This window comes from Tinamus guttatus, unplaced genomic scaffold (genome assembly GCF_059628265.1).
Source record: "Tinamus guttatus ecotype Peru unplaced genomic scaffold, ASM5962826v1 Tinamus_guttatus_pri_ptg000060l, whole genome shotgun sequence".
In the NCBI taxonomy this organism is placed as follows: domain Eukaryota; kingdom Metazoa; phylum Chordata; class Aves; order Tinamiformes; family Tinamidae; genus Tinamus; species Tinamus guttatus.
In genome coordinates, this window is record NW_028288594.1 from 4,445,618 (window position 1) to 4,510,581 (window position 64,964).

Sequence of the window (64,964 nt, forward strand, 5' to 3'; positions counted from 1 at the left end):
ACCTGCCCACCATCTGCCACACTGTGACCACCCCCAAGGCAGAGGTAGTTGTAGCAAGGCTGAGCCCGTCCTGCCCTGGAGATTACGGTGACTATCAGCAGCCAGGCTGGGCCCTGTACTCCCCTGGTGGTGCCGTTCTGCCTGAGGCAGCTGTGGACTGGGAGGCTCTCAGAGCTCTCCTTGTCCCACTGAGGCCTTAGGCATCTCCCTGGCACCCTGATATCACAAAGCTAAGGCAGAATCCACAGGTGGGGCCCCACTGAGTGCCCCATCACAGAGTGGAGGCCTGGGAACAGAAGTTCTCCTAATAGCTGGAGCTTTCCTATCCCTTTGCACGCATCTTCCCTCTCCACTCCCTCTCAGACGCTATCTCCCTGATTACCAGCTCCCCTTGCTCCCTCTGTGCTGTGCAGCTGCCCTGCTGTGCTCTGCATGCCACATGCTGGCTCCTGCTCTGCGCTGTGCCCCACAGATTTAATGGGTTGGGACTGGTCCTGGTTTTGTGGTTGGTGACTATGCTCCTGTTTCCTCTGGGGGTAAAAAAAAAAAAAAAAGGCATTTAAGCATTTCTGAGCAAAACCCAAGAAGGCTGTTGATTTTGCAGGTCCTGCCTGCCTGCAATGAGTGCCTTGGTTCCATCAGCCTCAGCTGATGCGGGGGGGATGAGGATGTGTAATGGCCTTCACCCAACTGCCTTCCTTTTCTTGGTCTGCAAGCTCGTGGCTTTGCCCTTTGCCCCAGGGAGAAAGGCTGATGTTGCTGGCCTGTGCTTGGACATTGCGCACTCAAGAGGAGGCTAGACCCTGAGGCAGTGGAGGGGACCTTAGCTGAGGAAAGAGGAGGGCTCTGAAGCTGAGGGCCAGATGGAGGCAAGCACAGGAATGCCTATTATGAGCATCCGGTCTTAACCTCCAAGGACGCCAGGGCAAACTCTACTCCCCGGGCTGGATTCCTGCTGCGGAAAGTTTCTGCGGCTGCATCCAGTTGTACCTGGCCCAGTAACTAGCATCGGGGCAAGTGCAGTGTCCTTGGGCTGGAGTGGCTGTGTAGCTCAGGGTCTTTGGACACAAGTCTGGTCCTTTCTGTATGTGTGAGGGGCTACAATGGATGTTCGTAAAGCGCTGAACAGGGGGAGTCACCAGATCATGTAGGACCCTTGCCCATGGCACGGTGCTAGGCTACCTGTATGCAAAGTTGGGCTGGAGATGAGACCTAAAATTGCTTGAACACTAGTGGTGATTGTGGAGGAAGAAAACCCAAAGCCACTTTAGCCACCTTACAGTGGTAAAATACATATGGAAACTTTCGCCGTAGCCACCCTAGCACTGCTCTCCCTTTTCCCAGCAGCCAGTGCTTGTGCCCACAGCTCCCTAGGTCACCATAACCCCTTCCTACCTCTATGGGCCTTGAGCAGGGGGCAGCTGGCAGCCACCCCAGCGCTGCACTGTACTGTGCTTCCCCTCCCCAGCCCTGGGCCTGGGCCCAGTCCTGCATCTTCACGAGAATGTGTGTTGTGATGCTCTGGCCTTCTACTGCTTCACTTCATCCACCTCAGCCTCTTCCCGCCTGGGCCGTAGAGTGCTTAGAGGTGCTCCTCGAGCATTTGTTGCTGGATCTGCAACACGTGTTTCCCTTTCCAGAAATGTTAATGTTGCAGTGACGTCTGGGATGGCGAAATTCAACGGAAAGTTTTGCATAGTCTGGACAAAAATCCCGTTCTTTCAACCACAGCTTTTCCCCAGCCCTGCTGAAGGAGAGGAGCCCTGTTGTCTAGTAGGGACCTAAGGCAGACTGGGAAGATGGAAGGAGTGAGTGAGAGAGTCCAAAATGCACCCCTTGGCCTCTTGTACATGGATGTGCACCTGCAGGTGCTGGGCTTTCCTCTGGAGTTGCTTGTCCCCTGAGCTCTTCTCCGAGCTCTCTCGTGCAAGAGCATCAAGCAGGCACATGGGCTGTGCTGGGTGCCCAGACGGTGTTGCGGTGGCACTCACTGACTTTGTAAAAGTAGCACCAGAACTAGCCAGGCTGCCGTCACTCAGGGGCCCGGAATAACCCCCACAGGAAGCAGCAGCCATGGGAACCGGCCCACGCTTTGCTCCAGCCATGCAGCCTCACCCCTCGTGCACTTCTGCTTGCCTGACCGCAGGGAAAGCTCCATTCCTGCATCGGCTGCTGCTGCATACTTCATGCGCACAGCTTGTCCCCTCTGTGCCCCCTCTGCAGGGCCCTACGCTGGGGCAGGCAGGGGCTGTGAGAACCCCCACAAGGTGCATTGCCACCCCAGCTTGCCTGGGGACAGCTCAGTCCAGGCAGCTCTGTCCCTGCATCCCACATAGGCCTGCTTTTGGTGGGAGAAGGTGGTGGGAAGGTGATGTTCCCCAATCCCTGCTGAGACTCTGCCTCATCCTTAGTCCCCCTGGGTCTTCATCTCACCTTGTGGCAGCTCCGCCAGGTGTTGGGTTCTTGCGCAAAGGAGCCAAGTGTGACCTGGCTGGGCAGGGAGCCTAAGCAAGGGCTTGGGTAACCTGTGGGTCTAGTGAGAAGGTGCTCACCCCTTGCTGTGCTGAACTGCCCTCTCCCTCACACAGCCCTTGCCTTGTGCCAGGATCCCTGTCCCGTCAGGCCCAGCAGCAGCAGCTGATCTCCTGGGGAGGGCTGGTGGATCAGCATTGCCTGTGGGAGGGAGGTGCAGGTGCTTGCCCCATCACTGCCTGCTCTTGGGGACTGGTTTGCAGGAGCAAGGACAAATATCAGAGGGGAGAAGCAGCATTTCAGCAGGGCATGAAGACAGCAGCTTCCCGCTATCTGTGTTGCACAAGGCAGCCCTGCAGGCCTGTCACCACCTCCAAGTGTACAAGGAAAGGGAGGCTGCTCTTCCTAGGAAGTCACGAGTGGGTTTGACATGGTGTCAGGATGCCCAGACAGCACATAGCTCAAAACAAAACAAAAACCTCTAGTGCCATATTTAGCAGCACAGAAGTGAGTGGCCATGATGTGATAGAGGGACAGTCCACCAGTGTTGACTCAAAGGCTGGTCTGCTGTTGCAGTGCTGCTGCTCTGCCCTTAGGAACTGCTGCTCCCCAAGCAAACCTGTATCAGGGCAGCTCGGATGCGCTCCCTGAGAAGCAGCTAGTGGTGCTTGCTGGCTATCTAAGGGCACATCTGGAGGGGCTGCATGCTCAGCCCTGGTTGCATGGAGGAAGCAGGCCTGAGGGGTTGAGAACCAGCACTAGCAGGACCCAAATCAGTCAGGCTTCCTGAGCTGCATGAGGCAGAGAGCAGGGCAGCCCCATCCCATGGCTGCAGCTTTGAAGGACATTCCCATCACACAGGCACATTTTGCTCTGTTTTCCCAATGTGCCTGGTGTCACCTCTCCTGTGGTGCCACCAGATCCCCTTTTATCTCGGTCTCCCCTCTCTTCCCCTTCACCATGGGAAGGTCCTGTGAGGAAGAATTTAGTGCTTGGGGGGCTGTAAGTTTTTGTATAAGAGTCTGAACGCTTTCTAAAGCAGTGGCTCCCTCTTCTCCCTGTATGGCCAAGTGCCCAGCAGCACTGTCCATCCTCCTCTGAAGGTGCTACCATCCCTCATGTGTGCGGGCTGAGCCAGGGCCTTTAGAGGATGCTGCTGCAAAAATAGTTTGGAGCAGTTTTCCATAATGGCCAGGAAGCCTCCATTTCACACTTCGGTGCAGGAGTTTTGCATTGCAGTAGTGAATGAGTAACCTGAGGGGCAAGAAGGAGGGGAGTAGTCAGGTGGGGATGTGCCCGGGCCATTAGGAGCTCAATGGGGCTGGAGCAGCCCCCGGGGGCATAATGGGCGCGCGGAGCCTGCAGGGCAGCTTGGAGGGCTGTGTGTGTCACTCCTCGCTGATTAAAGCGATGCTTCAGTCTGATGGGGCCAGGCTCGGCCTCTGCCCCGAGGCACGGCTGGGACAGCAGAGGCGGTGGCCCCGGCGCGCTGCCCCGAGCGCCTTCACCTGGGCTCGCCGCGCCGGGACCGCCGCGACCCCGGGCCCAGCGCCGCGGCGGGGGGCTCCGTCCAGGGCGGCCGCCGTCCGGCGCCCCCCGCCGCGCGCCGGGCGTCCGCGCAGCGGCAGCGGGAAAGGCCCGCGCGGCCGGCGAGTCACCCCGGCAGCAGCGGCCGCTGCGCGAACTCCGCGCGAAGTTGCGCGGCTCGCGGCGGCGGCAGCGGCGGGTGCCGGCGGCCGGCGCGCACCGGCGGGCGGGCGCGGGGCGGGGCGGCCCCGGGCCCTTTGTTCGGCGGGAGGCGCCGCGCGCTTTGTCCGCCGCCGGCGGGAGCCGCTCGTCCCGGCGCGACGTGAGTGGGGCCGGTAGCGGTACCGGTACCGGGCGGCGGGGGGGCTGTGGGGCGGGCGGGGGGGCGCGCGTGGCCGGCTGGGGTCGGGAGCAGCGGGCCCGGGGAAGGCGGCGGGCGGGGGTGCTGCGGGCCCCGGAAAAGCCCGGGGCGGCGGGGCTGGAATAGGTGGCTCGGGGGCTCCCGGCAGGCAGGGGTCGGTGGGGCCGAGGCTGATGGCGGGGGAATCTCTGGGAAGGCAGCGGGCGGGGTGCGGGGGCCCTGGTCAGGGCTAGGGGAGGGGGCTCCGGCCGGGGTTGGTGGGGCTGGGGTCCCCAGGCAGACCAAGATAGAGGGATCTGGGTCCACCGGGGCTGGGGTTGTAGGTGTAGGGCCCAGCTGGGCCATGCGGCGTGGGTCCTGATTCACGGCGTGGCCGGGTGCCAGTGGGTGGCTCAGCCCCATTCCTTGGAGGTGATCTCTGTTAGCTGACCCCGGGGACTGTGTCCACAGCAGGGAGGAACGCAGTGCCCCTAGCCCGCAGCTGCGCCACGTGTCACCCCTACTGTCTGTGTGTGCTTGCCAGCCCCAGGGGCTGCCCTGCTCTCTTGTCTCCCTCATCTCATCTGCTGCTCCAACCTTGTGCCACGGTACCGGTGCGTTGTGCTGCTGCCAGGCTGGAGGTAGACACAAAGCACCCTGGATTTGGTGGAGGCCTGGGAGGGAGAGCCTGGCACCAGGGACTGATGGGGCAGAACCTGCCCTAGGGCTGAGACATCAGTGTGTTAAAAAGAGCTTGACAACAAAAGAGGCTGGTAGCCCGGGGGCTGGGTTTGGTGCCCTGGTGCCAGCCTGTGCAGCAGCATTTTGTCCCCCCAGCCTTCTCCTGCAGCTCAGCAGGCTCTGTGTGAACACCAGGTCCTCACTGGAAGCTGCATCCCATGTGGATGCTCATGCTAGGAGGAGCTTTACTCTTTAGGTGAGGTTTGCTGAGGAGGCACCTTGAGCTAAGCCCAAAAGATCCTCTTAATCGGCAACGAGGCTGCAGTGGAGGAGCTGGAGCAGAACAATAGCGGCATGAGTGAGGCCAGAGAAATCACGGGCAGAGATGTGCCCTGGCCGGAGGTGCAGGGACAGGACTGGCCTGAGGACAGGCGAGGCCGGGAGGAGGCTGGGGCTCCGTGGCAGTGCGTGGCACATGCTCTGTGATGCTCTCGTGCCTGGCACTTCCCTCTCCCTCTGGGCAGCCCCGCCACCTGCTCCCCTTGCATCAGCTCACACGTCATAAGCCACCAAAACCGGGGGTGGTGATGGGGAGTCTCCTCTTGCATATTCTTCGCTATTTAGGCAGACGTTCTCGTGCTTTGCTTGTAATTTCCTCCCTGACTTTGGTGTCAGCTGCTTCTCTTGCACTTTGTGCAATCGGTCCCTTGGCTGCCCCACGCTGCCCCTCGCCATTGCTCTGTTCCTCACGCTGTGCTTCCTCGGTAAGTTTGATGCCGAATGCGGGCTTGCTGTAGGGTTGAGGTGTGGCCTGAGCTAAGGAGCCCCTCTTGAGAGCAGCCTCTTAAAGGGCTGCCTGGCTGGAGCCAGGCTGAGGCTTGTGTGCAGGAGATGCGGGGAAGGCATGCAGTGAGTGCCCGCTGTAACAGCAGGGCATTTGAGGAGGGGCGTTGGGTGCTCATAGTGATTTTGAGGGATGGAGATCAGCTGGAGGCTGCTGGCACAGTGAGGCATGGCACAGAGCTTTGGGGATGTGGGCTCCGGGGGCAGCAGGCTCGGGGGAGCTGAGGGGCTGGGCGCGGTGCTGGGCGAGAGGCGGGTAGGTGCTGTGGGGTCATCTTGACTCAAGGGGTGTGTGCTGTCCTGGGGGAGCAGAAGCCATGGCCCGTGGCAGGATGTGGGTGCTGGTCAGGGAGCTGCCCAGGACCAGGTGGCAGACGGGTGCTGTCGCACCCTGGCTGCACCGGGAAGGAAGAGGAAGAGCAGGCCGTTCCCTCACCCTCCCTGGCGGGCTCCACGGGAGGCTCCCTTGTTTACCGAGCCTGCGTCTGACTCTTCCCCCAGATGTATTCAGGATGGGACAGGAGGTAGCTGGCCCAGCTTTTTGCCTACTGCCCCGTCCCTGCTGCCTTGGCCCCGTCACCCACCTGGCTGGCGTCCGCCACAAGCCTGGAACACAGTGTGAAAGGGAAGTGTGCGGAGGAGGTGCTTGGCATGGGGTAGCCAGTGAGCCGGATCTTATGGGGAGCAGGGAGAGGGGCCAGTCTAGGCTCTTTGTTTCTGCCTGGAGCTGAGATTCCTTCTGGCTTTCTTGGAGCTGCTGTGGTTTTGGAGAGAGGGATCCCAACTCAAGCTTGTGTTTGTGAGCTTGGTGGGTAAGCTGCTGGGAGAACAAGAGATGGAGGTGCAGGTCTGCGGTGGAGGCTGGTGGTTTGGGGACCAGGTACAGTGTATTTGGGTTTGCTCTGTGGCTTATTGGCTGCCCATCCCCGCAGGATTTGAGCCAACTGTTTGGCCAGGATGAGCTGGAGTTTCCTCACACGGCTCCTGGAGGAGATCAACAACCACTCAACCTTCGTGGGCAAGATCTGGCTCACAGTCCTCATTGTTTTCCGAATCGTGCTGACGGCCGTCGGAGGGGAGTCCATCTACTACGATGAGCAGAGCAAGTTTGTGTGCAACACGCAGCAGCCCGGATGCGAAAACGTGTGCTATGACGCCTTCGCCCCGCTCTCCCACGTCCGCTTCTGGATCTTCCAGATCATCATGGTGGCTATGCCGTCAGTGCTATACCTGGGCTTCGCCATGCACCGTATCGCCCGGATGCCAGAGAACGGGCGACGCCGCGCTTCGGCGGGCCGGCGGGCACGCATGCCGGTCGTGCGCCGGGGAGCCGGGCGCGAGTATGAAGAGGCAGAGGATGATAATGAAGAAGACCCCATGATCTTTGAAGAGATTGAGGTGGAGAAGGAGAAAAGCCCAGAGGGTGGGGAAAAACACGACGGCCGACGCCGCATCAAGCAGGACGGGCTGATGCGTGCCTATGTGCTGCACTTGCTGTGCCGCTCGCTGCTGGAGATGGCCTTCCTCTTCGGGCAGTACCTACTGTACCGCTTTGAGGTAAGCCCATCCTACGTGTGCAGCCGCAGCCCCTGCCCACACACCGTCGACTGCTTTGTCTCCCGCCCCACCGAGAAGACTATTTTCCTGCTCATCATGTACGCAGTCAGCGGGCTCTGCCTCTTCCTCAACCTCTGCGAGCTCGTGCACCTTGGCGTGGGCCGCATTCGGGATGCACTGAGCCAGGCAGATGATCTCCCACACCTTAATGACACCAGCCCTGGGCTGCAGTATGCCAAGAAAGCTCCCAGCGCGCCCCCCACCTACCACTCGCTGAAGAAGGAGCCCCTGAAAGCCCCGCTGCCCAATGGCAAGCTGGTCTACGGGGAGAACTTGGCCAGCTCCACAACGGAGCGCTTCGCCCTGGCTGGTGCTCCCCCGGAGCATGAGCTGGACAGGCTGCGCAAGCACCTCCGCTTGGCCCAGGAGCACCTGGAGATGGCCTTCCACCTCAATCCGCCGCTGGACACTGCCAGCCCGTCCCGCAGCAGCAGCCCGGAGGCCAACGGCATGGCTGCTGAGCAGAACCGCCTCAACTTTGCCCACGAGAAGGGAGGCACCGTCTGCGAGAAAACCACAGGTGAGCTAGGGATGCAGCGGGGAAGGGATGCTGGTCGGGTCAGTCCCAGCTTCCCTGGGCCACTCTGAGGAGCTGGACTTCACCTGTCTGTAAGAAACAGGGGGCGGGTGTCCCCTGTGACGGGCAGATGGGCTCTGCGCGGCTCCTCATGCGGGCAGGGCGAGGGGTCGCCCGGGGCGGTGGGGCAGGGATGGGCACTAACGTGCGTTCTGCTCCCTGCAGGGCTGTGAGTGTCATGTGGCGCCTCTGGGACTGTGGAGACGTCACCTGGAGTGGCTGCTCCTGCCATCACTGGAAAGACAGCCAGCCATGAGAGGGCAGCTGAGGATGAAGGTTTCTCTCCTGTGGGGCTGGCTGGGGGTGTACCTTGCCCTGATGGGCAGGGATTGGGAAGGGGTCGTGGGGAACATTCCGTCACTCTTCTTAATTTTTAAAGAAAGGGAATATCTTATTTTTGTACATTTTTATAAATGCATCAGCGTGTGCCCTGGCATTTCTACACTGTGCTCCTGATTCCTGCTCTAGGCCTGTGCCTTCCCTCTCTGTCTGCCCTGTTAGCCCCTCTATCTTCCTTCTTCACCCAGTTCCAGCAGCAGCTTCCACCTGTGTCCCTCTGCGCCGCACTGGACTTGTCCTCGCCAGCAGCCGCACTGGCCAGGAGGGTGCTTCTCACGTGCGGGTGCCAGCAGGGATGCTGGTGTTGCCAGTGTTTCCCCCGTGCCGTGAGGCAACTGCCCTGGAGCTGTGGTGACGCGGGGTCCAGCTGGCTGGGCCAAGCCCAGCAGAGCTGGGCATTAAGACTGAAGTCAGGGATGGGCAGGGGCAAAGGCCTGGGCCTATGTCACCCTGTGCACAGGAGGGCCTGGGAGCGGCGTTCCTGCTGGAAGCAGGAGCCTGCGGGCAGGCAGCTGCTTTCGGGGGGCTGTGGGGCAGTGCTGTGGGATGCCTTCCCCTCACACGTCGGTACGAGCCGCTGGGACTATCCCGTGTGGAAATGTGTGTGCAGAGGAGGGGGACCGGCCTTCCTGACTGCCCCGTTTGCCCTGCAGCAGCTTCGGCTGGTGTTTGGAGCAAAGCCATTCCCGCTGCTCCGTGTCCCGCTGCGGGAGGGGGCAGTGTCCCTAGCAGAGGCCAGCAGGGAGGCAGCTGGGCATTTTTGATCATCTCAGCCAGGGCCGCGTGGTGATTTTGTAGCTTTGTTTTGTACTCAAATGATTGTGACTGTTTTTTGGTTTTGTTTTTTTTTTTTAATATTTTCAGTAAAGCCTGAAGATGTTTTGTACTGAGCTGCTGTATCTGATCCTTGGGGAGGAAGGGGTGGGAAGGGAGTCCTGCGCAGATGGGCTGGGAGTGCGCGAGGGCGGGCACCGTGCCTCAGAGGAAGCACGGGCTGCTCCTCAGGCTACTCCTCGGGACGTCCCGTTTTGGTTTTGGCGTGGGATGACTCAGTTGTTCCTGCAGCGGGGAGGTGGCTTCTGCCGGGCAGCCCGCAGCGGGCCAGCCAAGCCGCGGCCGCCTTGCTCAGGGTCAGGGCGCCGGAAAGCGCCGGAAAGCGCGAGCCGCATTCCTCGGCATCGTGGCGCCCGGGGCCCTGCCAGGGGGGCTCCCCACTCCTTCGGATCCAGCAGTCCCCTGCTCTTCCCTACCCCGGGGCCGGATCAGAGGCAGTGAGGCCCTGTGCCACATGGAGCCCTGTCTTTGGGCCAGGCGGAGGGCTCCTGGGCTGTCAGCACGGCCCCTGTGGAGGGGTTGATGGCAGAGGAAAGTGTGGGAGCAGCAGGCGGAGCCACGGGGCAGATGTGCTCACAGGGCACTTCCTCCTCCCTCCATGGAGGGCCGAGTGTGTCCGCTGCGAGGGCAGGAGGAGAGGGGGCAGAGCCGGCCTCTGTGGGGAGCTGGGGCACGCGGGCAGCTTGTCCTCTCTGCGGCTCTGCACGGCCGCTGCTCGCAGCCCGGTCGCAGTGCCCCTGCGCTGGTGGGAGGCCAAGCGCGCGCAACGGGCTGTGTGCAGCTTTAGGGCCGGGCGGCCCGACGCCGGCAGCCCCGGCCTCCTGCAGCCTGCGGCACTGCCAAGCCCGGGTGGTCCTTCGGGACCCTGCGCTGGGGCCAGGCCCGTATCCAGCCAGACCACGCTCTGCTACTGCCGGCCAAGCAGCTGTCGCTTGCCATTGAGGCAACGCCGGCCAGTCCTCCTTTCCCAAAAGTCTTGGGAATTTGCATGCCGCTGCCTAACCACTCGCGGCCCATGTGGCTGCCTCTGGTTGAAGTGGCATTTTGAGATTTTTTTTTTTTTGTAAAGAAAACAGGTTTATTTCACTCATCCCGTTAATCTTTCAAACAGGTTCTGCCACTCGCAGAGAACTTACTTGCAGCGCCCCGCATACCACGGGCCCCGCGACCAGTGCGAGATCCCGGCTCCGCCTGCCCCTGCACATCCCATCCTGTGTCTCCAGCCTTGCACCTGGCTGGCTGGCTGTGAGCTGGCCCAGCCTGCCCCAGCACAACCTGTCCCATGTCCCTGCTCCCACATTCCCAGCCCTGTATCTGCCCTGCCGCCAGCCAGTCCTGCTTGCCTCTGGCTAGAAGCACGTGGGGCAGTTTGCATTTCCAAAACCTGCAGGGATCAAGTAGCCTTAGGCAAGCAGACCACTGATGGGAGCACCCAGCTGCTCTCCAGCCCTGGGTTCCCAATCGGGGCCTCCAGGGAGACAGGACACAACTTCGTGGGATTTCTCCAGAGGCACTTGCCCCTCCTGTCCTGGGACCAGGCTTGGGAGGGCTTCACTTCCCCCTGCCATCAGTGAGTTGCTGTGAGGTGCTGCAGGTGCCAGCACAAACTGTGCCCTTGGCAAAGCAGCCTTGAGACCTTTGGGCTTAGTGCTAACAAGCAGGAGCGGCACCTGCTTGTGCATTCCCAGTCTTATTTGGGGAGACGCGATGCGGGGGCAGGAGTGGCCTGGAAGAAATGTGGGATGAGCTGGACAGAGATGCCCCCAGCCAAAGGCAGGTTTGCATCCCTGTCTGGTCCCTATCCCTAAGCTGGGGACAGTGCTGCAGCGTGTGGTAGGAATCCCTTGGCAAGTGACTCCCCCATCGCCCTGGAGAGGATCGTTACCTGCCCAGGGGCTCAGGCCATCACCCAGGGAGGCAGCGCAGGGCAGGGCTGCGGGTGCTGTGGGGCAGGCTGTGGCTGGAACACACTGCGGCGGCAGGGCGTAAGCTGGGTGCTAAACGCAGGTGCAGTCCTGGGCCAGGATGTTGGGCACAGTCTCGTACTTGAAGGAGTAGCCGCCGTCGGAGGTGGTGCGGACGCGCAGCGAGCGCATGGTGCCTGGCAGGGCAGCGCAGCACAGCTGCACCCCCAGCCGGTGGCTCAGGCCGTGGCCTTCGGAGCAGCTGCCATGGCAGTAGTGGAAAACGAAGCTGCTGGGGTGCACGATCCAGTTGTCCCAGCCCAGCTCCTCGAAGGAGATGTTGAGGGAGGCCCGGCGGCAATTGGTGTGAGCAGCCACGTCCGCTGATGGGCGCTGCAGCTGCGCCAGGGCGGCTGGCGACCAGGGCACAGCCGAGCGGCGAGTCCGCTCGCTGCCCTTGGCCTGGGTGGTGGCCACCAGGAAGGGCATCTTCTCGCTGTCAGCCAGGCAGGGGCAGCCGGGGCAGCGCACCAGCAGCACGAAGAGCGGCTGCGAGACATGGGGCAGCAAGGTGGGGTCGAAGTGAAACACTGTCCAGTGGTCGGGCGCCTGCACCGCCGTGGCCAGCATGGGCACGCGGCCCTGCGGCGACAGCGTCAGCACGTCCGGCGCTGAGTGGTTGCGGGCGGCTGCGGGGCCGGTGTAAAACCAGAGCTGGGCCGAGGTCACAGTGCGGCTGAGGGTGTGGGGTGATGGCTGGAAGAGGTAGGTGAAGATCCCTTCTTCCTCCAGCAGCTTGTCCGCTTGCGTGGGCTCGCAGGGCACATCTGCAAGGAGAAAGAGGCACCTGCAGCAGCTGGGGCAAGTCCTGTGACCGCAGCGCATGCCCGAGCACACAGGGCAAGGAGGTGTCCGGAAGCGGGGCAGGAGGCGCAGGGTTCCCGGGGGCACGCGGGGGTGCCCGCTGCGCGCGTGACTGCAGCCGGGCGCGGGGGAGCTGACATCTAGCGCCGCGCGGCAGCTACTGCATGGGCAGAGGAGGTGCCCGCGCTGCCGCTCCCGACCCCGGGAAGGGCTCATGCCTGGCCGGGCAGTGCTGGGTCCTGCTGCGCTCCAAGCCGCGCAGGCACCGCTGGCCCTTGCAGGGTACTTGGCTCCTTGCAGCCTCCCATGCAGTGCAGAGAGGGGGTCTCACTGTGCCCAGAGTGGGCTGCCACCCCCATGGGGAGGCTCTTCTGCCTCCTGCTCCTGGCCAGACAGCAGGACCTGCCCCAGCCCGGGGGAGCAGTCAAGGCTGGACAGCAAACAGTGAGCAGCTCCCCCGGGCTGGGGTGGGCTGAGCCGTGGCAGGAGACCAGTCCCATCCCTCTGTACCCCATGTCTCTTACCCTCTCCCTGTCCCCTAGCATCCTGCTGTCCCCCTAGCTTCCTTCCCTGCCTGCTCCTCAACCCTCCCCATCTCGTTGCATCCCACCTGGCTTAGCCACTCCCCAGGCTTTCTGCACCTCTCCTGCCTCTTACACCTCTCACCTGCCCTCTGCCCCTCTCCCTGCTGGGGTCCTGGGGTCCTCTTCTGCCTCATGGCTCTCCACCACATCTCCGCCATCCCTATGTTCCAGCCTGGCTTTCCTGCCTGTTCTCTTTCTGTCCCACACCCAGTCCTGCTACATCCCTGGTGCCCTGACCCGACATCCCAGCTGCACCTTTCTGCCCTCTCCATCCCCACGGGGCTCCTCACCTGTGGAAGGGAAAAGGATCACCTGGGAGGTGTCCTCCAGCTCTTCGTGTGGGAGGACTTCTGGAGTCTGCAGGACGTCTCTCCGATGCACCCTCCTCCCTTCCATCTGGGGCCCCCCTTGGGGTGCAGGGGGGCTCAGATGCTCCAGCACCCGTGCCCGGACCTTGGCCAGGACGAGCTGCCGGTCGGCGCCAGCGCCGGTGCAGCCGGCCAGGGCATCGGAGGGCAGCAGGGCCGGCAGCAGGTGCAGGAGGAGCAGCATGGCCGTGGGGCGCACGCTGGGCCGGCTGCTCGGGGGGCTCTGCCGTGGGCGCTTGCCTGCGAGCCCAGCCCTTCTGCCCACGGCGCTCCGCCTGGGCCACGGTGGCATTGAGACGTATCTGACACTGACGCAAACGTCTGCTCGCTGTGAATATTATCTCTGGGCAGCAAAAGCGCTGAGACGTCTGGAATGCGAGGACTGCAAGGACAGTGTGGTCTGGGGGGGGAAGGTGCCCGGGGAGGGGGGCGATGCTGCCGGGGGCAGCGGGTGCATGTGCCGGGGGAGGCTGGGCCACGGGCAGGGTGCTGCCCTGATGCCCTAGCGTGAATGGAGGGGCAGCCTGGGGGGAGCGTGGCAGCTGCCAGTGCAGGGTAACCCCACGTTGGAGCAGAATGGGGCAGCTATGGGTTTGGGGCTTCTGGGGAGACAGGGAGATGTGGCTGTTCCCAGTGGTGACACCTGGGCAGACACCTGGTGTGTTCCAGAGCCCTGCAAGGCCCTGGATGAGGAAGGACATAGAGGGTGGCAGGCTGGACATCCTGATGCTGGAGATGTCTGGGACATCTGGAGGCCACAGTGGAGCAGAGATGTGTGGAGGGAGCCTGGGGGAGCATGGCCTGGGGCGAGGGGAGCTGTGGCGTCTCCAGGGCAGCCCTGTGGTGGGCAGGAGATAGCTGGCAAGGTCCTGCCATGCAGACGGGAGGGATGGCAAGAGGGTCCCGGACAGCCTGGGGCAGGCAGTGGCCAGGGAAGGGCTGGGCCAGCCCAGGGTGGAGGTGTAGGAGGAGGAGGTGAGGCAGGACCTGGAGACCCTGCATGGCACCGGAGGACGAAGCTCATGGTGCCTTTGGGCTGCCCGGCTGCAGACCTGCTCCTAGGGGCTGGAGCTGCTGGTGGGAGGTGGCTGCAAATGGACTCAGCGCATCCTGCCCTGGGTCTTCCTGCGCTGCCTGCAGGGAATGCCAGGGGTCCTGCGTGTCTGCAGCCTCTGTGCCAGCCCACCCTGCAGCAGCCCTGTGTCCTATGCGGTGCATCCCACGTGGAATGTCCCATCCCACTGCAGCCTGGCGTCCAGTGCAGTGCAGCCCACAGGGCATGTCCCATCCCACAGCAGCCTGTCCCACACGGTGGGTCCCATGCGCCCTGCCCCATCCCATTGCAGCTTGGCACCCCGTGCAGGGGATCCCATGTGGCACATCCCTCCCACGCTGTGCGTCCCAGGCAGCATGTCCTGTGTGGCAGCAAGTCCATTGCTGTCTGGCCTGGGTCCCACATAGCGGTTCCTCCTGCCACAGGGTGACCCCACACCATGGCACCACCGAGTCTGCTGCACGTCCTGGAGTCCTGGAGGTCAAGGACTGCCTCAGGCTCCGGGTGGCCGCTCTCCTGCTGGGGCGCTATACATAGGCCAGCCCTTCCTGGGCAAGGCACTGAATGGAGCAGGCTCAGTCTTATCAGCCCCCAGTGTCATCAGAGGGTATTTTTGGGGACAGCAGCTGCAGGCGTTTGTAACGTTTGGTCCCTGCATGTTGACGTCCAGGAGCGGAGCTGGGGGAGGCAGCAGGAGCAGGGTGCCAGCGCTGGGAGACGCCGGGAGGAGGCAAAGGAGTGAGGTGCGTGTGTGGGGCAGGGGACAGCGGCGGGGGGCCATGCGCGGCTGGGGGGCTGGGGGGCCAGGGGGCAGCTGGAGGGCAGGAGCGGAGCAGCCGGGCCCTTGGGGCTGTGCCTGTCTGTGGGAATTGCTGCTGGGGTGTCCCGTGGGTAGGAGGAACACCTGGCTGGGGACGCATCTCTGATGGCACGTGTCGCCTGCAGGGAGGATAGGCTGGCCCTGGTCCCCTCTGCTTCTCGAGGACTGTCCCCTTCCCTTCTACCCCAGGCTGCTCGCTTGGGCAGCACCGTGTCTTCTCTCTCCCCGTGTCCTGCCTGCCTGAGCAAGGCAGACGCCTCTGCCCCCAGCCCCAGCCATGGCATGGCCGGAGAGGGACATGACCCCTCTGGCTCTCTCTAGCCTGTGATTACGGACACGGTCACCTGCAGAGCTAGGGATGGGCAGTGCCTCGGCTGTCCGCAGCGGGGTCGGTCCCTCCGACATTCCCGCTGTGTCCCTGGGGGTTGCATGACTGATCAGTTCATTTAGAGCTGTGGCTTTGGAGACCTACTGGCTGGGGAGACCCAGCCTAGGCGGGAGTGGGGAGCCCCTCTTTGCCCTGTGCGGGGCGCTGTGCAGGGAGCCCTGCTGCCCCAGGAGCCCGGGAGGACGCGCCTGGACCCAGCAGGATGAGCCCCCCCTGCCCATGACAGCCCCTTATCAGCATCTGTGCCTGAGCCAGCCCAGAAGCTGCAGGAATGCGGCTCCGCCACCACCCGATACTGCAGGAATGTCCCGCGGGTGGGGACGGGACAGGGCTGGGGCCCTTCCTGCCTCAGCCCCGGCCCAGTCCACCATCCCCAGCACCTCCAGGCGCAGTAAGGAGCCGCCTTCATTCCCATGCCCCGTCCAGCCAGCGGCCCTGTGCTCCCGGGGCTGGGGGTCCCGCCTGCACGCACACAGCCTGGCTGTGCGCCCCGTGGCCCTGGGGTATGGGGCACTGCCTTTTGCCATCTTTCCCTGGCATAAAAATGTGTTGTTTGGCTGAGTCGTATCGAGGGAGGTACCAAGTCAGGGAAACTGCATGGCCGTGGGGTGCTTGCATGGTGGCTCAGGCCGCTGCAAGGAGGGCTCTGGGCAGCCTGCGTCCCTGCAGCCCCATGCACTGCTGCGCTCGATAGGTGCAGCTGGAGGTGCCTCCTGGAGGTGCCCTGCACCAGTGCCGAAGCTGAACCCGTGCTCCAGCCCCGGTGTGTCCATGCGTCGCTCCAGGTTGATGGTCCCCGTTGCTGCCCCACTGAGCCGCCTGCTGTGACACCGCAGAGGCCAGGATGGATGGATTCGGGGGAGCACCCAGGTTCCTGGCCTACCCGCGCACTTTCACAGTGCAAAACGGCGCTGACGCCGTCCTGAAGTGCCAGATCGCGGGCGACCCCCGTCCCAACATCCTCTGGGAGAAGGACCGGATGCCCATTGAGCCGTCGGGCCGCTTCCACGTGGAGGCCAAGGGCAACGTGTACAGCCTGCTGGTGTCCCGAGTGACCCCGGAGGACAGTGGGCTCTACGTCTGCAAGGCCAAGAACAATGTCGGCGAGACCTATGCTGCTGCCACGCTCAGAGTGGAGGCCGCGGAGCCCCTGGAGGAAGGGGACCCTGAGGACAAGGCACCCGTCTTCCTGGTCAGACCTTCGTCGATGCGGGTGTGCCGGGGGGAGGACGTGACGTTCACGTGCAGGGTGGCAGGGCAGCCCTGCCCGGCGCTGCACTGGGAGAAGGATGGGCACAAGCTCTCTGACCTATTTGAGAGCAGCCACTTCTCGGTGGGGAAGGAGCCTGAGGACTGGCATTTCCTGAAGCTCTTCAGCGCTCGGCCCCCGGACAGCGGGGTCTATGTGTGCCGGGCGCGGAGCGGCTCCTGGGAAGCCCTGGCAGCAGCTGTGCTCCTGGTGGAGCCCCAGGCACTGGGGCTGCTGGATGAGCAATCCCACGGGTCGCCCAGGAACGGCCCAGAGCAGCCGGGGGAGCAGCAGCAACGCCGCCGGCGTGCGGCACCGCAGAGCAGCGTGCCCGAGGCCTGGGCGCTGCCCAACGGCGAGGTGCCCGCCGGCACGCTGGGCGCCAAGGCGTTCGCCGTGAGCGCGGGGAAGCATGCCAAGTTCCGCTGCTTCGTGACCGGCAAGCCCAAGCCCGAGATCGTCTGGAAGAAGGATGGGAAGCCGGTCGCCCCGGGGCGCAGGCACCTCATCTACGAGGACAGGGAGGGCTACTTCATCCTCAAGGTGCTGTACTGCAAGCCCCAGGACCAAGGGCTGTACATCTGCACTGCCTCCAACACGGCTGGGCAGACCCTCAGCGCTGTGCAGCTCCAGGTGAAGGGTAGGTACCGTGCCCCGAGGTGCAGGGCCGGCGGGGGTCAGGGCACGCCTGGGCACACTAAGGTGCCTCTGGGGTAGGGACCTCTGGTGCAGGCCATGGTGGGACCAGAAGCAGCCACGGGCTGCCCCGGGGCTGGCAGCTCCTGCGGTTGTCCCCCTTGCCCCTGTCTTGCTGCGAGCAGGGTGGTGACGTTTCTGGAGGCTGCAAGTGCTGGGCTGTGAGCAGGGAGGGGGCACGATGTGCTGGTGACAAATTCCCCGGCAAGCACAGAGCGGCTTTGGCTGGAAGCCTCGTGGGGCACAGTGCCAAGTGTCTGCGCTGGCGGCAGCCCCGTCCCTCTGGCAGAGCCTGCACAGGGCTGCCTCCCCAGCTGGGGACACCAAGGGTGGCAGGGCGCCTGGCGCAAACCCGCGCCCAGCTGGGGCCGTGCACCCTCCCCACGGGCTGTGCTGAGATGCCTGCCTGCATCCCGCATGTCTCTGCATCCCCAAAGATGTGCTGCCAGCACACTGTGGGCATCACCTGGCTTTGCTGTGCTGTGTTTCCCTCTGCTCCGGGGAAATTGCTTCCCAGGACAGTGCCCATCACGCGCAGCAGGGGCTTTTGCAGTGCAATTAAATGTAATGAAGGTCTGGCTGAGGACATAAGGCTGCTTGAGGCTTGCAGTGAGAGGAGCAGAGAGGGGTCTGTGTGCCTCAGGCCTCCTGCCCCAGACTTGCTCTGGTGTTAACACCAGGGTTTGCTGTTATTTGCAAGTGGGCAGAGCCTTGCAGGCAGGGAGAAGGGGCAGGGTGCAGCGGGAGGAGGCCGAGCCATGGTGTGCGGGTGCGGGCCCCGTGCATTCCTCAGCACCCATCTCTCTCTCGGTTCCAGAGCACCGCATGCGCTTCCAGGTGCCGCTGGCGGATGTGGAGGTGCAGGAGCGGGAGGATGCCGTGCTGGAGTGCCACGTGCCCCTGGAGAGCATCCCCACCGCCTGGTACCTGGAGGACAAGGAGCTCCAGCCCAGCCACAAGTACGTCATGGAGCAGCAAGGCGTGCTGCGGCGCCTGACCATCCGCGACGCCTGCACTGACGACGACGGCGTCTACCTCTGCCAGATGAAGGACAAGGGGCGCAGCATTGCTGAGGTCTCCGTTCGAGGTGGGGACAGACCCAGCTCCTTTAGCTCCGCCATCCCTCTTCCTGGCCAGGCAGCTCCCTGCTGCTCCCGGCATCTGCCTCCCCATCTCGTCCGCATGCCTCCATGTGCCTGCTGCTACCCCCACCCCAGACCTCTTCCACCCCCGGCTCCCCAAACACCCTCACCCGACCCCTTTCCCAGGGATGATCGTAAAGAGGTTGCCACGGAAGCTGGATGTCATGGAGGGGGAGAACGCGGCTTTCTGTGTGGAGACACGGGAGGCGGTGGAGGGGATCTGCTGGAGCCGCAACGGGCAGGAGCTGCAGGAGTCATCCCGCACCGTGCTGAAGAGCTTCGGCAGGACTCACCTCCTGGTGCTGGTGCACGTTACCCGCGAGGAGGCGGGCGTCATCTCCTTTGCTGTTGGGGAGTCTCAGACATCCTCCCAGCTCCGGGTCAAGTGTAAGCCCCTGGGGGGTCCGGTGTCCACCCTCCTCCCCGTTCACCAGGGGCTGACATGGGGGAGAGCTGGGACGGGCACCCACTGCCCTGGGGACGTGGAGGTGGTGATTGTACATTGGGGAATGAGGCTTTTAGCAGGGCCCTAGCTCTTGTGCTCCACAACCTCCTGTGGCAGGAGGCCTGGCACCTTGCTGCACTGGTGCGAGGCTCCTGCCAAGCTGATGCTCTCCAAGTGTGAGCAGCCTCTGTCATCAGAGAGAAGATCCCCATGGAAGAGGTTGCACAGCTCCCTATTCATCCCTTTCCCTGTCTTGCTCCCTGGCTCGGGGCCTGGCTTGCAGCCTCCGAGAAGGAAATGCCGACTGTGGGTTGCAGGTGTGAAGCGGGACCCTCCGAGCAGCCCGGTGGCAGCCAGGATGAGCACGGAGCACAGCAATGCGGCACTGCTGACGTGGTGCCCCGCGCCCGACGTGCACCACCGCCCCGCCAGCAGCTACGTGCTGGAGCGGCAGGAGCTCAGCAGCAGCGAGTGGGTGCACTGCCTCACCACCGACCTGGCCAGCCTGGTGGAGGTGCTGGGCGACAGCGTGCCCTGCGAGGCCGACTACTGTTTCCGCGTCTGCGCTGTCAACAAGTATGGCAGGAGCGGGCCTGTGGAATTCCCCGGCTCCGTGCATCTCGGTGAGGGCTCCAACCCCGTGTGGGTCACGCATCTTCCTTTGTCCCTCTCTGGGCCTCCCAGGCTGGGCTGGGACCTGGTTTTCCTTAGGGACCTATTGAGATGGGCTGGACGAGCCCTAGACCTGTCTTCAGGACCAGCCCGCTGGCTCCAGGTTCTCCAGATGCCCTTGTGAGCCAGTCAGTGCAGAGCAATGTACTTAAATAGCACATCCCAGAGCACTTCCAAGCAACTCTTCTTCCCAGGACAAAATGGGATGGCACTGTGCCTTGGTCCCAGGACCTGCAGGGCATATTTCTGCTTGCACCGTCTTAGCTGATGGGTTCTAGATGCTGGTCCTGGAGGCTGGACAGGGGCAGCAGACATCCAGGGGAAGTACACTCCTGGGGTGTGCTGGTCCCTGACACATGCCATGGGCTGAGTCTTGCCCTGCTCCAGTCCCAGCAGCTCGCCTGGAGAGAGGCCTGCAGGACGCGCGGGTGCGGGACGGCGAGGATGCCCACTTCTCCCTGGAGCTCTCTGCCTCAGTGCGGGGCACTTGGTTCCTGAACGGCGCGAGGCTGGGCGACGAAGAGGGGGCCGGCGGCCGGTACTGTGTGCAGCACTGCAAAACAGAGCACTCCTTGCTGATCCGGGGAGTGCGGCTGGAGGAGAGCGGAGCCCAGGTCACCTTTGTGTCCAGTGGCATTCGGGACTCAGCTACGCTGCAGGTGCAAGGTGAGCAGGGCTGGGGACAGGCCAGGAGGACAGCAGCAGGGGCAGAGGATGCAGCAGGGATTGCGGTTGCCCCTTCCAAATTGTGGGGTGCCTGGACTTTATCCTATGTCCAGCACCCCTTCCTTAAGAGACAGTTTAGGATCATGAGGTGGAGGAGCAGCTTCTCATGTGCTGTTGCCTCCCAGCCCAGGCTGGGGAGCGCTGGCTTTCTGCAAGACCAGCTTTGCTCCATGGAGCTGGAGCTGCAGAGCACAAAGCACTTCTAAGCCACGGGGCTGTGGGCCATGGCGGAGCTGTGCAGACCTTGTGCACTTAATTGTATACAGTCCAGGGACTGTAGCAAGGCTGTTCCTTATCTGCTTGGACTGGCTGGGAACCCTCTGCCCTCATGACAAGGCACATCTCCGTTGAGTTGGGCTGTCCTGGTACCACAGGCACGATAGCACCAGGAGCACTTGTGCGTGTCAGCTCCAAGTTTAGGCCAGGGATGTAACCTGCATCCCTGCTTCCCTGGTAGGGACAGATTAATGGTTAACTCCAGGTGATGCTGCCAAGGTGGTGAGCAGTGCAGGGACAGCCACTGGGGGCATCCAGCAGCACCCATGGCTGACGGGCCAGCGTGGGGATACTGCACACTGTCCCCATGGCCTGCTGAGGCCTCCCCAGCTGGGACCTGAAGAGCTCTCCAAGCTTCCCAGATCCATTTCTCACCACTCTGTGATGACTCTCAGCCCCGCAGGTGCACATCGCCCCGGTGCCCGAGGCCCAGCGCCTCCGGAAGCAGCCGGCGGGGCTGCCCGTGCTCCTGGAGTGCGAGGTGTCCCCGCCGGGCGCTCCCGTCCGCTGGCTCAAGGACGGCGAGGCTGTGCCCCTGGACGACGTTATTGCGGTGCAGGAGGAGGGCTGCGTGCGGAGGCTGCTTGTGCGCTCGGCCGCTCCCTCGGACAGTGGCATATACACGTGTGACGCTGGGGACGAAGCAGTGAGCTTCGTGGTGACGGTGACGGGTGAGCTGGGGACTGTGTGTGGGAGCTGGGGCCCTGCCTTCTGTAGCCGTGTGAGCGGGCGTTGGAGGCTGGTAAAGCCTCCCCCCAGCCTCCTTTTCTCATGTCTCCCCCAGAGCCGCTGGTGCGGATCGTCAGCTCCAACGAGGAGGCCCCGCACGCGCACACGGCCGGGGAGCGCGTGGTACTGTGGTGCGAGCTGTCGTGCGCGGGCGCCCCGGTGCACTGGTACAAGGACGGGCTGGAGGTGGAGGAGGGCGAGAGCCTCGTGCTGGAGCGTGAGGGGCCGCGGTGCCGGCTGGTGCTGCCCTGCGCCCGGCCCCAGGACACGGGGGAGTTCGTCTGCGATGCCGGTGGCGACTCTGTCTTCTACAACGTTGAGGTGGCAGGTGGGTGCATGGCAGGTCAGCGATGGGCTCGCAGGGCTGCGTCTCGCTGTGGTGCTCTGTGCGGGGTATCTTCTGGTGGGCAGAAGGCTGCGAGGGCAGGGTGAGTCCCTGCTTGCTCAGCGGGAGGTTTATGGGGTGATCAGCAGGCAGAATGGGAAGTGCAGACCACGGGGAGCATCTCTCTCTGCCGGTCTGCTCTTGGTGCTGCAGTGTCCAGCTGCTCTCTCCTTCCTGCCACCCTGCAGCCCCTGGGACCGTCTCCCATCTGCTGCATTTCTGCTCTTCCCTGGCCTTTCTCCTGCTGTCTCCGTGCTTTCCTGTTCACTCCCTGTCTTTCCGTGTTATCGTGACTTGCCTCCTCTGCCCCTTGGTGCTCTGGGTACTCCTCCAGACCACATTACTTACACTCATCACCTGGTACCTCTCATCCTGCCTCTGCATTGACCCAGTTTGGGGCCACGCTGCCTCCTGCTTCCCATCTCTCCCTGGAGATGAGCTACGGGCAGCAGGATCCCTGTTTAGGGGCTGTATTGAGGATTCAGAGCTTGGCAAACCTGGTCTGCAGGGTGGGAGGGATGGGGACACGATGGCTGGGAGTGCGTGAGGAGGGCCCCAGCACGGCACGAGGCAGTGGTTGCCCTCTTGATATCCTGCCTTGTGGATGGGATAAGCCCACTGAGTCTGGCACGGCCTGTGCCAAAGGAAAAAGGTCAGAGCCTCAAGTTTCACACCTGAGAAGTCGTCACTGGCTGCACACCTGGACTCTGTTGGGTGAGGGTCTGCACAGCAGTGGGGCTTTGCCTTACCACGCTTAGCAGTGAAGCAGGCAGCTCGCTCCGAGTGCCTGGCGCTGATGGCGGGTGCTGAGCGCTTCCACCATGGGTGGCACTTGCTGGACCCCTCCACTGGCCAGCAAACAAGACCTGTGCACTCCTAAAAATAGCGGGCGTTAGCATCCAGCACGGAGTGCCCGGCACCTGGTGTGGGGTGACTCACTGTTGGGCATCGCTCTGATGGACAGCGTTAATTGCTGACCTAAAAATTAGTGGTTGCCTGGATACCAACGATTTGGTTGTGTTTATTGTGTGTGAGCCGTGGACAACATCAGGCAGTGACTTTTCGCCATCGCAAAGGTGTTGTTAGCGTCACTGGGTAGCAGCAGAGATGGAAAATGAAAACGAAAAATGAAAATGACCAAAAGACTTCCTGTGGCTGGCCCCAAAAGCCACAAACACAGGGAGCTATGTGTGGCAGAAATACAGCCTGGTCAAAAGGTGAAGTGACCACAGTGACAGATCCTCTCCGCTGTGCTCACGTGGGGATAGTGCAGAGTGCGAGTAATCGCAGAGGGTGTAAGTGCAGAAGCGCAATGAGTGACACAAGACACCAGAAGAATCAGTGAAATAGTAATTGCCCAGAGGATTAAGAAAGAAGGGCTTTAAACATGATAGAGTCAGAATCACCGGCGGGAGGGATGGGCTGCAACCTCCTCCCCGCACGGGGTGATCAGCAATGGCCATAACGCTTTGGAGACAGACAGAAGGCAGTGTCCATCCCGTGGCAGTGCACAGGCATGGAAATTTCAGCATCTGTAACATAAGAGGGGGGAAACACCATCTGCTGAAGTTCAATATTTCAGCTTAGCAGCTTTGCATAACTCAGGCTGAAGAGTCTTAAAGAGCCTGACTCAGTTGGTTCAGAGCTCGGTCACTGGGGAAGGGCTAATAGTATAATCAGCAGCAGACAGCGTGGTGTGAGCTGAGGGTGACAGAAGGCTTAAATGAGGATTTCTCTGACACAATTTCGGGTTTGGCAGATAAAAGCAGTGCTGTTGATATGGCATGCCTGGATTTCTCCAAGGCATCCGAGTTATCCCCGTCACAGGCTGGTGCAATGCACAAGTCCAGCTGCCTAAAGTCTAGCCATCCCCAAATGCCTTTGGGTTTTCCGGCAGCTGCTGAGCGTTTTGGCTCTGTTGGAGCCATCGATGGGGCTGGAGCAGAGCAGTGCGGCTGCCCACGGCCTGACGTGCTGCACGCCAGCTTCCAGCCCAGGCTTTCCCTGGGCAGGGCTCTCCTGGCACCTTGAAGGAGGCAGATCGGCCCCAAAACTTCACTGTTCCTCTGCCCATTGCATCAGAGACTTTTGTGTGGTGGGGTGTATTTTTCCCTCCATGTCTCTATGCAGGAACTCCCAGACTGTCTCACTCAGGCAGGCCAAGCCATGGGCTTTTCTCTGTGCTTCCTGAGGGTTTAAAAGCACCCACTTGTCTCATGGGGCAAAGGGAAAGGGTACAGAGATGCTGAAAGCCTGTCCTGATCTTGCAGTGTTGGACTCAGGACACCAAGCAGGAAGCTGTGGGCCCTAGGGTCAATATTTCCAGCTGTACTTCAGTGTTTTGATTGCTCTTACCAGGCCCACTTAAGGAACTTTGCAGTGTTTGCTCAATAAATTGGACAGATAGAGACTCAGCATGATTCATATTAAACACTACAGACTGGCTGGGTGCCTGCACTTAAATGTTGCTGTTCTGCAGTGTTTGCACTGAGCACTGGGAGAAGACTTAAAATCATGCAGGAAGTTTGCGAACTTCCTGCCCAGCATGGGGCAGAGCTCTGGACTCTGCTTGGTGATTTTTGGTGAGACTCGAAGCAAGATGCATCCCCATGCTGGCACCCAGCTGGGCAGAGAGGCAAGGGAGCTCCCTGGCATAGCTGGGCCAGGGCAGCTCAATGGCTGGTGTTTGCAAGTCATAGGTTAGGAGGTGTTTTTTAGGCTTAAAAATGAGTGAATCTGTGAAGCCGCAGTGCCACGCTGGGGTCTGACCATGACAGACACCAGTTATGGGTTTTGCCTGGCAGCTCAGCCCACCTCTCTCCCTCTAGAACCGCCGGTGCAGATCGTCAGCTCCAACGAGGAGGCCCCGCACGCGCACACGGCCGGGGAGCGCGTGGTGCTGTGGTGCGAGCTGTCACGCGCAGGTGCCCCGGTGCACTGGTACAAGGACGGGCTGGAGGTGGAGGAGGGCGAGAGCCTCGTGCTGGAGCGCGAGGGGCCGCGATGCCGGCTGGTGCTGCCCTGTGCCCGGCCCCAGGACACGGGGGAGTTCGTCTGCGATGCCGGTGGCGACTCCGTCTTCTACAACATCACGGTGGCAGGTGGGTACCTACCCGCAGTGGCGTCCCCCTGCCCTGCCCTGGCCCTGTGGCCATGCCCATGCCACGCAGGGCAGGTGAGACAGCAGCCACGTGACAAGGATCTCGGTGCTGTCAGCCCCGCCAGTGCACATGGCCCCGGTGCCCGAGGCCCAGCGCTGCCGCATGCTGCTGGCGGGGCAGCCCCTGCTCCTGGAGTGTGAGGTGTCCCCGCCGGGCACCCCCGTGTGCTGGCTCAAGGACGGCGAGGCCGTGGTCCCAGACGAGGCCCTCGCTGTCCAGTCAGAGGGGTGCACACGGAGGCTGATCATCCACTCGGTGAGGCTGTCGGAAGCGGGGACGTACACCTGCGAGGCCGGGGACGCTGCTGCAAGCTTTGCTGTGACCGTGAGCGGTGAGCTGTGCTGGGGCTGGGTGCGTGTCCTCGCGCCAGGTGTAGGCGGTGCTGAGAGACAACGCTGGGGTCACCATCCCTTTGGTGCCACACCAGAGCCCTGTGTGTCCCCTCCAGAGCCGCCAGTGCGGATCGTCAGCTCCAACGAGGAGGCCCCGCACGCGCACACGGCCGGGGAGCGCGTGGTGCTGTGGTGCGAGCTGTCACGCGCGGGCGCCCCGGTGCACTGGTACAAGGACGGGCTGGAGGTGGAGGAGGGCGAGAGCCTCGTGCTGGAGCGCGAGGGGCCGCGATGCCAGCTGGTGCTGCCCTGCGCCCGGCCCCAGGACACGGGGGAGTTCATCTGCAATGCTGGAGACACTTCTGCCTCCTACAACATCACGGTGGCAGGTCAGTGATGTGGCTTGTCCTACTGGCAAGCTCCACTCTGGGTAGTCTCCAGGGCTGCCTCCCTGCCCTTAGCATCGCTCTGGGGGAATCGGTGGTTGTGTTGTGAGCCCTCGCCCAGCAGGTCTCATTCTCACCCCTGGCAGAGCCACGTGTGAGGATCCTGCACCCGCTGCAGCGCTCGCTGGTGCTGCCAGTGCTGACCCTGGCTCGTGTGGAGCTGCGCTGCGAACTCTCCGTGCCGGACGCTCCCGTGCGCTGGTTCAAGGACGGGCTGGAGGTGGACCAGAGCAACAACCTGCTGCTGCTGGCAGAGGGGGCCCAGCGCTGCCTTGTCATCCCGAAGGCCAGCGTGGAGGATGCGGGCGAGTACATCTGCGAGAGCAGGGATGAGGCCGTCTCCTTCGACGTCCAGGTGTCAGGTAAGCGGGTACCTGTGCCTCACACGGGGGGCCAGGTGCAGGGCTTTCCCAGCAGAGGCCGGAGCAACTCACTCTGGCTGCTCCCTGGCTGACTGTGGAGCTGCTGCTCACTCGTTGCCACGTCCCTTCTGCAGCAGGAAAAGGCAGCGCTCAGCGCTGTACCACTTGCCTCCGCATCCAAACAGCCCACGGAGTGCAAGGAAGGGCCCTACACTCGGGCAGCATGTGCTGGCTCCCAGCCTGTGCACTGTGCATGCCCCACACAGGGCTCTCCACAGCCTCTCTGCCCACCCGTGGTAACACATGCCATGGGAACCCCAGCAGTAGCTCATGCCCTGCTGCTTGAGGGCTCTCCCTGTGCCCACCTCCTGCGCATGTGGGCTCTATGCCACCCAGGGTGGTACTTCCTTTGGGCTAAGGTGTCTCCTGTGCTGCGCCGTCCCTGCGTCGCTTTGCACAGAGGCCACATTCTCCTTGCAGAGCTGCCCGTGAAGATCCTGCAGCCGCGGAGACCTCCCCCCGTTGTGAAGGTCTCCCCAGGGGAGACGGTGACACTGGCCTGCGAGCTGTCCCGTGCGGATGCGCCCGTGCACTGGACCAAGGAGGGCGCCAGGCTGGAGGCGGGCGGCAGCCTGGTGCTGGAGGAGGAGGGTGCCCAGCGGCGCCTGCTCATCCCCGCCGCCCGAGCGGAGCACTCTGGAAAATACGTCTGCGACGCCACCGATGACACAGTGACCTTCACCGTCCACGTGTCGGGTGAGCAAGGGGTGGGGGGAGAGCCTGCGTGCCCTGGAGAAGGGGTTGCCGGGCTGGGAGCTGCAGGGTCCCCGTAGCTCTCTTGCTATGAGTAGTGCTGCGAGGACTGGTCTCCGTGGGATGGCTCTTGCCCGGAGCCAAACCTTGCACCAGGCACTCCCAAGCACGTGGTTAACAGCAGCTCTGGTGCTGCCAGACCCACCAGTCAGGATCCTGGAGAGGGATGCTCTACCGACCCGCCGGCACTGCCGAGCCCTGGAGGACCTGGTGCTGGCAGTGCAGCTCTCACATGCCCATGGGGAGGTGAAGTGGTACAAGGATGGGGAGAAGCTGCAGGACACGGGGCGCGTGCGGCTGGAGGAGGACGGGGCACGCCGCTCGCTCGTCGTCCTGGGCACCACGCGCAGAGATGCGGGCGAGTACCTCTGCGACACTCGCGATGACAGCGTCATCTTCTGTGTCACTGTGGAAGGTGAGCAGTGCTCTCCTCGCTGCCTGCGTGGAGCCGAAGAGGCCCCGGGGATCCCTGGCTGGTGCAGGGGTCGCTCAAGGCTGTGCTGCTTTTCAGGAGATGCAGAGTGGTGCATGCAGGGGTGGGACAGGGAGCTCTGTGGCTCTCTCTGAAAAGCCATGCACTGCCCAGCTGCAGCTGGGAATGATCCAGAAAGGATCCAACCGTTGCAGCAGGACCACCCATGGGTGCACAGGGCACCTGGTGGGAGAAAGGCAGTGGATGGGCAGCAACAGGAACAATGTGGTGTTTTCCATTCCATCGGCCCTGCAATATTGTCCTGCAGCTAGAGCTGGCGCTGGCAGCTCAAGGGTGAAGCCAAGAGCTGTCTTGCTGTGCAGGGCAGGGTTTGTCCTTGCTTTATCTCCAAAATGGAGCTGGCTTGTGGGGTACCCCAAGCCCAAGGGCTTCTCTCCCTGTGTCTCTGGGCTGGGTAGCATCTCCCAGGTGCTGCCAGGCTGTGCCCAGCATGGTGGCATGGAGCTGCAGCTCCTGCAATGACAGCCTTGCTCTCCGGCCTCCAGAACCGCCAGTGACCATCGTGGGGAACACAGGTGCCATGGAGCATCGCTGCCTGGTGGCTGGCGAGGACCTGGTGCTGGCCTGCAAGCTGTCCCGGCCCGATGCCACCGTGCGCTGGCTCCGGGATGGCCAGGAGGTGCAGCCCAGCGAGCGGGTCCGTGTTGAGGCCCGGGGGGCACTCCGGGAGCTCACCGTCCTTGGGGTGCAGCTGAGCGACTCGGGGTCCTACATCTGCGACGCTGCCAGTGACCGCATGGTGACGAGCGTGGAGGTGTCAGGTGAGAGGGAGCTGCAGGGAGCAGGTGGCACTGGGGCCATGCTCACTGCTGCCCTCCCCTTGCTCAGGCTGGGTCTTTCTGTGGGGCCCCTTAGCATGGGGTGCCAGAGCCCCAGATGCCTCGGCAGCTCCTTGTCCCGCAGTGGAGCAGCTGCTCTGCACGGGGAGGGGACGCGGTGGCGGCGCAGCCCCGTCTCGCAGGAGCCGTCGGCTGAGGCGAGACACATACCTCCTGCCTCCCCCAGGCAGGGCTGGCTAAATTTATCCCTGGCCGTCTCCCAGGCGCCTCTCCTCCTGCATCAGCCGCCAAGGGCTGAGCTTGGCCTAGCCCTTTATCAGACCGGGAGAAAGGGCCGCGCGGGATGGGAGCGTCCCCAGCAAGCCCCAAACCCGGGTCCTGCAGCTGGACTCAGAGGGCAATGCAGGAGGGACGGGCTCAGCCAGCTTCCGTAACAGGGCCCTTCCCCATGGGCACCCAACCAGCCTGCGCTGCTGCCCCACAGAGCCAGCCCCACGGCTCCACCGACACCTGCACCCCACAGCCCTCGGTCCTGCCCCACAGCCAGTCCCATCGTGGCTTGTGGATGGCCGCTGAGTCCTGCCCATGTCTCCCCTTCCGCCCCAGCCCAGCCCGTGCGCGTTGTGAACAAGGAGGAGGCCCGGAGCCCCGTGGAGGTGCAGGAGGGGGACAGCGTGACGCTGGTGGCCCGGCTGTGCCCAGAGGGGGCGGCGGTGCAGTGGCGCAAGGATGGGCAGGTGCTGCGTTCGGGCGGGCGGCTGCTGGTGTGCAGTGAGGGCGCCGCGCGCAGCCTCACCATCAAGCAGGCGGAGCTGGGCGACGGCGGGCGCTTCCTCTGCGACGCCGGCGACGACGAGGTGCACTTCACGCTGCACGTGACAGGTGAGCCCCGCGGAGATGCGCCGAGCCCCACGCCTGCCGCGCCTCGGCTGAGCCCGCTCTGCCCTGCCCCAGAGGCGCCCGTGCTCTTCGTGAACAAGCAGGAGCAGCCGGAGAAGCTGCTGGTACTGGAGGGCGGCAGCGCCGTGCTCTCTGCCGTGGTGTCCAAGGAGGCAGCGCCCGTCAGCTGGCTGGGGCCGCGGCAGCCCGTGGAGGCCAGCGAGCGCTGTGAGCTGCGGCGCGAGGGCCGTGTGCACAGCCTGGTGCTGAGCAACGTGAGCAAGGAGGACGCCGGCCTCTACACCTGCCGCTCCCGCCACGACCACATGCAGTTTGACGTGCGCGTCAAGGGTGAGCCCGAGGCTGGGGGCTGGGCCGGGGGCGGGCCGCGACACCAGGGCCGCCTGCCGACGCGTGGTCCTGCACAGAGCTGCTGGTGAAGTTCCTGCGGGGCCTGGCGGACGTGCACGCGCACGAGGGCGAGACGGTGGTGCTGTGGTGCGAGCTGTGCAAGGCCAAGGGCGACGTGGTGTGGCTGAAGGATGGGCGCCGGCTGAGCCCCGGCGCACGGCGGCAGATCAAGGCGGAGGGGCGAGAGCGCTCGCTGGTGCTGAGCAATGTGGAGCCCCAGGACGCCGGTGAATACTCCTGCGAGTCCAATGACGACCGGACGCTGGCGACGCTGACGGTGCAGGGTGAGCCCTTTGCGCCAGGGACCTGTGGGCACCTGAGCCAGCCCTGCCCTGTGGGGCAGAGAGGGGACGGGGTGGGGGTTCCCAATGGCCGTGATGGCAGGAGTCGCAGCGACGCTCGGCGGCCCTGCAGCATGGGGCATGGCGCACCCTCGGGGTGTGAGCACCCTCATGCCCCACTCGCAGTCCCCAGGGTGGTGGAGATCATCGCGGAGCTGCACAACCTCACGGTGCTGGAGGGGGAGGACGCCACCTTCAAGTGCGTGGTGTCCCCTGAAGACGTGGCCCTGACGTGGCAGCTCAACGGCCAGGCTGTGGCGCCCTGTGAGCGGCTAGTGGTGGTGAGGTCGGGGCTGTGTCACAGCCTCACCATCCGGCAGTGCCAGCTGGTTGACGCGGCCACTGTGACAGCCAACGCCGAGGGGCTGGTGAGCACGGCCCGGCTGAGCGTGCAAGGTGAGCGGGGAGGAAGCCGGCGGGGCCTGGTGTGTCGGCCTGCGGCCAGCGCGGGGCCAGCCGGTGACGCTGCGCACGGGCCTCGCAGAGGCGCAGGTGGTGTTCGTGCGGCGGCTGCAGGACGTGGCCGCGGAGGAGCAGCAGGACGCGTGCCTGGAGGTGGAGGTGAGCCACGAGGCCGCTGAGGTGCAGTGGATGAAGCAGGGCGTCCTCCTCCAGCCCGGCGGCAAGTACGAGCTGCAGGAGTCGGGGCGCCGGCGCACGCTCACCATCCGCAGCCTCAGCCCCTCCGACCGCGGCACCTACCGCTGCGAGACCCTGCACGACCGCACGCAGGCCAAGCTGTGCGTGGAGCGTGAGTATCCGCACGAAGGCGTGCGCCATGCGGGGTGGGCAGTGCTGCGAGCAGGAACCTGGTGAAGGGAGATGCAGCAAACCTGGGCACCTGGCGGCCTCCGCAGTCGGGAAGCGGAACCCCAGGGGTGGACATGGGTCCCTCTCCCTTGCAGCTCGCAAGGTGTCAATCCAGACCCCACTAGCAGACGTGGAGACCTTTGAGAAGGAGACAGCCACCTTCCACCTGGAGCTGTCTCACGCCGGCGTGCCTGGCGTCTGGACGCGGGACGGCATCCGGGTGAAGCCCAGCAGCACATGCCGGATCAGCGCTGCAGGCTGCGCACACAGCCTCACGCTGCAGCGGCTCACGCTGGAGGACTCGGGCACCGTCACCTTCACTGCCAACACCCTGCGCTGCAGCGCCCGCCTGCTCGTGCGGGGTACGGTCACCAGCAGGAGGGTCGCGGAGGGGTTGCTTGGCCCCAGGAGCGCCCTGAGAAGCGCAGCCCTGTGCAGAGACGCCCCTGGCCCAGCTCGCTGCCCTTGTGGCCTGGCGCTGAGGTGCGTCGCTGCCAAATCTTTCTGCCCTGCATCCTCTCCCCTCAGAGCCACCAGTCACTATGGTGAAGGTCCCACGGGACGTCGGGGTGCTGGAGACGGGGGCTGCCAGCTTCGAGTGCGAGCTGTCCCGCCCCGGCGCCGAGGTGAAGTGGTACAAGGTGAGGACTCAGCCCTGCCCCAGCCGGGCGCAGCAGTGCGGGTGCTGCCCCGGCACCCCCTGACCGCTCGCTCCCCGCGGCAGGATGGGACGGAGCTGCGGCCCGGGCCCCGCTGCCGCATCTACTCGGCGGGCCGGCGCCGGCTCCTGCAGCTCAGCAGCTGCGAGCTGGCTGATGCCGGTGTCTACAGCTGCGATGCGGGCGACTGCCAGGCCTCGGCCACCCTGCATGTCCACGGTACGGGGGGACCCACACTGCTCTGTGGAGCTGGGTGGGTGCAAACGGACCCATGGGCATCCTGCAGCCTCTGGCTGGTGCTTGTGCCAGCATCTCCCTTGCCCTTCAGTGCCCCGGGGGACCCGCAGGTTGGGACTCCCCTCCTGCCCGCTCCCAGGTCGCGCAGCCTCTCAGGTCATTCCCACGCACGGGAGCTGCAGGCTGGGCCCCCGCCTGCAGCCCAGCCCCTGCACCGTCTCCCGCAGAGCGCCAGGTCTGCATCGTGCAGGAGCTGCAGGACGCCTGTGTGCGGGAGGACGAGAACGCCGTCTTCACGTGCGAGGTGTCGCACGGGGATGTAAAGGGCGAGTGGTTCCGGGATGGCGAGAAAATCAAGGTCACCAGCACAGTGAAAATACGGCAAGAAGGTGAGCGCTCTGCTAACTCGTGCGCTTTCAGACTGGGGAAAGGGTAAACTGCTGTGAGGTGAAGGCACAGCAGAGTTTGTGTGGCAGGGGCTGGCTGGGCAAAGCGGGGCCTCCCTCCCCTCTCCACGGCCCTCACTCAGCCGCTCCCTCCCTCGCAGGGACCAAGCATTTCCTGCTCGTGTGCGGCGTGCGCCCCGAGGACGCGGGGCTCATCCGCTTTGAGGCCAAGACGGCTGTCTCGCAGGCAAACCTGCGGGTTGAAGGTAAGCGGCAGGGGCACGCCGCGGCCGTGTGCTGTGTGCCAGCAGCGCCACGCTCACGGCCCCGCACCCCAGCACTGCCCATCCGCATCGTGAAGCCGCTGCGGGACAAGACGGTGCTGACGCGGCACAAGGCCACACTGGAGTGCACGGTGTCGCACGCCCGGGGCCGCGTGCGCTGGTTTCGCGGGGACACCGAGATCTTCGCCGGCGACAAGTACGAGATCTGCAACCTGAACTGCTACCGCACGCTCATCATCCACCACGTGGGCCCCGAGGACGAGGACTCGTACACCTGCGACGCCTTCGACGACCGCTCCACCGCGCGCCTCCTCGTGGAGGGTGAGGTGTGGGCAGCAGGGCGGGCGGCCGCACGGCGGCGGCCGGGCCGTGACGGTGCCGCCGTGCCTTGCAGCCGAGGGCATCCAGGTGCTGCGCAGGCTGCGCAACGTGGATGTGGTGGCCCCAGGCGAGGCCTGCTTCGAGTGCGAGGTGTCAGGCACGCTGCCCTGTGTGCCCCAGTGGAGCCTCAACGGGGAGGTGCTGCGGGCCGGCACGCACGTGCGGATGGAGAGCCAGGGCAGGGTGCACCGGCTGACGCTGAGCGCCACGGCCACCAGCATGAGCGGCGTGGTCAAGGTCAGCCTCGGCCAGGCCCGCTCCAAGGCCCAGCTCACCGTGCGAGGTGCGTATGGCTGCCCTGGGGTGCTGGCAGTGTTTGCATGGGCCTGCTCCCTGCAGCGCGGGCAGCCGGCCGGGTGCGGGCTTTGTCACTGCTCTGCGTGGGACCCTGGGGGGCTGCGCCAGCTATCCCTGCTCCCTGACAGCCTTTCTCCCCGCAGGGAGTTAGGAGCATTGAGGCAGTGGCCAGAGGCTGGACAGAAGGTGGTACGGGAAGATGCAACAGCTGTCCCCTGGGCCGCATGGATGCAGCCAGGACATCCCACTCCTGCTGTGGCCACAGGGCTCTGCATTAAACATCTTTTTTTTTTTTTTTTTCTGATGTGGCTTTTTGCACCCTGGGTGGCTGTTTGGAGCGTAGGACTGGCACCCACTGCTCCGTACAGCCTGGGGGAAGGGGTGTCCCCTGGGTGCAGCCTGAGGGAAGGGGTCTCCGGCAGGAGTGGCCCCATGGGTCCCGCTGCACAAACCGCCTGTCCCCGCGCGGCCATGGTCCCCAGCCCCCCGCAGCGCCCAGGCAGCCCGGGCTCCGAAAGGCTCTTTACTGTGTGGCTGCGGCCTCTGCAGCGTTTGGCGCATTTACAAAAGAGACGGGAAGGGGAGGCCAGCGCTGCGCTGCGGAGCCGCACACACATGCAGTGCTGGAGTGGCCGCGACGCCCGGGCCCGGCCGCCCCCCTGAGCGCTGCCGCCGCCGCCCGGCTGGCTCTGCTCCCCGTGTGGCTCCAGGGAAGGGAAGGGCCTCTCCCGGCGGGAGGTCCTGGCTCGCTCCGTAATAAATTAATACAAATCACAGCAAGAGAAATATATACAAGGCGGGAGCCTCTGCCCGCAGCCGTGCTCTAGGCAGGGGCTCCTGCCCTGCCCCACAGACGTGTAGCCCCGGCCAGAGGCTCAGCCCTGCCCCGGATTCCCTCCGTCCACTATAAAATCCAGTCGCCAGCAAAACAGCGATGGCCTCGGACGCCGCGGGAGTCCCCGCATCCCTGAGGCAGCCCAGCCTCTGCCCGCAGGCTGGCCCCAGTGCCCTGCATCCCATCGAAAGAGAGGGAACTGGTGGGCACCCAGGCATGTCACACTGGACATGCGCTGGCGGAGGCCAGGCTGGCCCTCGGGCAGGGGCTTGAGCAGCAGCCCTGCTCCGCCTCAGGGAACAGCCTGGTCTGCACAGCGTTTGCCCCAGCAGCAGCCCTAGCTCAGCCCAGGAAAAGTGGGGAGCAAGACAAGCTGCTCTGTGGGCAGGGAGGTGCTTTCGGCAGAGATGGGAACTAGGGGAGCTGCCTAGGAGAAGGGCTGGGAGCTGCTCACGGGTAGGGCTGGGATGGGGACACACATGCTGGGGGGGTCAGTGCAGGGCCAAGGGCTTGGGAACCCACTTGGAGCAGAAGGGACATGGGGCACAGGCACTTGGGGAGTTGTTGTGGGGTGCAATGGGGTGGGGGCAGGCACGGGGAGGGCTCTCAGGGAAGTGGGCACGGACACGGGGACGGAGTGGGGGGGGTGCGGTATAGGCATGCCGGCCATGGGGAAGTAGGCAGCAGCGAGGCTCAGGGAGCCCCGGGGCGCCTGCAGAGCCCCCGCCCAGCAGAGCTGCTCACGCCACGCTCCGTGAGTCCGTGTGTCCCCAGTCCTTGGGCTGACTCCTTGCTGGAGCGTTTCCCCAGCACCTCTTGCCGCACTGGCGTCCTGGCCTTGCCTGGCTGAGTCTCATGATGCCCCAGGGAGGGCCTCCATCCACAGCCTCCGCAGCCCTGAGCTGCATGAGGCCAGGGAAATAGCCCCACATGTCCAAGAGGCTCTGTTGGAGCAGGCTAGGGTGCTGGTGTCGCTCGAGGTCACTGGGTTGGGTTATACCCGCACGGCGGGGCCAGAGCCCGTGGTGAGGGGCACGGTGGAGCTGCAGTCATAGTCCAGGTCCACCACGGCGTGGGAGCTGGCGATGAGGCTGCTCAGGGATGGCCCCGTCTGCCGCTCTCGGAAGCTCTGGATGTAGCTCTGATTGAGAGAGGAGAGGGAGGTGAGAGGGGGTGGCTCCCGGTGTCCTCCATCCCATCCTATCCCATCCCACCACACCCCAGCCAGCCCCAAGACCTGCTGCAGCTCCCCCAGGCCCTGCCCGGCATCCTGTGTGGTCCTGTCCAGCCCAGCACTGCCAAGGGGCTCCTGAAAGCAGCCTGGGAAGAGCCTCTCGCACCTGGCAAAGCCCAGGGAGCCGTGTGCAGCATGGCTGTGGCACGTGGGCCAGCCTGCTGGCACCCGCCCCTGGGGCCACGGAGCTTTGGGCTTTTGCAAAGGCTCAAGTGGCCCGTGCTGGGCTGCCCTGGTGGTGCCGGCACCGCCTTGCCCGCCCCGCAATGCCCGCGCGCCCGCGCAGCAGGGAGGGCCGGCCGAGGCCCAGTGAGATCTCTACCCTGGGCGCGGGACTCACTGGGGAGAGCACGTCCCCATCAAAGCGGCGCACGGGGTTGGGCTTGCGGCGGTAGGCGGGCTCAGGCGGGTGGGCCTTGTGCTGGTGGGGTGGCGGGTGGTGGGGTCTCCGCTTCTTCTTCTTCTCCTTGCGGTCCTCCCGCTGCTTGATGCGCATGAGCTGCACACGGCGCTGCTGCCGGCTGATGATCACTGCGGAGCACAAGGGCCGTGAGCCGGGACGCGCCGCAGCCCCGCATCCCGCTCGGACCCCGAGCGGCCCCGCTCGCCTGGCCGGAGCTGCCCTGCGCCCCGCACACGGGGCCCATGTCCCCCCGCCGTGCTCGCCTGCTGCGCACCACAGAGCCCACCCAGCAGGCAAGCTGCACACACAAAGCCGGGCCTGGGAACCCTGACCTAGCGCCGAGCCCCCCAGCTCCGGCACCCAGCGACACCCCAGGCCATGTCCATCTCCCCCAGCCCTGGGCCACCCCACGGCCCCGCGCACCTTCCGTGTGGGAGTAGCCTTCGGCCGTGACCTTCCACTGCACCAGGACGCCCAGCGTGGTGAGCAGTGGCCAGACACCCAGGATGACCCAGCTGTACCAGCACACGGGGCGCGCAGGGGCCACCTTGATGCGCTCGTAGATGTACTGCACCAGCAGGAAGAGCTCGATGAAGTAATCGACAGTGACGGTCATGATGGCGCTGCCGAAGACGGCGGTGGAGAGCGTGGTGAAGAACCGCTGCCACTGCAGGGTGAGCACGGCGAAGAGCATCCCCACGCCCAGGAGCAGCGCAATGGGGATCCACACTGTCGACGGGTGGTAAAACTGCTCCATCACCACCAGTGTGGCCACCGCCAGCAACAGCCCCAGGAGCAACCCCACCATGAAGAGGCCGACGCTGCGCACCAGCATGGTGACCAGCCCGCACAGGACGCCGATGCCCAGCCCGATGCCCACTGAGGCCTCCACGCTCAGCTGCGTGTCCAGCACCCGCTCCTTGTAGCACAGCATGAAGATGATGATGGAGCCAAACATCAGCCCCGTCAGGAACATGACGGCCTTGAAGCAGCGGTAGCCTGTGGAGAGATGGTGACAGTGTGTGCCCAGGAAGGAGGCGGTGCCCGGGAGGGGCACAGCCAGCCCTGTGCCACAGGATCTCTGCTTGAGTGAGGGGGGGAATGCAACACTTTCCACCCCCCATGATACTCTCCTTGCTGCCAAGCCAGCAAGAAATGGTTCCCTTTGGCAGGGTTTGTGCCCCATTCGTGGGGCTGCTGCTCCCAGCGGGGACCCATCTCCCCCATGCCCTTCCTCCCATGTCCATGTGCCCATCAGCCTCTCCTAGCGCAGCCGGGGCCTGGCCTGACTCACCGAAGAAGCAGTAGATGATCCCGAAGAGGCAGCACATGGCGCACACCACAGAGGGCACCACTTGGTAGCGACGCTCGATTTCCTGCTGGCAGTCGTGTGCCCACTCCTGGCCCGTGTCATGAGGCAGCAGCTTGAAACGCAGCGTCTGCACAGTTGCAGTCATGGCTCTGGGGGCTCCCGCGAAAGGCATCAAAGTCTCCACTCCTGCCCCATCGCTTGTGGGCAAAGCTGCGCCCCAGCACCTGCTCCAGCTGCGGAGAATGGGACAAGTGGGACAGAGGCACCCGTCAGCCCTGGATTGCAGCAGCCCCAGCTCAGAGACCCTCTAAAGCCAAGAGATTCAGTACCCTGTGCTGGGAAAACCCATCCCAGCTCCACCGCGACTCAGCTGGGCAGAAAGGCGAGAGGGGAAGAGCCTCACTGGACACTGGCTGCGCAGGCTGCGGAGCCTGGGGCAGCTGGGAGCTGCCATCTCCCAGAAGGGTGTCCAGCAGGATCCCCTGCCTGAGGAGACTGTTCCCATCATGGAGATCTTCCCTGCGAGCACGCTGTGCCTCACTTACTGTCTGTAGCTTCACGGTCCTGCCCTTGGCTCGCACGCCTCTCATCTGTCCTCTGCCAGATTAAAGAGACTTCTACTACCTGGTATTTTCTGCCTGCGAAGTAATTAGACTCCATAATTAAGTCACCCCTCAATCTTCTATTTTTATAGGCTAAACAGATTGAGCTCTTAAAGCTTATATCCCAAGGCATCTTTTTCAATCCTCTGATAATATTCCCGGATATTTTTCATACCTACTCGAGCTTCTAGCGCCTGTCTGATGCAGCAGGCACCCGACCTGGATCCAGCCTCCCACGCGGCCCTCCCCGGGCGCTGGAGAGGAACCAGTCCTTGCTGGTCCCTGCCCCTTTCCCGCTGGCTCCAGGCCCGGCTCTCACGCACCCTGACACACCATGTGCTGGCGTGGGAATGCCACATCCACATCTTCTGTGGCCGTGCCACGGAATGGAGAAGGCAAAACCCTTTGCAAACACTGATCCAGCTCCAGTTTAAACTCCAATTAAATCCGCTGTCTCCCCGCTCTGAGCTGGAGGCTCTTCCAGCCTCCCTTTGTTCCCGCGGTTCATTTCCAGGCACAGTTTGTTTAGGATGAGTTTGTTGTGACCAGCTGTCCCCGTGCCAGTGTTCTCATTCCAATGGCCACGTTAAAGCAGCCAGTTCAGGGCTTAGCCCTGGACCCAGGACCAGACAGAGCACCAAGAATTACCGGGGAAGGGACAGGAACAAGGGAGGTGCTGCCCAGGCCCGCCTTGGGCAGGGGCAACAGTCGCCCCTACCCTGGCACCTCTCTGTGCTTATCAGAAATACCCGGCGGCCTTGCAGACTCGCACGGTCTCAGCTGCTGTAGCCTGCAGGCTCCCGCAGCTCCGGGTCCTCCCTCTGCTGCCTCCTGCCTCTCCCTAGCAGTGGGGATAGTGGAGCCGACACAGAGGCTCCCCGCTAGCAACCGCTCTCCAGCCCAACCTCCAAGGCACGCGCAGCCTTGTCCATGCCGGGTGCCGGGTGAGGGGCTCACGCAGCAGGTCGCACCGCCGCCGATGTCCCGCTGCCTCGCCGGGCTGCCGGCCTCGGCGCGCTGCTTCCTCGTGGCTCCCTGCCGGCCCCGGCCTGGGGCTTTTGGCCCATTGCGCCAGGCCCCGTCGGCTCTGCCTCACGGGCCGCGTGCCCACGCTCGCGCCCAGCAGCACCCGATGGGGAGCTGAGCCAGCGCCGGGCGCGCAGCACAGTGGCACTGATTGCCCCAGCCTGCCCTGCACGGGAGCCAGCCTCCGCCTCCGGCCAGCCTTCCTGCCTCCCGCGGCCCTTCGGCTGGAGGGAAACACAGCTGGGCAGGCCGGGACAAATCCCGGAGGGGCGCTCGGGGGGCTGATCCCGGCGAGCAGCGGAGGGCTGGGAGCGGGCACCCGAGGCAGGCGGAGCGCTGGGGCCGTGCCCGCCGCGGCCTGGGCCTCCCCGGGCCCCGGCACGAGGCCCTTAAGCAGGCTTGGACTTTACCCGGCAGCCGCGCGGGGCCGCCGCGCCGCCTCGGGGCCCGGCCTCGCGCGGCGCCCGGCGCCCCGGGGCGGCAGCGGAGCGGGGGGGCCCGGCGCCCCGCGGCGGCGCTCGGGGACCCCGCGGCGAGGAGGCCCCGGGCGCTCGCGGCGGCGGTGGCGGCGGCGCGCGCGCCCATTGGCGCCGGCGCTGTTGCTAGGGCAGCGCGGCGCGCTCATTGGCGCGGGGCTCCCGCCGCCGCCCGCCCCGACCCCGCGGGCCGCCCGCAGCCCCGGCCCGCGCGGCGCAGGGCCCGGCCGCCGCCCGCCTCCCCGCCGCCCCTCGCAGCCCGCTGCCCGCCGTACCCTGCCGCCCCGGCTCGGGAGCCCCTGCCGCACGGCTTGCCCTCGGCTCGGGGCCCCCTGCCGTGCCCCACAGACCCGTGCCCCACTGCCCAGCACCCCGTGGCTGTGTCCTGGCCATGCAGCACCCCGGGGGTGTCTGCTCAGTGCACCTTCCAGGCCTTGCCTGTTTCTGGGGGTCCCCGTAGCCACCCCCCGGAATCTCCCCGTGCCCTGCGCTGCAGCAGGCCCCTCAGCTGCACCTCGCACCGTGCAAGGCCCCTCTAGCCATGCCCTGCACCGCACAGGGCCACTGTCACCAACCGCCCCTGCTCACCAGTGCCCATAGCAAGCCCCATGGCGAGCACAGCAGCCCTGCCCCACACAGTGCCTTGCAGCCACCTCTGTGCCCTACCTGCCCTGCAGGCGGGAGCCGCGAGCACCACCAGGGAGGGCCCGTTGGCCTGGGTGCCCCGCAGGCTGCCGAGCTCCTCCCGCAGGCCCAGGCCAAGGCAGGACGGCCGCAGCCTAATCCTAAGCTGTCTGGTCTGGCTGCAGCATTTAGGTCTGGCTGCCGTGGGCACCAGCTGGGAGCCAGGCGCTGACTCAGGGCCGCTGGGCGCAATGGTCCTGCCGGGCCAGGGCGCACGCAGGGCCTCAGGCCTGTCCCCTGGCCCGTCCCGCGCTCCTGGGGTGGCCCCAAGCCAGGCGGGCCAGGGCAGAGGCACCTGCAGGGGCAGCATGAGGGACCGGCTCTCTCAGGGGTGCGCAGTCTGCAGCACCCCCAAGAGTGGGGAAGGGCGCAGGCGCCTGAGAGCAGGATTTAGTTGTGGAAGGGCATTCCCAGCGCCTCATCCTCTTTCTGCCCTCGAGATTACTTTGGCAGTTTGCAGAAAAGCTCCTAATGAAAGAATCCTATTAGGTGAGGGAGCGCCGGAGGGAAAGGTTGTGCGCGGCCAGCTCAGACGCAGGTTGCAGCCGGCATGTCCTGCCGGCGTCCGGAGCGGTGCTGGAGGAGCCCCCGCACCCTCGGAGAGGAGCGAGTGGTCTCCGGGCAGCTGCAGTGCGTCCCCGGTGCCCCGCAGCACTGAACCGCGGTGTCGGGACGGCCAGCAGGGAGGCAACGCCGTGTCCCAGCGCCCGGCCCAAGGGGCTGCCGCCTCTCTCCTCCCGCCTCCGCTCGGCACCGCTGCCGGCAGGAGCCCTCCGGCCCCGGTCCGCGCGCCCCATGGCACTGCCGCGGGTGCCCTTGCTCCTTGGCCGCCCCAGCCGCTTGGCCTGCAGCACTCACAGGGCTTAACGGAGGGGCTTCGGGGGGACTTTAATTGCGGGTGACACACAGGGGATCAGGGCAGATTAGCTCATTACCCCGGGTGCACGCCTGCTGCTGACACACGGGGTCCCGTCTCCCTCCTTTCCCCCTGCGGCCCCCACACGTGCATGGGGCCAAGCCAGGGCCCCTTGGCACCCCTGGCACAGCCAGCAGCCCGCGGCCCTGCTCCAGCGCGCCCGGTGCCCGGCACATCCCAGGGCCCCGCTCCCCGTGCTGGGCACCCCGCAGCGTGTGGGCTCTGCTCCCGCCGCCTGCGCGTCCCGGCCACGTTCCCTGCTCCCCTCCCGGCACCCGGCGGAGCGGGATGCGGGATGCGGGAGCGGGAAGGCGGCCGTTGCCAGGCGACGCCCTGCAAGGGCTGCCGGGCCCGGCGGCCGCTCCTCCCTCCCTTTGTCTGGGCTCCCGGGGCGCCGGGCGCGCGGCCCGGCCGGGGGCCGCGAGCGGCAGCCCCCGCGTTGGCCGGGGCACCCCGGGCGCTCCGGGGCGCGCGCGGGGCGGCAGCCGGGCGGGCCGGGAGCCTCCCGCGGCCCGCGGGCCACAGCGGGGCCCGGAGCAGCACGGGCCTGGAGCGGGCAGGAGGGCGGCGGCGGGGGCGCGTCCCCCGCCCCGGGGCGATCGTGTCCCCCCGGGCGCTGCCCTCCCGCGGGGACCCGGCGACGCGTGTCCTGGCAGAGTCCCCGGAGCGGGCGCCGCGGGACAAGGCCCGGCCCCGGCCCCCAGACCCCAGCCCTGTGTCCCCGCCAGGGCCCTCCGGGTGGAGCCCCCGCCCCGCAGCCGCCACGAGAAGCTCCGAGACCCCCGCGGGCTCCGCAGGCCCCAGACCCGCTCCCTCCCAGCGCCCCTCCAGGGGGGCTCCCTATGGCGCCCCCCTGCTCCTCTGTCCCCATCCCCCTGCGCAGCCCCCACGGCCCCCTCACCAGGGCCCCGCTCAACCCCAGCCTGGGCCTCCGTGCACGCCCCGCTCGCGCGAGGCCAACCGCCGTGCTGCGCCCCGCACCTCCGCGCCCGCCCCCGGGCCTGCCCCGCAGCCCACGCCCCGCCTGCAGCCCCGGGGCTCCCGGTGCCCCACGCACGGGGGCCACCCGGCCCCACGCGTCCTCCATCCGCACGCGCCGCACACCCGCCCGCAACGCCCCGCGCGCGCCCGTCCGCACGCGGCCCCGCGCACCCCCGTGCAGCCCGCGCCGCCCCCGCGGCTCCCACCTGCGCTGCCGGCCCCGGTGCGGCGGCGGCCCCGCGGCGCGCGGCGCTCCCGGCCCCGGCCGCGGCCCCCGCGCATGGTGGCGGCGCCGCCGCGGCGCGCGGTGCTGAGCGGACAGCTCCGCCTGACGTCAGCGCGCGCGTCACCGCGCCGGGCGGGGCCTACGCGCGGGGCGGGGCCTACCCAAGGGGCGGGGCCTATCACGGGGCGGGGCCTATGCTGGGGGCGGGGCCTGCGCGGGCCCGCGGCAGGCCCACGTCCGCGCGAGGCGCCGGCGCGCGTGGCCGCGGGGCCGTGTCCGCGCCGCGGGGGGTCCCCCGTGTCCACACATGAGCCCCTGGCTTCGCTGCAGTCCCGTTCGCTGCATCACACGGTTTTGGTTTTCAGAGCTTGGGCACGTCTTCAAACGGGAGCACCCATCTGACCGGGAGCTGCAGTCGCGATGAAACCTCTCTCCTCGTAGCGCTCGTGGCATCTCTGGGGTCTCTGTGGGAGGAACCAAGCACATGCATTTCTCTATACCCTCAAAACAAAGGAGGCTTTGGTTGCTTGTCTAGAATTGCGCTCGCTTTCTGGCCTTTGTCCATGGAAAATCTCTGCTCATTTCGTACTTCTGCATCTTTACCCTTCTGGCAGCCCCTAGTCCAGTCGTGTCCCTTCTGTTTATAGTTTGTGTATGTTCTTTATTAAACAGCTCTCCATGTGACCATCCGCCTTTGCCCATGTCTTGTGTTAGTCTATTCAAGAGAAAAAGGCCTATGAGAGCGAGCTAAACTTGGATGATCATCCTGTGTCTTTGGGGGTGGGACAGTGCCAGCTGCTTTCTGATGAAAACAGGCTTCTTTGTGCAGCAGTGGGAGCCGGGAAAGGGCCCCAGCGAGCGCAGCGGGCCCCTGCCTGTCCCCGGCAGCCGCTGCGCTTGGCAGCCGCACGTTCTCCATGGCCAGCACGTTTGCGCTGTGTGGGGGGAGACAGGGGCTGTCCGGAGGAAACCTGCGTGTCCTGAGCGCCCCGAGGCTGCTGCAGACGGAGGCTCCTTGCAACACGGGAGCTGCTTTGCGATCCTCCTGGAGCTGTCTCTGCTCCGGGCTGCCTCAGCCTGGCTCCTTCAGACTCTGCTCATACGGCAAATCCTGCTGTGCCCTGAGCAAGGCGGCTCGTTCCCTGCTGACCTCGCTCAAGTCTGTCTGGAGCCTCGCGCTGGGAAACCTGCACGGCATGGCCAGCACAGCCCGGCCAGCAAACCCTCTGGCGCTGGAGCTGTCACGGTTTTGCTCATGTGCAAGGACGCGGCTCTTCTGCGCTGCCAGGAGCCTCCTGCGGCAGGTGCTCCGTCTCCCCAGGGCTCTGCACGGCTGTAGCTCCTCACGGGAACGGGCACCAGGCCTCACGAGGGGCATTCCCGTGCTGGATGGTGTCCAGCTGGGCCATCAGGCTGCTCTCGGGTGTGCGGACGCCCGCACAGCACATACCACAGCTCGAGGCACCCGCCTCCGCCATCACGTGCTCTCGTTTTCATCAACACTCAGGCTTTCTGTTGATACTCCTCCTTGCCACATGGCAATAGTACTGACAACGGAGCTGCTGTTCAAGTATCTTATTCCTCTGGAAGTCCTGCTGCAACAGCTGGTGCAGTGAGCAAGGCCCCTCATGAAAAGGCCCTCTGTTTGTCACAACAGCAACGTGCACGTTTAGGTGGAGTGTCCTTTCGCACTATTAGTTTAGCGGTTCTCTTGGGTCAGGAGCTTCAAGGTGAGAAGAGTTGAGACCCAGCAATTTGTGAAAGGGAACGTGGTGCTTTAAGGCCACCTAGAATTTGTTTGTGCCTTTTGTGTGGGCTGGGCAGTGCAGCTGCCTGGTGAACGGGGAAGCAGCGTCTGTGCGTGGCCACCACGTCCCCCAGGACGCCCCTCCGGCAGCATCTGCCGAGCTCCGGGAACAAAGAATCGCCTGTGCCCGAGCCGCAGGAGGGGAGCCAAATGTCGCTGACCTCGAGAAATCTGTGATTAAACCAGCTTGGACATTTTATTTCCTGTTTCACTTGAACCAAAAATAATGCAAATTTGCTTTCTGAGCTGGAAGGTTACATATGCATGCACTGAACTTATAACTTCAAGACATGAAAAAACCCGACATACTGTTTCTCTTGCTTCCTGCGCCATTTCCCTAGGGCGCTCAATCCCTTATCTCTTCAGATGTTGTATTCCCAAGCCAAGTCTGGAGGGCTTGGTTTGGATCTCGGTAAGCTCCTCTCTGCATGAGCTCTCCCTGCTGCTACACGGCCACTTATCCGCCCTTCCTTGGGGCAAATACCGGCCTGCGCCCCCCCAGGCGACCTCCCTGCTCCCGGGCTGGGCATCCCTCCTGCCTTTGCCTTTCCAAGCCCAAGCTCTGAGCACGCCGTGAAAATGCACTGTTTTCCCAAAGAGGCCTTCAGGCGGCCTGAACAAACGTGATTTCCGAGAATACGATGGAACGGAAGGGCTCCTGCAGCGACTGTGCCAGCTACTATTAGGCAAGAAGCCTTTGGTAGCCCCTGGCTCGGCCGCGCAGCTCCTGCTCCCGCGTCCGAAGGAAGTGCCAGGAAGGTTGTGCTGCTCCCTCCTTCCCGGGGCGAGGAGAGAGAAAAGAGACGGAAAGAGGCCTCGGGAGGATCCGCAGCTGCTCTAAGGGTGAATTTATCTAGGAATAAGGCTGCCTTTGGCCTCCCCCAGGCCCAGCACACGTGCGATGCCGTGGGCCTTGCGCAGGAATGTGAGCTCAGGGCTTGCCCAGGGCCAGTGCGCTGCAGGGAGCCAGCAGCGCCACGCAGGCTGCCCTGCGGGGCCCAGCCCGGCCCGGCCCTGCCCCACAGCTGCCCCCATTACACACGCCATGGCCGGGCCCTAGACCTCTGCCCCACGGCCGCCCCCGCCCTCCTGCCCCACGGCCGGGCCCGGGCCCAGCCCCAGCCCCAGCCCCAGCCCCATGACCGCTCCCCCCCCCCCCCCCGCCCCCTCCGGCGCATGCGCTGCCGGGCCCCGCGGCCGCGGGGTCTCCTAGCAACCGCGCCCCGCCCCCACGCCGCCCCCTCCCCGCCCCCTCGGCCCGGGCGCGGCGGTGACGCGGCGCTGACGCGGCGGGCGGGGCGGGGCGGGAGCGGCCCATTGGCGGGGGCGGCCGCCCGGCGGTGACGTCGGCCCGCGGGGCGGGGCCGGCGGGTGACACGTCGGACGGCGGCGCCGCGCGCGGGGAGCCGCCCCCGTCCCGTCCCGTCCCGTCCCGTCCCGTCCCCGCCGCGGCGCTTCCGTCCCGTCCCCTCCCCTGCCGCCCCGTCCCGTCCCGCGCCGCGGCCGCCATGCGGCTCTCGCTGCTGCTGTCGGTGCTGCGGCCCGCGGGCCCCGTGGCGATCGGCGTGTCGCTGGGCTTCACGCTGAGCCTGCTCAGCGTCACCTGGGTGGAGGAGCCCTGCGGGCCGCCGCTGCGCCCCGCCGCCCGCACGCGCCCCGACAGCGGCCCCGCGCCCGCTCCCGACGGCGCCCTCCGCAACGGCAACGCGGCCCGCAGGCCCAGCGCCCTGGGCGGCGGGCTGGGAGCTGAGAGCTGGGAGCCGCGCGTCGTGCCCTACCGCCCGCCCAGCCCCGGCAGGGCCGCCAAGAAGGCCGTCAGGTGCGGGGGACGGGGGCGGGAGGGGACCCGGGAGGGTGGCGGGGCCCTGATCCCCGCCTCTGGCTGCCCCACGCTGCAGGTGGGCTGTCCCTGCCCTCACGTCTGCCCCCTGCCCTGCCCTGGCTGCCCCATGGCACGGCACAGGCTGCCCCCCAGCCTGCTGCCCCCTGCCCTGCCTTTGCTGCCCCTCCATGTGGGGCAGCCCACTCCAGTGGGAGTGCCCTCCCACTCTCTCTCGTTCCCTGTAGCCACTGTCCCATGCATCACTCTGGCCGCCCGCGGGCTGCCTGCCCTGTGCCGCTGCCCTGCACTGAGTAACGGGCTGCCCTGTGCGCCCCAAGGCCCTGCGCGTAGGTGCCGGCTACCCACGCTAAGTGTCTGCTCCAGCGGCCACGGGCACCCCGAAGAGGCGGTGGGATGGGTGCCCACTGCCCCCGCGCAGCCTCGTGCCCCTTCTGGCTGCCCGCGCTGCATGGTCCTCCCATGCGAGCTGCGACGGGAAGGTGCTGGCCCTCTCCCGCCTGCTCAGGAAGTCCTTCTGCTGTAATAACTTCCGATAGCAGCATCTGGCTGTGCCACAGCTCCCTGCCAGATCCGCGCGCTGCCGGAGCCAGCCCTGGGCTCGGTTCTGCTCCGGGCCGTGGGCTGCGCCGCGCAGCCCTGCTTTGCTCCATATTGATCTTGTAGCTCATAATTTAACGTGAACTTGGCCTCTTGCTGGCCCCAGATCTTTCCTCCCGGCCTGATTTGGCTCAGCTGGGGGCTTGAGAGTAGGCTGGGGGCTCTGTCCGAGTCTGTGGCCCGTGGCGGGGGCAGAGCCACAGCTAGCGGGTACCTGTCAGCTGTGGTTGGGGCCGGGCTTGATCTCCCCAGCAAGAGCCCTTGTGCAGCCGGCGCCCCATGCTGGGAGCGGGAGCGAAGTGGCCCCAATGTGCCACATCCTTCCCGGGCCTTGCTGGGCTTCAGCAGGGCTCTGACAGCGCGGCTCAGAAAGCCTCCTAACGAGGCGGCGTGCAGCTGTGCGGCCCCGCTGCCCTGGCTGCCCCGCGCCTTCCGCCGTGTCCCCTGCAGAGCCGCTGCCGGCCCCCGCCGTGTCCCCTGCAGAGCCGCTGTCCCCTCTGCGCCTTGCTCGGGCCGTGCGGGCCTACGTGCAGCTCGCCGCCCCAGACCCGCGGGGCGCTGCGCGTGAGCGGGCAGCGAGGCCCGCGTTGCTGGGCAGCCTGTGCTAATTCCTTTCGTTTGCAGCACAGATGGAAGAAGAGCTGTGGACTATTAACGAGGGCTTTGCCCGGGACGAGCTGAGGTCAGGCTCTGTGCGCGGGCACGGGCAGGTTCCTGGCTGGTTCTCGGCTGCTGCCTTGCCCTGCACACGTGCTCGGAGGCTCCCCGTGCGCAGGGCCCGGCGCAGTGCCCGTCTGCTCCCCTACGTCCCCGGGGAGCTGCCTTGGGGCTCTACAGGCTGATTTTTCTCACCATGCTGTGGGCTGCTGAGAGCCTTTCTCAGGCGCTTCCCTTCCTGCCCTCCATTTCCTGAGCTCCTACAATACCTCCTTCTCTTTAACCCTTCCGCTGCCACCGTCCCTGCCCGTGCCGGGAGCCCAGCCGCTCTGCTGGCGCTCGGCCCAGCGGGGCTGTGCGCCGGCGCTGCCGTGGCGCGACAGCCGCGGGGCTGGACGCGGCGCCCTGCGCGTCACCCTGTGCCCTCCCTCCCATTCCGCCGTGGTGGGGACCCGTCCCGCCGTGGCCTGTCCCCACGGCACTGCAGCCCCCCAGCCACGGTGGGGCTGGGTGCCCCGCGGCCCTGCGGCGACACGGAGCCTGCACTGAAAGGGCCTCCTTGTCCCCACAAGGAGGGGGGCAGGGGCTGAATGGGGCCAGTGTGTGCGAGGCAGCAGCCCGGCACTGCCGTGGGGGGGTCGCTTCCTGCCTCTGGGATAATTAAACCTGAAAGTAATTGTGAGTCGGCAGCTGCGGGGAGCGGGTCCGGCTGTGCCTGTGCTGGCAGCTGCGCTCGGGCTGCGCTTCACGTGGCCCTGCCTGCCCGGCCCCCGGCCGAGAGCCGCGCGCGGGGAAGGGCTGCGGGAAGGTCCCTCTGCCTGGCCGCCCTCTCGGGCGTCCCCGGGTGCCGGCAGCGTGGGCTGTCTGGGGCGGCAGGACTTGTGCTACAGCAGGAGGTCTGGCGTTCTGTGACGTGTAGCCGCTCCATTTCCCTCTCTTAGCTGCGTCCGGCCTTTTCTGAGCTTCTTGTAGGAGCTGCGCTATCCTGACTGCGAAAAGAGAAGGTCCCCTGCAGTCACAGATGGACTGGAGATCTGGGCTTGTGTCCCCGTCCCAGTGGGGACGGAGCCATGCGGGGGCTGCAGGGCCTTGCGGGAGAGCCCCAGGGGAGCAGCAGGCTCAGGAGGGCCCTTTGGCTGCTGCAAGGTGCCGGCCGTGCCTGCCGTGTGCCTGGGCAGGGCCAGAGTTGCAGCTCGGGAGCAGGTGCCGAAGCGGTGACCCTGGCCTAGGACCTGCTGCTGGTGCTGTCCCTGGCAGCCTCTGGCTCCCTGTGTGGTTTCTCAGGCCACTGCCTTGCCCATGTGGCCGCAAGCCCAGGAGCAGTGTGCCCTTCTGCAAGAGGGGTTAGCACTGGAGCCTGAAGCTGGGCCTTTCCCCCTCTGCAAGCCCAAGAGAGGGAGAAGGGGAGACACTGGGCTGATGTGGGCTGGGGTTGCAGGCCATGACGCACGGCCGCTCTCTGTTGCAGGACGCGGTACATCAGCACGGAGCTGGGCATGCGGCAGCGGCTCTTTGTGGGCGTGCTGACCTCCAAGAGCTCGCTGAACACGCTGGCCGTGGCCGTGAACCGCACGCTGGCCCACCGCCTGGAGCGCCTGGTGTACTTCACGGGCACGCGGGGCCGCAAGGTGCCCCATGGCATGACGGTGGTGACGCACAGCGACGAGCGGCCCATCTGGAACATGTACCAGACCATCAAGTACCTGCTGGACCATTACGTGAGCGACTTCGACTGGTTCTTCCTGGTGCAGGATGATACCTACACGGAGGCGCACCGCATCAGCCGCCTGGTCGCCCACCTCAGCATCGACACCCACCTCTACCTGGGCCGCCCCGAGGAGTTCATCGGTGGGGACACCGAGGGACGCTACTGCTACGGGGGCTTTGGGTACCTGCTGTCCCGCAGCCTCCTCCTGCGCCTGCAGCCGCACCTGGAGAGCTGCCGGAACGACATCCTCAGCGCCCGGCCCGACGAGTGGCTGGGCCGCTGCATCATCGACTACACAGCCATCAACTGTGCAGAGGAGCATGAGGTAGATCCTGCAGTGGAGCTGGCCCGTGAGGGTGCTTGGTCGCTGCCACCTCAGCCTGGCCTGTTCTCTTGTCTCTCCTTCCCTTTCGTGCACCGAGCAAAGCCTCTGGGCAGCGTCTCACCAGCCCCTGACGCTCCCGGGGGCTGTGGGTCCAGCTCTTGTGTGCTGTTTTTCCTTGAGCTTGCTTTGCTTGTACTCAATGGGGTGGACCGTAGGTCTGGATCCGCTGTAACTTGTCTCTTCTTGCTGATACAGGGCCTGCGTTACCAGTACTTTGAGCTGGGGAAGAATATAGATCCTGAGCGGGAGACTGACCCACATTTCCAGAACGCGTTCACTGTCCACCCTGTGCTGGACCCTGTCCAGATGTACCGGCTGCACAAGCACTTTGCACAAGTGGAGCTGGAGAGGACCTACCAGGAGATCCAGCAGCTCCAGGTGAGACCTGGCTTAATTGGGAGGATCTGGGCTCCTCCTGCAATCCCTGTGGGCTTTTCAGCCTCTCTGTGTCACCTTTTCACTCTAATGTGAGTTTTTTGAGGCCTGGAGCTGTGCTGGGGTGACATCAGCTGAGCTCTTGTGGCTGTGGTGATGACACTGTTGTCTGGGAGTTCTTAGGGCCTCTGCCCCTGTGGCTGGAACCAGGAGGTTCTGTCTGTCATTTTTTCTGGGCCGTGTAGACCTTTGAACCCTTGTCAGCTCTTGCTGAGCTTCACTGCATGCTCCTGACCTCTAAGTACATGCCTGTGTCTTCTGACTGTGTCTTCTGTTCGATCAAGCAGTCTGAGAGCAGCCTTGGGCCGAGCAGATCCTGGAGCTGTGGCAGCACGGGGTGTTCAGGCCAGCAGTGTGCCAAGATCTGGCAGCAAACGCTGGGTGGGGTGGGATAAAGTGCAGGCCATGCCAGTGAAAACAGCTTATTGTTTCCTGTGTGCAGCTCTGGGGAAACCCTGACCCACTTTTGCTGGAGTCGGTCTGAGAGCAGCACAGACATGTTCTGCTTCTCCTGTCCCCAAGAGCAGTACTAAATTTCTGAATATCATGTTAGCAGAGGGGGCCCTGCAGAAAACTGGAAGGTTTATCTGTGCCTACCTTGGTCCTGACTCCTCTGTCTCTGCTTTTGCAGCTGGAAATCCAGAACTCCAGCAGCCTGTCTGCAGATGGGGACCACAGTGCCACGTGGCCCATTGGCATTCCTCCCCCATTCCAGCCCAAAACCCGCTTTGAAGTGCTGCGCTGGGATTACTTCACAGAGGACCAGGTGTATGCGTGTGTGGATGGCTCCCCCAAGTGTGAACTGCATGGTGTGGACCTGGCAGATGTGGCCGACGTGGTGGCCACTGCCATGGAGGAGCTGAACCGCAAGTACCAGCCAGTGCTGCACGTCCGCAAGCAGCAGCTGGTGAACGGGTACCGGCGCTTCGACCCCACGCGCGGCATGGAGTACACGCTGGACCTGCAGGTGGAGGTGGTCACGCAGAAGGGGCACAGCCGCTCCGTCACCAAGCGTGTGCACCTGGTGCGCCCCCTCAGCGAGGTGGAGATCATCCCCATGCCCTACGTGACGGAGGCCAGCCGCATCAACGTCATCCTGCCACTCACCGCCCACGACCGGGACTACGCCACCCGCTTTCTGGAAACGTACGCGGCAGCTGCCTTTGAGAACGGCGAGAACGCAGTGCTCACCTTCCTCTTCATCTACGACCCCTTTGAGGCCCAGCAGGTGACCCAGAATGACATCTTTGCCCCAGTGAAGGCCCAAATCACCGAGTATGAGCGCAAGTATGCGGAGGTGAAGATCCCCTGGATCAGTGTGAAGACAGATGCACCTTCCCAAATCAAGGTCATGGACATCATCTCCAAGAAGCACCCTGTGGACACACTTTTCTTTGTGGCAGGTGTGGGCACAGAGGTCACCACCGACTTCCTGAACCGCTGCCGCATGAACACCATCAATAACTGGCAAGTCTTCTTCCCTATCCACTTCCAAGGCTACAACCCTGCCATTGCTTACCACAACCAGGTGCCCCCTGCCACGCTGGACCTGCTGCGGGACGCGGGGCGCTTTGACCGTGATGTCTTCCATGAGGCCTGCTTCTACAACGCCGACTACATGGCGGCTCGCACCCGCATGGCAGGCGACGTGCAGGAGAATGAAGACATCTTGGAGACCCTAGACATCTATGATATGTTCATCAAGTACTCCAACTTGCACGTCTTCCGGGCCGTGGAGCCTGCCCTGCTGCAGCGCTATCGGCACCAGGCCTGCAACCCCCGGCTCAGCGAGGAGATCTACCACCGCTGCGTGCAGAGCAGCTTGGAGGGTGTCGGGTCTCGTTCCCAGCTGGCCATGGTGCTCTTTGAGCAGGAGCAGGGGAACAGCACCTGAGCCCAGGCACGGAGGTGCTGGCCCTGTCCAGCCTCCTGCCTGCCCCAGCCGCTCTGCTGCCCGGATCTGCCCTCCTCGCCCTGGTGAGCGTGGCGTGGCTGCAGTGGTCACCGCTGGCTGGTGCCACAGCCCACGGCTCCCCTGCACTGGTGCTACCCAGGTAGTGCTGACCCCTCCCAGCCCGGGCGGCCTGGGATGTTCCAGAGCAGCTGTGGTCTTTGCAGACCCTCCTGTGGGATTGGGTTGGGATTCCTGAGCTCAGAGCCAGGACACCTGGGTTCTCATCCCGGAGCTGCTGCCTGTGGTCCCTCTTGCTCCTGGCTGTGTTGGCTGGCGGGAGGAGCAGAACTTTCTGTCCCTTGCTTTATCTGTGACCTGCACCATCCCCAGCCCCCTCAGCCCGAGCACACACCGAGCCCGAGGCCCCTGCTGTGGGGCTGTGACTGCAATGAGTTACCAGCTGGGCCTTGGGGAGCTGCCATGTTTTCCCCTGACCCCCTGATACAGGGCTGCATTTGCTCCTTAGCCTCCTCGTGCTGGGCCCTCTTTGGACACTAGGACAGAAGGGAGCAGAGCACTTGGTCCCTGTCGTGGGGGAGAGAGGTGTCCCTGTGCCTGCTTGCTGCAGGCTGGAGTAGCGGGAAGACTGGCTGGGGCACGTCAGACCCCACCAGAGCAATAAGGAGGTTGGTTTTAGCATACGCCACTTGGTAACGAGACAGCAAACTGAATCCTCCAGGCTGGCTGGGGTACGGATTCCTGGCCCCAGGATCAGCCCGTGCAGGAGGGGAGCTGGGGATCCTGCTGTATTCGCTTACCATGAGCTGCTCCCCATGGGAACCATGACCCAGGCCGCTTCGGCCTTCGTAGTATCAATAGGACGTAGGAGGTCACAGCCTTCAGACAAGAGCCTCCAGCTGGAGGTTTGAGCCCTTCCTGCCACCGCTCCGGAGTCCAGCGCGGGGCTGCCCTGGCGTCACCTGTCCCGGGGGCTCTGCCACCCTGTCACCGCAGAAGGGACCCTTGCGCGCGTGGCCTTTGCGCCCCTGCTCGGGGCACGTCCGCTCAGTGTGGGGCAGAGCACGCCGGGCCAGCAGCGCCTGGGCTGGTGGGCAGGCTGGTTTGGCTGCGCGTCTCCTAAGGAGAAACGACTGAGGAGCTGCTCTCTGCTCCTGGTTTGTATTTAATAGTGGGGAGAGGAGGGTGGGGGGGTTGTGTTTACACTAATAAAATGAAGAGATGAACGAGTTGGTGTGACTACTGCTTCCTTGGGGCTGGGCACGGCGGCCTGCGCTGTGGGGAGATAGTGCAGAGCCGAGCGGCCGCCCAGGGGAGAGGGGCTGAAGTGGGTGCGAGCAGCATGAGCTGCCTCCTTGCTGCACCCTCCCGCACCCAGGATCAGCTTGGAAGGGAGCTCACGGCCAGGCGTCAGTTCGAGTCGTTACTGGTGAGTGCTCTCTCCAAATTGGTTTCACCCCTTTATGTTCTGTTTTACGTGTCGGGCCTTCTCAGCATCTTGTGGTAACAAGTTCCCTAATTTAACACTGTACTTTGGGGCAAAGCGCTTCCTCTTTGTCTTTAACCCTCCTCCAGCTCTTCTCAGCACAAAATGCTGCTACTTGTGTTGGGAGAAAGGGGCAGTAAACATCCCCTTTCTGTGCTGCTTTGGGCATGATTCCTCTGGATCCATGTGCTCGTCCCACCGACTATTTGGACACCACTTTTCACAAGCAGAAGGGCCCTCCTTTATTTAACCCTGCCATGTGTGGGACCTGCTCCCTCCGTCTCCCTGGGCTCTGCGCTCTTGCTGATTCCCTGGCAGCGTCTTGGGAAGCTAGCGGCACATGAGTGCGCTTGCCGTGCTCTACTTGTGAAACCAATGCCTTCATAGGGCAGTTGCGTCCAGCTCCTGTTCCCCAAACTCACCAAGCCAACAACTTACCAAGGGCAAAATCCTCAAGAAAATTAACTAAGCCTCCTTGCCTGTAGTCAGCAAGGCTGTGTTCAGCAAAACTCATGGAAATGACTGCAGATTGGATGGCATATGTTCCAAAAAAGAGGTGTTCTTATTCCAGTCTTTGTATTCACTGTAGAAACATATATGTTCAAATAAATGTTTGTTGCATTTCTGAGAACAATCATTAACTTGCTGTAAGCACTTCTATTTTTGATCTTCCCCAAACATGTCCTTAATTCACTTTAAATGTGAATCTGGGACAGGAGGATGTAGGAAGGATGCAGGTGCATTGCAGATACAGTTCTTCTCTGAAATGCAGACCTAGGAGTCTGAATTGATTAGGTGTTAGAAGAGTATCCAAATGTTAATAAAGAGGGAGCAGGACTGAGGGTAAAGGGAGGGAGTAGGACTGAGGGTAAACAGAGGATAAAAGACCAACTTCACATAAAATTGGCTGCAAAAAGGAATCCTAAATTGTCATTTAATTGTTGCAAGATGGTCTAGATATAGTTTCTCTTGTTTCTTCTTTGCTGTTTGCCCAGACTGAGTAAAGAGCTATTTGCGTACTTAAAGCTTTGCACTATTAAAACCAATGAACCATCCCCTGCCTGAACATACGTAAGAGCAAATTATAGCCCTTATGGTACTTTCAGCAAAGTTTATTGGTTCCTTTCAAAAATAAGCTGGCAGTGTTCAAAGTCACTTTGCCATTTGCCAGGTTATTTCCAGTATCAAAACATGCTAAATGATGCAGCTGTGCTCTTGTAATGGCAATGTGGCTGCTGGAGCAGCTCAATGTGCTGCAGCAGCCCAACGTCTTGCCGTCCGCTGTGCCCTCACGTGTGAGGAGATGCTGCTGTCAACCAAAGCAGCCCCGGAACGATGCTGCAAAGAAAACAGTGATGACCAGCAGTGGAAAGAGCTCAGTTTTGGTCCTGCTCCAAGTGCAGGTGACTTGAGACATGTGTGCAGCTTGAATGGATGAGTTTTGCTTTCTGAAATTCTGCTCCCAGCTGGAGCCCAACGTGCAAAAGTTCACAGCTTTAAGTCTTGCACCAGCAACATCTGCTCTGAGCTCTAGAGCTGAGTCTCTGACCAGATAGCCAAGGGTGCTGCCAGATTTCAGATTTTCCTGTGGCCCGGCGCTCAGCTTGCACCCCCAGAACAGGGGAAGGTGCAAGCTGTGGCTCACGCTGGTCTCCCTAGAGCGGCTCGTTTGCTCAGCACCGTTCTCGTTGCAAGCAGCGCAGCTCTGCTTGTGCTGGGTGGCTGCACTGGGCCGCCCCGCAAGCACCGCCGAGCACGTCGGCAGCCTTAGGGAGCAATGTCAGCATTTTCCAAAAACTTGTTTTATGCACATTTGTAACTTGTCTCAAGTCCCCTTTGCTGTGTCAGAGTGATTCCTCCCTTTGCAGCTGCCTTTCCCTGGCAGCAAAGGCAGGCAATTACTCTCCAGGCCTTGAAGCAGAGGCTGGACCTTGCTGGGGCTGGGCGGGCACCAACTTTGGGGCGCTCAAATGTGGAGCTGACAGTAGTTCCTACAGAAACTCCTCATGCCAAGCATAGAGGGCCAGATATCCTTATTAGCTTTGGCCTGAGGCTGGTGGGAGTTATCATGGCATAAGTAGCAGCCCAACTCTGTACACTCCCCTATTAGGAATACCACGTCTGGGAGCAGGAAATTGGGAGCAGGCAAGTCCTCCGTGAAAGATCAGTCCCAGGATGGCAGCAGGGAAGCTTCCTGGCGGGACGGGGCGGGCACGGAGGTCTGGGAGCAGCGTCTTTTGGGTACCCACCACCAGTGGACCTGCGGAATGGGTTGGCCAGCAGGGTCATAGAATCATAGAATGCTTAGGGTTGGAAGGGACCTCTAGAGATCATCTAGTCCAACCCCCCTGCACACGCAGGGTCACCTAGAGCACGTGGCACAGGACTGCATCCAAGCGGGTTTTGAAGATCTCCAGAGAAGGAGACTCTACAACCTCTCTGGACAGCCTGTTCCAGTGCTCTGTCACCCTCACTGTTAAGAAATTTTTCCTTAAGTTCCTGTGGAATTTTTGGTGTTTCAGTTTCCGGCCATTTCCTCTAGTCCTATCAGTGGCCACCACTGAAAAGAGACCATCACCGTCCTCTGCACTCCCTCCCTTGAGGTATTTATATACACTGATTAGATCCCCTCTCAGCCTTCTCTTCTCCAGGCTGAACAGGCCCAGCTCCCTCAACCTCTCCTCATAGGGCAGATGTTCCAGGCCCCTGATCATCCTCGTAGCCCTGCGCTGGACTCTCTCCAGCAGCTCCACATCCCTCTTGTACTGTGGAGCCCAGAACTGGACACAATACTCCAGATGCGGCCTCACCAGGGCTGAGTAGAGGGGCAGGATCACCTCCCTCGACCTGCTGGAGACGCTCTTCTTAATGCACCCCAGGATCCCATTGGCCTTCTTGGCCACGAGGGCACACTGCTGCCTCACGGTCAACTTGTCGTCCACCATGACACCCAGGTCTTTCTCCGCAGAGCTGCTCTCCAGAAGGTCGGTCCCCAGCCTGTACTGGTGTCTGGGGTTATTCCTCCCCAGGTGCAGAACCTTGCACTTGGCCTTGTTGAATTGCATGAGGTTTTTCACCACCCAGTTGTCCAGTCTGTCCAGGTCCCTCTGGATGGCAGCACAGCCCTCTGGGGTATCAGCTACTCCCCTCAGTTTTGTATTAGCAAACTTGTTGAGGGAGCACTCTGTGCCTTCATCCAGGTCATGGATGAATAAATTGAACAGGACTGGACCAAGGACTGACCCCTGGGGGACCCCGCTAGCTACAGGCCTCCAACTAGACTCTGCACCGCTGATCACCACTCTCTGGGCCCTGCCATCCAGCCAGTTCCTAATCCACCTCACTGTCCACTCATCTATCCCACATTTCTGGAGCTTGCCCAGAAGTCACAGGGGCAGAGCTGAGCGTTGGAGGAGGCAGAGGAGCTGCACCAGGGTTGCCAGCTATTTTCGGATCAGCCGGGAGCACGGAGAGGCTGGCGCCGCTGCGGAGCCGCTATCTCGGCACGGAGGGGCAAGAGGTCGTGGCGGGGGGAGCCCGAGCCGTCTATCTTTAGGAAGAGGGAGTTGGAAGCCAGGGAATTGCTGACAACCTGCTCAAGGGCCCTTCCTAGAAACACAGTGGGACAAAGGAATAGCGCGTGACAGCCACCGCCAGGGTGGGTGGCAATCCCCAGGGGCCCGCCAGGAGTTGGAGGTGCTCAGGAGCCTCATTTCCATGTGCAGCCAGGGCCAGGGAAACACCACCGCCAGTCTCAGGTGTCCCACCTGCCTCCCTGCTCCTGCTCTGCCCTGTCCTGCCCAGGGATAGGACAAGCATCGCTGCGCCCTGGGCTCCTGCTCGCGCCCAGAGGCACTCGGTGAAGCGTGGGGCTGTGAAGGTGAAAGCCTTAACAAAGGAGGCCAAGGTGGAGCAGCGTCCCGTGGTAATATGGTCAATTTGCAACTTAATGGGGAGAGATGTTTGCAAACCCTCTGCAGGTTTGATCAATATTTTCGTACAGTTTGTGTAATTTTTCCACAAAGGCAGTTGCAGAGTCAGAGAAATAAAAAGGCAGTTTTCCTATGGGGGTAGCAAAAGGCACATTGCTGCTGCCCAAAGACTTACGGCTCCCGCAGGAAGACTTTCTGGAAATGTTATTGGCCACCACGCGCTTTGAGAGGAGCCGTGCGCGCTCCCCGATGGTGTCTGCTGCGTGGCTGCCGGCTGCTTTAGTGGAAGAGGGCCACGAGGACCAATTCAGCGCAGAGCATTTTGGACTATGAGAGGGACTTGTTGCCCATCACGTGTGAGGCGCAGCTGCTGCTGAGGGGAGTAGTAAAAGTCTCCATTTGTGGGAAGCCACAGGGAAAGAGCAATGGGAGCATCAGGGTGGCGAGGAACCAGGAAGGGGCATAAATCAGGTGTAGTTTCCCAAAGCCTGCCCACAACTGTCCCCGGTGGCAGGACAAACCCTACATCCCCGTGTGCTGGGATGGGGCTGGAGGGCACCTCGTCTCCGGCCACCATGGCTGGGAGGGCACCAGCCCCACTCCTCCTTGGAGCCATGGCAAGGAGAAAGGCTTTATCCGGCAAAAAGACAAAAAAAAAAAATGCTCCTTTGTTGGGATATCCCTCCTCTTCCCCCACCGCAATAATTTGTTTCTCAAATGCTGTTTTGTGTGTGAGTCCCAGGGCAAACACCAAAGCGAACCTAGTAGCAGGGAAGGGAAAATCTGCCTCACCAAACCTGCATAATGTCTTGGAGATCAGCTCACTTCTGGCTGCATTAAACCATGATGGCAGATTTATTTCAGACACAGCAATGTTAATCAGCTCAGTATCTGCCCTTTCGTCGGCTGTAGGAAGCACGCCTGTGCCAGGGCAGAGTGACAAGGCAAGCGAGGCGCAATGTCCTTTCTCTGCTGTGTTTTGGCTGGGAACAGGCCAATGCTGCCCCGCTGTCCCTAGGAACAGGGCTGCTGCTTCCCAAGCCACGAAGCAGGTAGCAAAGCACTGGGAATGTTTCCTCCCCAGCGCGCAGGGGCTGAGAGCAGCTGCTCCCTGGGGGCAGAGAGATGCTGGGATTTCTCTGGCAGCACCAGTTTCCACGGATAGCTCTGAGAGCAAATACAGCAGATACCTGCCAGCCTGGGCTCGTGTGCCTCATCCACTGTGACGTACTGGGCTGGCTGCCTCGAGACCTGCAACGAGGAGAGAAACACAGTCAGGGAGCAGCCCACGGTGTCTGCCTGCACGGGAGCTGGCAGGGCCGAGCGGAGAGCACAGCAGCAGCGCTGGTGCTGGGCAGTCAGGGTGCTCCAGGTGCCTGGGGACGTCCTCGACGGGACTTAGCTTTGGTACTAGCTCTTCTCCCAGGAAATGGGTCCTGGGGAAACAAGCAGGACCGAAGGAGCAAACCAGTTGCGTGGACGCATCTCTGGCGTGCTGAGCCTGCATCTGATAGGAGATGCTGCAGGTCATGCCTTTCGCCCCGTGCTGTCTGTCACCACCACCGCTTCCAGGCAGCAGGCGATGGGGAGGAAATGACAGCAGCGAGGCACACGGCCTGCTGCGCTCGAAGGCTCACTTCTATCCCTGCCGGTCCCAAGCTGGATGACTTCTTTTCTTCAGGACGCAGCTTTTCCCTGCAAAGAGCTGTAGTGGCAGTGCTTTGCTACGGATACGCCATGGGAAGCGGCTGGTCAGAAGAGATGGGATGGGAGCAAGGGCCTGCTGGAGTGCGCCTGTCTTGGGATCAGTGAAGGCTTCTCCCTGTGGGGTGAGGGGAGCAGAGCCGCGCCGGATGCAGAGGGTTCGTTTGGAGGGCTCTGCTCATTAAAATTAAGGGCTTGTTTCACTATTGTGAATCCCCTTCTAATTATAGCGTGCCAACTATTTAATGTGGCTCATTAAAGGCAATTCAAACAGTGCTTGGCTTGGTTTAGCATTGGCAATGGCCTGATCCAAGGGCCGAGGACAGTGTATGGTGGTTCTAGCTGCCTGGCAGCCCAGCGAGCCCCAGGGAGGCGGTGGCTCCGTACAGATGGCAGCACCAAGTCCAGCAAAAGCAACTGCGGCCCCTTGTGCAGACACAGCACAGGAGGAGGCACCCCCAGCAGCATGGGGGTGAGGTGGTGTCCGCTTGGGGACATCATTAAACCCTGCTCCATGTGCTCCTCTGGGTCCTTCTCAACCCCAGGAGATCTTACCTGGTTCCTGGCTAGAGTGAAGGACGGGAGCCAATGCTCCCATTCTTTTGCTTGCCCCGTGCTGTTAGGAAGAGGAGGAGCCTAGAGCAGGCACAGGCTCCGAGTAGGGGAATTAAAGGACCTGGGTTATGACTGCATCAGATAAAAATAACATTTTTGCTAGGTCACACAGAAAGAGCTATTTCATAGCTCTGGTAAGTCATCGTGTTTATAGCATGGGCACATCCTAATTGGCTTAGATGGCCCCATATTGCCCTGAAGTCCTGGGCATGCTGGAAGAGCCATCTCCCAGGCTTTTCTTGATGCTGTTCTTCACTCCCACTCCTGTAAAATCATGTTTATTTTCTCGTAGAACTCATCAGTGATGTGGAACTCCCTCTCTAGCATAGCAGATGCTGTGCAGATGCTCTTTGCCAGCTCCAGCTGTGCCCCGTGGTGGAAATTAAGTGAGTCCTTGGTGGTGGATAACAGGTCTAGGGCCAGGGCTAGGCCCACGAGGATGCGGGTAGCTCTCCCTGCAGACCTGGCAGTGTGGCTGCTCCTGGCCAGCACCACGCTGATGTTGAGGATGCTGCGTCTGAACCCCGCCACTGCCCGGCCACACTGGTCCCGTCCCTTGCAGGCAACTCAGGACCTACTTGTGCCTCTTTATTAGGGAGCGTTTGTACATTTATAAAACAGTGACGCACAACTCTTACATTCACCAGCGCGCCAGCGTTCATGCCAGCCCTCCCGCTGTGGCGCCCGTGCCCTCCCTCGCTGCTCCCGCTGGCGCGGAGGGGCCGCGTCCCGCACCCAGCACCTCCTGCCTGCAGAGCACGGTGCGAGGCTGGGCATGCACTGGCCGGCATGACCACGGCAGGTCTCCGGGGCCCTCGGTGAGGGGCTACATCGTGGGTGCTGCAGGCGCTGCCCCAGTGCACCATGCCATGAGTGCCACCATCCCACAGGGAGCAGCACGGGGCGCTTGGATCAGGCTCCCCTAATGCAGCTGTTGTGCTTGGCTCTGGCCAGGGGGCTCCTGTGCACCCCCGTGCAAGCAGTTGGACACCACGATGTCAGGTGCTTGCACCAGCAGAGGACACGTTCCCACGTGTGTGCATGTTTTGGGGGAACATGGGGTGTGTACCCCGAGGCAAGGCTGCTGGCCACATCACTGGGCTGGCTGTTGTGGGGTGCGTGGCTACAGCTCTGCTCCCTGCCTGTTCCTCGCCGGTCCCCCGGCTGTGGGGCCACTGAGGATGCTGGCTGCCCCTGCTTCTATGGCTTTGTCCCCAGCGTGGCACGGCCATGCCCACGCACAGCCTGTGCACCCTTCCCCAGCCCTGCCCTGCACCGGTGTCCCGGCCCAGGGCACTGATGACGGGCCAGCACAGCCTCCTGCCTAAGCCCCAGCCTCCCGCGGAGGCCGTGAATTGCTGCTGTGGTGCCCCCTCTGCCCTGGGTGTATGTTGAGGGGGCTTGCCAGGCTACCCCCCCTCCTGAGATATTTTGGGGCTGTTTGCCCTGCGCTGGTGCCTGCTACAGTGGAGGGGGGAGGCAGTGTCCTGGAGGGAAGGGGAGGGCCATGGGTCCCCGCTGCCGCTCCAGCGCGGTGCAGCGCGGCGGGGCAGACGTGGCGGTCCAGGCAGTGCTGGGCGCGGGCGCCCTGCTAACGCTGGTGCCTGGGGAGGCACGGCGGGCGCGTGGCACCCAGCACGGGCGCTGGTGCCACAGAGCTGCAACGGCCAGGACACCAAAGGCCGGTCCCTGTGCCCGCTGGGCTGTGCTGCACCCATGGGACGAAGGCTTTGAGCAACGCTGGGAGGGCAGTGCCTGGAGAGGGCTGGGGCACAGTGGCACTGGGATGGGAGGAAGGGGCAGAAGAGTGGGGAACAGGGTATCTGCAGTGCAGCAATGGACTGGGGACTGTTTGGGGCTGACACGGGAGTGTGTGTGGGGGTCACAGTGCAGGGGTCTGGCTGGGAATAGCTCTGGGATGGGGGCTGCCGCCCTGGCAGGTGCATGAGGGTGGGGAAGGAGGGCCGGGGTGAGGGGTGTCACAGTGCTGGCGGCGCCAGGGGGTGGGGGGGTCTCAGGGCAGTGCCATGCAGGTGTGACTGCAGGTGGGGTGGCCCTGGGCTGGCCTGGGGAGGCTGTGCTGCTTGGAGGTGGTGCCCCGAAATGCTGCCCTTCATGCAGCATCATGAAGATGTTCCCTGCAGGGGCTAAGAGATGTTCCAGACCTGTCTCTCCCGGGGCCAGTGTGGGACAGAGCACCCACCAAGGAGGGGCTGCAGGGGAGGGGCTGCAGGGGCTCACAGGAAGCCCAGGGTACCCCGCATATGCTCTACGTGATTGGAACCCCTCTCCCCTGCACCCCGGGGCTCACCCAAGCCCACCCTGGCATCCCCATCCTGCCCCCTGCAGTGTGCAGCCCCAGCCGCGGGGCATCCCCCCTCCACTCCGTGTGCTTTGAGACGAGGCTGACCCTGAATGCTGGGGGCAGTGGGCAGGATGGGTGAAGGGGCTTGGAAGCAGCTCTGGTCCCTGGACAGCTCCGGGAGCCGGCGGCATTGCCGGCTGGAGTGAGCGGCGCAGGCCGGCCCTGACGATGGGAGGGGATGTCGGGGCCTGCACCGCAGCACCTGGTCCTGGAGCCCCTCTCCGTGCGGACGGTGCGGAGGGGGTGGCCAGGGCGCTGCTGCCCGCGCTCCCCAGCTGGCCTAGCAGGCGAAGTCCTCGAAGACGCCCTGGTGCGCGTAGTGGTGGCGGTGGTGGTGGTTGGGCAGCATGCCGGCGTTGTAGGCGCCCTCCACGTGCCGGCCCAGCGTGTCGCAGGGGCTCTGTGGGGAGGGCACTGTCAGCCGGGGGGCAGCAGAGCCTGCAGCCCCACAGCCCCCTCGTGCCCCCTGCCCACGAGCACGGCCTCCCCAGCCCCAGCGCCTCTCCATCCCGCTGGGCACGCAGCCCGCCCTGCTCCCTGCCAAGTGCCTCTCCCACCGTAGCCTCCGCAGCAAAGAGCACCTGCGTGGCGCTGGGTGCGCACCCCGTGCGTGGCAGGGGCTGTGCACCCAGGGGCTGTACCTGGTCCTTGAGCTCCTCCAGCCCCAGCGTGGCAATGCTGCCCGAGGGCTTCTTCAGGGGTGGCTTGGAGCGGCGCACGAGCCGGGTCACCCTGTCGCGGATCACCTGGGTGAAGGGAGAAGGTCATTTCCAGACACACATGTGCACAGACCCTCATGGGTGCATGTGCAGCTGTGCGTGCACACGTCGGTCTGCACGGACCTGCAGGGCCCCCCTGCCATCCCAGCTCCATCCCCAACTACTCCCTGGACACCAAGGGACGCATGGGGAGCTGTTCCCCTCCGGCGCAGTCAATCTGGGGGCCGTACTGCCCTGTCCCATGTGCTAGCCCTGGCTATGCCACGGCCTTCCTGGCTCCTGGGCATCAAGGATGGCCTGGTCAGTCTTGTCTCCCATGCCTGGCCCCTTCTTCCAACACCTCCTGTGCCTGGCAGTCCCGCTCCCACCTCAGACACAGCCCGGGAACGCTGAGCGCACCTCATAGATGTAGTCCAAGATTTCCAGGATGGTGAGGATGCTGGCACCGATGAACAGGCCCATCTGCCCCCCGATGTCCCCTGCAGAGCAGGAGCAAGAGTTGGTCATGGGGAGCTGCGGGACAGAGCCCAGGACAGGCCAGCAGGGTTAGGGTGGGAGCCCACTCCTGGGGCCACAGAGGACACCTCTGTGACTAAGGCAGGGGCCATAGGATGGAAGGGGACACCACCATCCTGGGGAACATCACCAGGTTGTGACTTGGCTCCCACCCACTGTGGTCTCACCCAGACCAGCCCCACATCCTCCCGGGGCCAGAGCTCTGTGTAATGCGGGGCCGGGCAGGAGTCCCATGGGGAGGGCAAGGGGAATCACCGAGAAGCCCAGCAAGGTCGTAGGCTTTCTTCTGCTCAATGGCCTCATAGTTCAGCGCCTCAAAGAAGATGTCCAGCACCAGGAAGTTCTCCCTGCAGGGACACAGCAGTGCTCAGCGGTGAGGGCTGGTCCCCAAACCTGGCACCCCCGTCTCCTCCCCAGGCATGCCTGGCTTCCCACAGCCCCTGGTCCCTCATGCTGCCCCATGTGCTGGTCCCTTCAGCCCCAAGACAGCCAGGAGCCCCACCAGCACTCCCCATGGGGCAGCGCGAACCTCAGCTGCAGGGCGAGTGCAGGGGAGATGAAGCTTCCCAGCTGCTGCAGTTTCCCACCCCAGCAGCACAAATGTGAAGTGAGTTATTTGGGACATGTGGAGTGATCATGGGCTGGCTGGTGCAATGGGGACATGTCCTGAGCTGGAAGTGGTTGTGGGATGCGCACAGATAAGGATAGGAGGGGGTTATGGAAAGCGCAGATGCTCCAGCCACTGCTGGGGAGAGGATGCTGCAGAAGGACCAAGTCTCTGCAAGCCACGTGGGACTGGGGCTCCCCCAGATTCCCAGCATCCAGGGGGCCTCCGGGAGCTGGCGCCAGCCCCTGCCCCGAGAGGAGGACGCGCGCCCTGCCCGCACCACTCACCGGATGTAGGTCTCGTTCTTGTTGTACTTGCGGGCAAGGTAGCGCGCGGAGCCCTTGTTGGGGATGCGCACCATGGAGATCTCCTTGCCGTAGCGCGTCAGGTTGCACGGTGTGGGGCAGCTGCAGCGGTCCTGGCTGTCCTCCACGGCTGTGTCTGGGGGACAGGCACCCTGGTGGGCAGGGGCTGCCCCCAGCCCGCCGCCCTCCCCGGCCCCGTGCCGCGCACCTACCCAGCGTGTGGTCGGCACACTCGATGTACACGTTGGGAGAGCAGATGGACTCGTTACCTGGGGAGAAGCAGCGGGTCACCAGGAATGGGAGTCCAGCCCTCTGCTCCCTCAACCCTTGCCCAGACTCACTCGGCATTGGGCAGGGGTGTTCCCCAAGGACAGGTTGAATGGGGGCAAGGCTGGCCTGGTTGCAGGGCGGGTAGGGAAGGGGCTGACCCTGGGGGCAGAGAGTGGGGCAGGGGGGCAAGCTCAGAGGCAGGTAGGAGGAGACAGCGCATGGAGCAGAGGGCCTGGGGCAGGGGTGACTCCCGGGGCAGGGGCAGCCCAGGGCAGAGCGGTGGGGCAGCAGCGCGTCCCCCCGCCAGCGCCCGTGCCCTCACCTGGCATGTGGACCATGCGGCAGTGGCAGCTCCGCACCACGGCCTCCTTCTCGCACTGCAGGCGGCAGGCAGCAATGCTGTAGGTGTCATAGCCGGGCAGCGTCTGCTCCCCCTGCACGCTGGCCCTGCAGTTGCCCCACGGCTGGGGCAGGTAGGTGAGCTGCCGGGGCGAGAGAAGAATTGGCGCGAGGCCGTGCCAGGACCCAGGGTGATCCTCGGGTGGTGTGGGACATCATGCACTGCCCAGCAGAGACAGGGGCCCTATGGGGCGAAGCAGGAGCCCCAGGGATGGCACTGCACCGTGCCTCTCTCCCCCACGCTGCACCTGCCCCCTGCTCCCAGCCCCAGGCCGGCACTCAGCTCTGTGCAGCCACTGGCCTCCGAGCCAGCCTTACCCGCTGCTCTTGGCAGGACACGAACGTCTGGAAGCCAGGCGAGACACCAAAGCCCAGCTGATGGATGTAGGGTGGCTCATCCTGGCTGTGAATCTGGACCCGGATGCCAGCTTCGAATGATGTCTCGTCTGCGGGAGAAGGAAAGTGTGACAGGGCTGTCAGCCCTGCCCCAGGACTGCATTCCTGCCCACGGGTGACTCCTTGGCCATGCCCTGGTGTCCATCCCACCAGGGCCCTGCCCCATGGCTGCCCCAGCAGTGCCCGCGTGCCCAGAGCCCTGTCCCGCAGCCAGGCTCCACTCACTGGTCTCTCTCCAGATGGGCAGGTATTCCTCCTGCTGGATGTCCAGCATGATCTCCAGCCCATTGCCCATGCCGCCCTGGCGGGTCACTCGAGGGTTCCTCCGGTCCCCGTTGAAGGTGTAGCACTTGCCATAGCGCGTATAGACCTGAGGTGGAGAAAGAGAGGCTGAGGGGCCAGGCAAAGGAGCTGGCAGGGGAGTCTGCAAGCAGGGTGAGGATCGGGGCCTCTTTGCAGTCCTGCAGCACAGGCTAGCATAGCTCCAGGGGGGACATCTCAGCCTCCCCTCCCTGCTGCCATCCTCTGCCCTTGGTGGGGGGGGCATTGCCCCCAAAGCTCGCACCATGCACCCCAACAGCCAGCCCAGCCTCCCTGCCCCCTGCAAGGCGGGCGCTCACAGGGGTGAAGTGTTGGGGGCCGCAGCGCTGGCCCTGGAAGCGGCACTCCACCAGCATGTCCTCGATCTGGTGGCCCAGGCGGTGGAAGAAGCTCTGCATGGTGCGCTCGGAGCGCCGCGGCGGCAGGAAGCGCGAGTAGTTGGCGAGGCGTGACAGCCAGCGGCGCCGGTCCTCGTGCAGCAGGCCCAGCAGCTCGGGCACCAGCGAACGGTTCTCCCAGGCCAGCCCCAGCCACTGCCCCACAGAGTAGAGGTCGGGCTTGGTGAGCTGCAGGAAGCGCGCCCGGTTGGGGTTGCAGAGTGTGACGGCCGGGAAGCGCAGCTGGGGCGCCCAGAGCATGCGTGCCCGTGTGTGCACCGGGTGCGAGAGCAGGTAATGTGCCCGGTTG

The 64,964-nt window shown here is 63.8% G+C and overlaps 7 protein-coding genes across 9 annotated transcripts in view; 3 read left to right on the plus strand and 4 right to left on the minus strand.

The window, feature by feature from the left end:
• The first annotated feature begins 4,215 nt into the window (after positions 1 to 4,215).
• Positions 4,216 to 8,565, plus strand: LOC104568428 (gap junction gamma-1 protein). Of its 2 annotated transcripts, none has more exons than XM_088519497.1 (3): positions 4,216 to 4,321; positions 6,796 to 8,000; positions 8,223 to 8,565. In XM_088519497.1, the coding sequence occupies exons 2-3, from the start codon at positions 6,821 to 6,823 to the stop codon at positions 8,228 to 8,230; spliced, it is 1,188 nt and encodes a 395-aa protein (XP_088375623.1). In that variant the 5' UTR covers positions 4,216 to 4,321; positions 6,796 to 6,820; the 3' UTR covers positions 8,231 to 8,565. The 2 variants fall into 2 exon arrangements, with proteins under 2 accessions (XP_088375623.1, XP_088375624.1); XM_088519498.1 differs by having other exon boundaries at positions 4,249 to 4,346.
• A 2,662-nt stretch (positions 8,566 to 11,227) lies between these two features.
• On the minus strand, positions 11,228 to 13,242 carry INHA (inhibin subunit alpha). The gene is made up of 2 exons (XM_088519499.1): positions 12,873 to 13,242; positions 11,228 to 11,961 (listed from the first exon to the last, which is right to left on the minus strand). Exons 1-2 carry the CDS (start codon positions 13,240 to 13,242, stop codon positions 11,228 to 11,230), a joined length of 1,104 nt encoding a protein of 367 aa, XP_088375625.1.
• Positions 13,243 to 16,056: 2,814 nt separating this feature from the next.
• On the plus strand, positions 16,057 to 32,754 carry OBSL1 (obscurin like cytoskeletal adaptor 1). The gene is made up of 27 exons (XM_088540362.1): positions 16,057 to 17,101; positions 17,975 to 18,244; positions 18,426 to 18,686; positions 19,062 to 19,367; positions 19,804 to 20,082; positions 20,814 to 21,089; positions 21,203 to 21,475; positions 24,361 to 24,633; positions 24,749 to 25,024; positions 25,142 to 25,414; positions 25,558 to 25,833; positions 26,314 to 26,589; positions 26,786 to 27,061; positions 27,619 to 27,900; positions 28,525 to 28,800; positions 28,873 to 29,148; positions 29,226 to 29,492; positions 29,676 to 29,945; positions 30,034 to 30,300; positions 30,455 to 30,721; positions 30,888 to 31,000; positions 31,084 to 31,237; positions 31,483 to 31,644; positions 31,803 to 31,907; positions 31,980 to 32,246; positions 32,320 to 32,589; positions 32,747 to 32,754. The coding sequence occupies exons 1-27, from the start codon at positions 16,057 to 16,059 to the stop codon at positions 32,752 to 32,754; spliced, it is 7,344 nt and encodes a 2,447-aa protein (XP_088396488.1).
• A 1,657-nt stretch (positions 32,755 to 34,411) lies between these two features.
• Positions 34,412 to 36,646, minus strand: TMEM198 (transmembrane protein 198). Of its 2 annotated transcripts, none has more exons than XM_088519510.1 (4): positions 36,370 to 36,646; positions 35,499 to 36,074; positions 35,013 to 35,203; positions 34,412 to 34,579 (listed from the first exon to the last, which is right to left on the minus strand). In XM_088519510.1, exons 1-4 carry the CDS (start codon positions 36,557 to 36,559, stop codon positions 34,433 to 34,435), a joined length of 1,104 nt encoding a protein of 367 aa, XP_088375636.1. In that variant the 5' UTR covers positions 36,560 to 36,646; the 3' UTR covers positions 34,412 to 34,432. The 2 variants fall into 2 exon arrangements, with proteins under 2 accessions (XP_088375636.1, XP_088375635.1); XM_088519509.1 differs by having other exon boundaries at positions 34,995 to 35,203.
• A 7,953-nt stretch (positions 36,647 to 44,599) lies between these two features.
• On the plus strand, positions 44,600 to 50,965 carry CHPF (chondroitin polymerizing factor). The gene is made up of 4 exons (XM_088519505.1): positions 44,600 to 44,924; positions 47,671 to 48,235; positions 48,491 to 48,673; positions 49,362 to 50,965. Exons 1-4 carry the CDS (start codon positions 44,614 to 44,616, stop codon positions 50,622 to 50,624), a joined length of 2,322 nt encoding a protein of 773 aa, XP_088375631.1. The 5' UTR covers positions 44,600 to 44,613; the 3' UTR covers positions 50,625 to 50,965.
• A 10,049-nt stretch (positions 50,966 to 61,014) lies between these two features.
• ASIC4 (acid sensing ion channel subunit family member 4) overlaps positions 61,015 to 64,964 on the minus strand; it is a 22,759-nt gene continuing 18,809 nt past the window's right edge. The window contains exons 2-10 of the mRNA XM_088519506.1: positions 64,182 to 64,326; positions 63,879 to 64,006; positions 63,484 to 63,643; positions 63,104 to 63,160; positions 62,874 to 63,027; positions 62,235 to 62,326; positions 61,863 to 61,942; positions 61,386 to 61,490; positions 61,015 to 61,144 (exon numbers count right to left, since the gene is read on the minus strand). Of these exons, the coding sequence (XP_088375632.1) occupies positions 61,025 to 61,144; positions 61,386 to 61,490; positions 61,863 to 61,942; positions 62,235 to 62,326; positions 62,874 to 63,027; positions 63,104 to 63,160; positions 63,484 to 63,643; positions 63,879 to 64,006; positions 64,182 to 64,326 (1,041 nt within the window). The 3' untranslated portion in view covers positions 61,015 to 61,024. The remainder of the gene's footprint in view (positions 61,145 to 61,385; positions 61,491 to 61,862; positions 61,943 to 62,234; positions 62,327 to 62,873; positions 63,028 to 63,103; positions 63,161 to 63,483; positions 63,644 to 63,878; positions 64,007 to 64,181; positions 64,327 to 64,964) is intronic.
• The window catches only part of LOC148595776 (acid-sensing ion channel 1C-like), a 726-nt gene continuing 191 nt past the window's right edge, over positions 64,430 to 64,964 (minus strand). The window contains exon 1 of the mRNA XM_088540327.1: positions 64,430 to 64,964. This exon is cut by the window's right edge and continues 191 nt beyond it. Within this exon, the coding sequence (XP_088396453.1) occupies positions 64,430 to 64,964 (535 nt within the window).

What these genes read in the sequence shown, in the direction of transcription:
- LOC104568428 (XM_088519497.1), top strand. Translation starts at nt 6,821, where the DNA reads ATGAGCTGGAGTTTCCTCACACGGCTCCTGGAGGAGATCAACAACCAC.
- INHA (XM_088519499.1), bottom strand. Translation starts at nt 13,242, where the DNA reads ATGCCACCGTGGCCCAGGCGGAGCGCCGTGGGCAGAAGGGCTGGGCTC. An exon ending in GATCCTTTTCCCTTCCACAG is followed by an intron (nt 11,962 to 12,872) that starts GTGAGGAGCCCC and finishes TTCTCCTTGCAG; the next exon opens with ATGTGCCCTGCGAGCCCACG.
- OBSL1 (XM_088540362.1), top strand. Translation starts at nt 16,057, where the DNA reads ATGGATGGATTCGGGGGAGCACCCAGGTTCCTGGCCTACCCGCGCACT. An exon ending in CTTCGACGTCCAGGTGTCAG is followed by an intron (nt 25,834 to 26,313) that starts GTAAGCGGGTAC and finishes TTCTCCTTGCAG; the next exon opens with AGCTGCCCGTGAAGATCCTG. An exon ending in GTTTGACGTGCGCGTCAAGG is followed by an intron (nt 29,149 to 29,225) that starts GTGAGCCCGAGG and finishes GGTCCTGCACAG; the next exon opens with AGCTGCTGGTGAAGTTCCTG.
- TMEM198 (XM_088519509.1), bottom strand. Translation starts at nt 36,559, where the DNA reads ATGCCTTTCGCGGGAGCCCCCAGAGCCATGACTGCAACTGTGCAGACG. An exon ending in GATCATCTACTGCTTCTTCG is followed by an intron (nt 36,075 to 36,369) that starts GTGAGTCAGGCC and finishes ATCTCTCCACAG; the next exon opens with GCTACCGCTGCTTCAAGGCC. An exon ending in CAGTGAGTCCCGCGCCCAGG is followed by an intron (nt 34,580 to 34,994) that starts GTAGAGATCTCA and finishes TCTCTCAATCAG; the next exon opens with AGCTACATCCAGAGCTTCCG.
- CHPF (XM_088519505.1), top strand. Translation starts at nt 44,614, where the DNA reads ATGCGGCTCTCGCTGCTGCTGTCGGTGCTGCGGCCCGCGGGCCCCGTG. An exon ending in GCCGCCAAGAAGGCCGTCAG is followed by an intron (nt 44,925 to 47,670) that starts GTGCGGGGGACG and finishes TCTCTGTTGCAG; the next exon opens with GACGCGGTACATCAGCACGG. An exon ending in ACTGTGCAGAGGAGCATGAG is followed by an intron (nt 48,236 to 48,490) that starts GTAGATCCTGCA and finishes TTGCTGATACAG; the next exon opens with GGCCTGCGTTACCAGTACTT.